This window comes from Haliotis rufescens, unplaced genomic scaffold, assembly GCF_023055435.1.
Source record: "Haliotis rufescens isolate VD_foot unplaced genomic scaffold, xgHalRufe1.0.p SCAF_9, whole genome shotgun sequence".
NCBI lineage: Eukaryota > Metazoa > Mollusca > Gastropoda > Lepetellida > Haliotidae > Haliotis > Haliotis rufescens.
In genome coordinates, this window is record NW_025964383.1 from 46,045,649 (window position 1) to 46,103,636 (window position 57,988).

Below are 57,988 nucleotides of genomic sequence, written 5' to 3' on the forward strand. Positions count from 1 at the left end.
GGAGTTAACAAGACTACCGTCAACAGACTCTATCTCACACCCCTGTTGGCGAGAAACCGATCTGAGATAACTTGTATCAAATATATGTATGAGACCAAATGTTAAGCTCGTAGGGGACGATGGGGTATCCTAGCGGACCTGAGTTCGATTCCCCACATGAGTACTATTTGTAAAGCCCATTTCTGGTGTCCCCCGCTGTAATATTGTTAAAAGTAGCGTAAAACAATACTCACTCACTTACTCCCCAAACGTCAGAGTTTGGATACCCCATGGTGTTGACTTTTTCATATGCACCTTGAATTTTAAGGTGTGTAAGAAACACATCCCTGCAATCGTGCCTGTCAATAAATTCTATTTTATTCAAACTCGTTGTTTCAAAGCGTATCTAACCAACGATCCTCTCCACAACCCGTTTTAGAACGAAGAATACACTCGTGTGGTAATCTCCATATCCATCGCAATCAGAGTAATCTGTGTATTTATGTAATACAAGGGATGAATATGTGTCGGCAAGAACGCAGTAATCTGGTTGGTCAGAGAAATGGGTTAAGAAGAATTACATGGTTTTGCTATCAAGAAAGCCATTGTTTGTCAGGATCTTTCGTTCAGAACATATACCACCATTGTTTGTCAGGATCTGTCGTCCAGAACATATACCACCATTGTTTGTTGGATCTTTCGTCCAGAACATATACCACCATTGTTTGTTGGATCTTTCGTCCAGAACATATACCACCATTGTTTGTCAGGATCTTTCGTCCAGAACATATACCACTATTGTTTGTCGGGATCTTTCATCCAGAACATATACCACCATTGTTTGTCAGGATCTGTCGTTCAGAACATATACCACCATTGTTTGTCGGGATCTTTCGTCCAGAACATACACCACCATTGTTTGTCAGGATCTGTCGTCCAGAACATATACCACCATTGTTTGTCAGGATCTGTCGTCCAGAACATATACCACCATTGGTTGTCAGGATCTTTCGTCCAGAACATATACCACCATTGTTTGTCAGGATCTTTCGTCCAGAACATATACCACCATTGTTTGTCAGGATCTTTCGTCCAGAACATATACCACTATTGTTTGTCGGGATCTTTCATCCAGAACATATACCACCATTGTTTGTCAGGATCTGTCGTTCAGAACATATACCACCATTGTTTGTCGGGATCTTTCGTCCAGAACATACACCACCATTGTTTGTCAGGATCTGTCGTCCAGAACATATACCACCATTGTTTGTCAGGATCTGTCGTCCAGAACATATACCACCATTGGTTGTCAGGATCTTTCGTCCAGAACATATACCACCATTGTTTGTCAGGATCTTTCTTTCAGAACATATACCACCATTGTTTGTCGGGATCGTGCGTCCAGAACATATACTACCATTGTTTGTCAGGATCTTTCTTTCAGAACATATACTGCTGTGATGAGTGATTATCCCATCTCACACAATTTGAGTCAAATGTGAAAGGAACATATGACCTGTCCACAACAGCGTACATCGATGACGTATATACAATGTATCATTAACGTTCAAGTGTTTAACCGGCAAACAGGGATGTATGAAAGGTCCTTGAACGTATTTTGTTTCAATACCAATGTAACGGTACATCATGGCGACTAACGGGATCGGGTGAAACGAAGTGCTTTCACTTTATCAGCTGTCAGCTGGAGAACTGTACTATAGGTTGTTATGTATTTTGTAACACTGGACGTTCGTTGCGCCGTTGAGGAATTTGTGTCACCAAAGGTGTTGCACTGCACTCTTGTAACTCACATACATGTTCGATTGTCTTTAAAACCTTCAAATTTATGTTAAAGGGGCTTTAATCTCTGGCTTCTCCTTGGCTGTCTGACACTGCCCGCTAGGGCTCACTAGCTGCGATTTGCTCGCAACTGTGCGTGACAAGAGACTGGGCTGCGGTCTGTAAGGACAGCATAAATATACTTCGAGACAATATTTTTTTACGCATTTTAAACACTGATTGGATACCCGTGATGTATGAAGATGTCGAAATAGGGTGCATGTTAATCAATTTCTTGAGCCTACACAAACATACAAAAGCTCATCGGATGTCCTTATTTTGGAAATACCCCTGATGGTTATAGTTTAATGATAATAAAACGTATCCCTGATGTGAAAGCATTTCCGAATTTCGGATTGCCTGGGTAATACGATTGCTACGCTCTTGTTGTCAAGCATGTTTCCTGGTATAACCCCACGCCTGTGTATGTGTTGTCATTGACTGGAAGCTTAGTTAATTAATTTATTACAGGTATAATTAGTGGTAGCACCACTCGGATTACCAGACAAATGTTCCCATTTGGCATTTGGTAATTATTTAATCTGTATCCCGGTCTGAAGTGGGGTGAAATATATCTTATGTAATATGCACGTGGCAGCCCAGCAAGAGGAGTGATGAGATGGTTTACTTTTTGGTAAATCAACTGATCATTCCTTCCCATTTAAGGATCAGCAGAAAATACGTTGATTGAATAATCACTGTTATTTTGCACAGTGGATCTGTCAATAGTAAGTGTTTACATGTCTAGGTTTAGGAAAGCAGACGGAATACCCCCATATCTGGGCGTTAAGCGACGATGCAAACACAACATACTTAGTTCAAAGGATTAGCCGATAAAACGTTTATTGATTGTTCATTGTTATCTAACGCTATGTTTTTTTAAGAACCATGGACATTATGAAAATAGTTGTCACGTGGGCTGTCTCAGCTGGCCTTTGAGACTTGACATCTATATGAAACACTGCAAACAAACTAAGTGATCAGTTGGGAAACGAACACCGGTTATAATATCCCGAAAAGCTATATATAATTAAAATATTTGATTGTTACAGAGACACGTGACATCGAATAAAGTTATTTGTACAGTTCCAGACGTATGGTATATTGTTCCTTAATGTGGATATTCACGGATACATTCCTCAAACAAGGTAGCTGCCTAAATTTATGCATTTAACATTGGTAGGTTGTAATTATGATATTTGCATATGTTTTTAATCATTTGCCATTGCATTAAATAGAATCATACTTGCTCCTCAACGTTTTCGTTGGGAAGTTCTTCGATGGGAGACAGACGCTGTTTTCACAAGCCTTTTCGTTTGGAGGCTTGTATTTGTTACAGTCAATGTGAAAATGTGATTCTATAAAATGTCTGAATATTTCAGTAACTTCCAAATTGACTGAAACATCTGTCCATTTATTTAACTGATTGTTTAACAATTATTAAGAGGTTCAAATGGGCTTAAAACATCAATAGACTAATTATGGTAGGACAAGAAGCCAAAACTATAGAAATGTTCTTTGAATTTCGATTGCTTTTAATCCTATCATTTTCAGTCACTGGGTGATGAAAGTAAAGTATAAAAATGTTTGGAATTCGTGATCATAATAACAGAACGGGACAGATTGTTCAGTCAGTTTGTAAAATAACTGAATATTTAGGCGTTTAATAAATTGCCTAAGTGAAATTGTTACACATTTTGACTATAAAATATACACAAATAAGCAATGCACAGGTGAAATATTTTCAAAATAGTGCTAAACGAAAATCGCACAATACCAAGCAAGTGACTTATCAAAATTTTGTCACCATCACCTTTGCAAAGATCAACATGTCGTTATTATTTTCAAGACTAAACCGTATTTCAGTTTGTTGATCAATATGACAATACGCTCTTACCCTATCAATAAAGGCGACAAAAATGCGCTTACGAATGGCGCAGCACAGTTCGAGTACTAGTCTAGATTTCTGCTATATCATCCGGGTACTCACGGGTACTCACGAATAAACGATAACAAAGGCAACAACCAGTCCCGGGGAATTGCTTTAGATCAGTGCCCCTTTAAGTATGCTATAAAAAAGCTCAAAACAAACCGGTGTGTTACAAAGATAAATTAAGTGTAATATCCGACTGCTGTATGTTATTATTCAGCGTTATCTGTATACACTGAATAACCCATTATCATTATCATGCACTCGCAACCTAATGACGTCGTAAATTGGACTGGGCAGCACAGATAAACGCAGTGGCTAAAAGATCACATCAAAGAAGTACCAGCGGTATGACAATCACTATAAGGAGAAAAGGTACAGATAATGGACGTGGGGATTGTAAGAATATGCGGGAAAGACAAAACTTATAATAGTTATGTACATAATGTTAATATCTCATATACAAATAAAGGAATCGTGGTCGTTGTTTACCGTTAAATTAAAAAAACTGCAGTGAGAATAAACCACTTGGAACTTCGCATCTCATGGTTTATTCTCCCTGCAATGTTTTTTTGTACGATGAACAACCCCCATTCTTCGTTTATTTCTTAAATAAAAGCGACATAATCCATTCCATAATAATACCAATATCTGCTATCAGCAGAATCCATTGTAGGATAAAACAGGAACAAATGAGGAGAACATGATTGAAGTAGGATGAACATTAAGGGGTGGGGATTACACAATGAAACAGTCTGTGGGACACATCTTAAACAGCTTGATTCCTGGTGGGGATGTCCCCAACAAACTCATGATTTGTTTATCCAGACGATTTCACCTGAAGGTTTGTCTGGACAAAGAACGTCTCACTGTGTAGAGTCAGACGATGTGATCTAGCTGTTAAATGGGTGACACTCGATATGATGTCTAGTTTAGGCAAGCATGGTACATATGGGAGGATTTCACCTATGATCCAACCATCCCTCTCCGACGAGAAGTTCGTGAAAACGATATCTGAAATCCTCCCCATGATTCTTCAAAGCCTCAGCCACTTTTGATTTCTTAAGGCCACGAACTGTTGAACTCAAGGATTGCAGGAGAAACAGTGATATTGGTAAAGAGAGAACACCAAACATCAGTCCACCGAGTCCAACCATATGATGGTTATTGGTGTAGACTGTCAGAGGATGGTTATTGGTGTAGACTGCCAGAGGGTGGGCAGATGCTTCTAAATTCAAGACTGCAGTGTCTGTAGCCTCTTCATGCCAGCAATGCAGAAACAGGGCGACATTTAGGATCAATGTTACCACAATCAATATAAATTCACTGTTGCTGGATTTCATATACTCCCCAGCATGGATCTTGTGTTGAATTGTACAATGAAGAGAACGCACTTCAGCTCGAAGAGACGCATTTTCATCCATGCGGGTGACATACTTGATTGAATTCACAAATTTGTCTAGTTTCGACTCCACATCATTCCAAATGGAGTTATCTGAAATAATCAAGTACGTTTCTAAGACAAGATTGACGAGTCCACACAAAACTACAGTTGCTGTGAATAATTTCAAGAAGGCAGAAGTTGAAAACCAAACATCCACGAAAACACACATCAGTCGAAGTATTATAACGAACACAATGGCGGAGACCTGCACACAGATACACAACAGCTTGAGCAATGTAGGAAGGTAGTTGGACGTATCATACTTCCTGGCAAGTTCAGTTAGGTCAGCAGGTACTTTGTCTACTATCTGTATCAGGCGTTGTCGGCGAATTTTAGCTGAGGATAGAAATAAATACATAATTATTTACCATTTGATGATCAACAAGAAATTACCTTTTCTAGTGTTTTCAGGCTCAATGTGAACATGACACGGTGTTGGGTAACCTGATTAGACATTACGACTTTACACCGAGTTTAGTCACCACATGCTAACTTGCTGTTTCATCAATAAAATACGACGCTTTGTGTCCTTGATCCGTGTCAAAAAGAAGGTGAAATGAATAATCTAATCAAAAGTGGCTTAAGTGCTGATTCACGATTAACGTCTGTGTGCTTCTGTTTTCAAAAAGCGACATTTTGTTCTGTCCTAACAAGAAAGAAAGCGTCATTTTACATGTAGATAATATTTCAATAACCTAAAACACACAGCACACGTGCATGCAGATATCGTTTTCACTAAAATACTTCAGAGGGGCCCTCTTTTCAAAACTCAAGTGAGTCAAATTCAATAGTTAAGTCTAAACTCCTACAATTTAGAGTAACTAGATGTACTTGAAGTGACCAGCACTGGTCACTTCAAGTACATCTAGTTACTCTAAATTGTAAATTATTTTCAAAATAGTTTATGGTTGTCTGTTAGGAGTTTAGACTTAACTATTGAATTTGACTCAGGGCAGAGGAAGGACAATAACTGTGATATTAACTCCCCTGGTCAATTACCCGTTCATATTCTTTATTCAATACTCAACCCATCTATCTTGTTGGTTATCACTGATTCTATGCAATTGAACGTGCATGTTTGTTTGGACATAAATAAGACATTTCGTTAGCAGCAGGCAGTGAACCTGACGTAGCACCAACCATTTAGTTTCTCTAAATGTGTTGCCATATTTCGGATCAACTCTGCAGTTTGCGACGGCGTCTTCTTATGGATCTTTATGCTGTTGGAGATCAGAGTGTGCAGATCCAGTGGCACAGTCAACACCGACAGCACAACCCCTCCGATCTTCAAGACTTTGGCCCCCGTCGACAGCACGTCTATCATCGTCTTCCCCACTGCCATCGTGGCCCGAGCTGCGACTGCCCCTGCAACAGCTGTTGTCCTGGCAGCAGATCCGCCTGTCTCTGCTGCTGTCTTCAGCCCACTGAGGATCAGTTCCAGGGTCACCCGACTCTCACTTTCTTCCAGGCTGTCGATTTCCTGTAGTTGAAAGCATGTTGCTCTTTTTACCGACTTCTGATCAAGTTACGTGTGATATATATGAATTCCCATTTAGCCAAGAGGTTACATTAAACTCTTTCAAACATCTTCACAGTTTGATTCATGTAGGTTCTACGTTGTCATCTCAATTCTGAAATTATAACCTTGCTGCACTAACATACACGTGATTACGTGGTTGAAGAGAGGTTACAATGAAGTGTCTATAACTAAAAAGAAACATAACAAACTGACAGAAAAACATCAAAATATTTAAAAGGTGATTACTTCGGTAATCATATTGCGAAGTTCATGGTTGTTATTGGAATTCATTCTCTCAATGAGGCTGGCCAAGTGTGTCACAGTTTTCTGATAGTCATCAATCTTGGCTTGAGCTTCTGTCATCGTTTTGCTGTTGATGATTTTGTCAGCAATGGTCGTCGCCAGTCCACCAAGACCGCTGGAGACACCGACAGCAACGCCCGCTATTGTGATCCCTAGGGATGCTCCAAAAGTGAATGGGGCCGCTGCTATTCCTGCTACAGTTAAGCCTGTAGCTGCGATCCCACCGGATGCGAAGGCAGTCTTGGCGATGTTCATGTCTCGTTGCTTGACATCCAGTTCATCTGCTAGGTGCCTCAGAGCGTCCACCACCTCCTGCGTCTTCCGTTGCTCGTCCTGATAGCATCGCAGTATATCAGCAACTAGCTTCTGGACGGAGCCTCTGTCCATGGTGCTGTAAGATTAGATGTTGAAAGTGAGTTGACGCTTGAGGGCGTATCTAACAGAAAACGTTCCACACCATGCGGCATCGAATAGTCTGAGTGTGTTGTCAAAATACACCTGCTTTGAATTTAGATTTTCCAGCGTAGATTCAATAACAATGCCGTTTAGTTTATTGTCATTCTACCATGACAAAATAACAAACTATGCGCGAACCCTTTGCTAATATGGAACCTGATGAGAGAATTGTCCAATTCAGAGATCAATGATGGTTGGTTTTAATCAGTAAATGTTTGCTTTCATACTATCGGACAACCTCTATCATCAACTGCTTACGCGTACACTTACATCACTGCACTAAGAGACAATTACATAATCATGTGCAGATACCATATAAAACAAATCAAACGACCGTAGTTATGTAACCGGGTTTTCTTGGCTTTATCCATTATTTTAAACAGATGACACCAAGACGGCTACGGGGTGTGAGGCTTATGTTTATTATAATCACGATAGTCACCCCTATGTGTGGCACAAGGGTGTAAAACGTGTTACCCTTGAAATGTCACCATTCATGATATGTCCTTTTGTGGTGATCTATGAATACTCCCAGTGCAGTGCATAGTGAAGGTAGCAATATGGAGTTAGTCAGAGCAAGAAGGTAAAGTTTGAATGTGGCCAATCACAGGATCGCTTGGGGTGTGATTGATCAGCAGAGGGCTGGACAAAGAATGTAGTTGAGCTTGGGTTGTGATTGATCACTGAGGCCTGGACTTAGAATGATGGGATAAAAACAAACACACACCTCTGTTGAATAAAGTTCAACAGAAACAAAACTTGAAATAGATTTATTTACAAAAAAAGACTAAAATACAAATATATACACCTGCTACACACTTCCCCCCGGCATGAAAATGATGTCCTTAGCATTTGCCTAAAACAAGGGAGAGAAATGCATTCTGTACATCAGTACTGTCGTTGGCAAGGACTCCAGCGTTGATAAGAGAACTGAGATACTCAGCTCTGTTCCTCCAGTCGGGATGCAGAACTGCAGACATGACATACTCACCGCTAGACATCCACCGTGGCTGTGTCCGAGTCCTCCCTGATCTTCTGGGTTGCTGTGCCGGCACATCTTCAGCTAACTCAGGATCATCTTCCACATTGGCAGGTTCTTCTGGGGCTGCACCAGGATCTGCGTCAGTGGTCTCCACATCTGATGTCTCCTCTGCAGCAGGATCAACCTCAGCTGAAATATCTTCAGGCTGGTCTGGCTGGCTCCCAACTGCATCTCCAACTAAATCATCTTCGTCCAATGCAGAATCTTCAACTTCTGCTCTAGCCTCAGTTGGCCTATCAGCTGTATCCGCAGCTGACACTGACGGCTCAGACGAAGGGAAATATATGTCTGACTCGTCATCCTCTGAGTCCTTGACTGGAATAGCAAGTCTCTTTGATATTCTTGGTTTCGGGATAGGTCTCGGTGGTTCTGGTGCTGGTGGATCCGGTACAGGGAGTGCACCAATGGGAAGTAGAAGATTCCGGTGTAACACTCTCTTCCTACCTTCACCATTCTCCTTTCCGACCACATAGACAGGGATGGAGGGGTTCGGCTGACGAAGAACTGTGTATATGTCACCTTCCCATATGTCTGCTAGTTTGTGTCTTCCTTCAAAGGCGACGGTTTTAACCAGAACTCGGTCACCAGTCTCTATAATTGCTGCTCTTGCCTTCTTATCAAAGTAGGTCTTCTGATCCTGCTGTGCTTCCTTGCTGTTCTGTGAAGCTAGATGGTATGCCTCTTGGAGTCGATCTCTTAATGACTTTGTGTACTGCTGCAGTGACTTGGGCTTGCTTGGCTGGATGTCAAGTCCAAATGCTAGATCCACTGGAAGTCTTGGGCGACGCCCAAACATAAGGAAGAAGGGGGAATGTCCGGTAGACTCATGTCGAATGCAATTGTATGCATGGACTAAGGGTCCAACATGAGCCTTCCAGTCCCTCTTGGCGTCTGGTTCCAGAGTCCCCAACATATCACATAGGGTCCGGTTGAATCGTTCACACATCCCATTACCCATGGGATGGTAGGGTGTTGTGGACGACTTATCGATCCCAAGCAGCAGGCACAGCTCTGTCATCAGCTTACCAACAAAATTGGCTCCTTTGTCGGAATGAATCCTCTTGGGTAGACCGTAATGGATGACAAAGTTGTTGAAAAACAAGTCTGCTGTCGTCTTGGCTGATGTATTCCGACACGGATAGGCTTGAGCGTACCGGGTAAAATGGTCAGTAATGACCAACACATACTGTTGACCACCCTTGGATGGCTCCAGAGTCAAGAAGTCCATGCAGACCAGTTCCATTGGCTGCGACGTCTGGATGCTCACCAAAGGGGCTCTGATGGATGTGTTTCCCTTCCTTTTCAGACACCTCTCGCATATCTTCAGGTAGTCATCTACATCCTTGGTCATACCAGGCCAGTAGAAACGTTCCTTGAGTAGGGATAAGGTCCGATCTCTGCCTGGATGTCCTACACGATCATGCAAGCTTCTGAGTGCTGAAATCCTACATCTGGAAGGTAGTACTAGCTGTTCTTGATCACATCCATCCATGCTGGTGACTCTATATAACACACCTTCCCTCAAAGTCGAATGTGCAAATGTCTTCAATAAAGTAGTCATCTCCGGGTCTCCTTGGAACTGAGTTCTGTCAGGTCTCGTGGCATTCTCCAGATGCTCCATGATAACAGCAAGGGATGTGTCCTTCAGCTGAGCATGACGCCAATCCTTAGCATTGGCAGCACACACATGGTCACTTACATCTGCTTCACTTCCTGGAACCACTTCTGTAGACAAGCACAAACTCTTAACAAGATTAGGTGCACAAATCTTGTTACAGATAGCACTCACCACATCACGAGACAGGTCTTCCATCTGGACTGGGTCTTTGCTGGGCAAACGAGACAACACATCAGCATCAACGTTGCTCTTCCCTGGTCGGTACTTGATGGTAAAGTTGTAACTTGCTAGAGCAGCTAACCACCGATGTCCTGTGGCGTCCAGACGTGCTGTAGTAAGTACATACGTCAGGGGATTATTGTCAGTCATTACTACGAAATCATTGCCATACAAGTAGTCGTGAAATTTCTCTGAAACGGCCCATTTCAGACACAAAAACTCGAGTTTATGTGCTGAATAGTTCCGTTCAGATCGATTCAAACCCCTACTTGCATAGGCAATAACTCGTAGGTGACCATCATGCTCCTGGTATAAGACTGCTCCTAGGCCATGGGTACTAGCATCAGTGTGCAGCTCGAAAGGTCTTGAGAAGTCAGCAAACCCGAGGACTGGAGGTGATGAAAGTCTGTTCTTTAACTCCTGGAAAGCTTCTTCTTGAGCAGGACCCCAGTTCCAAGCAGTTTGGGATGTCTTAGACCTCGACTTCTTGGTGGCACACTTTGGCATAAGTTCTGAGAGAGGTCTGGCGATCTTAGAGAAGTCCTGGATGAATTTCCGATAGTATCCAGCAAATCCCAAGAATTTCCGGATGTCTTCTGGCGTAGATGGTGTTGGCCAGTGCTGAATCTTGTCTATCTTCTCTGGATCAGCTTCAATCCCCTCAGCAGACACAATATACCCAACGTTCCTCACCTTCCTCTTAAAGAACTTGCATTTCTGTGGGGCGAGCTTCAGTCCACATTCTTGTAATCTTCTAAAGACGAGCTCCAGCCTCTCCACATGCTTTTCGTATGTCCGGGAAAATATGATGAGATCATCAATGTATATAAGGCAAATCTTCAAGTTCAGTCCCTCTAGACACTTCTCCATAAGGCGCTGATAGGTCGCTGGGGCGTTTGACAAGCCGAACGGCATCCTGTTGTACTCGAAAAATCCAAGTGGACCTACAGTAAAAGCCATTCTCTCCTTATGGTCATCATCTATCTCGACTTGGTAATAGCCACTCTTCATGTCCAACACTGAGTAGAACTTGTTCCCTCCGAGACAATCTAGAAGTTCTTCAATTCTTGGGAGAGCATAACTGTCCTTAATTGTCCGGTTGTTCAGCTGGCGAAAATCTATGCATAGACGTAATCGGCCATCTTTGCGCTTGGCTAACACAACGTTGGATGCCCAAGGACTATGAGAGTGTCTAATCACACCAGAGGACAACAGTTCTTGAAGATGACTCGGAACCTGGTCATACATCGCTGGTGGTATACGCCGATGTCTCTGCTTGAAGGGCACGTCATCATTAGGTTCTATCCGATGCTTGACCATGTTGGAATGTCCAAGATCTTTATCGTGTTTAGAGAAGATGTCACCATACCTCGTTATAACCTCAAGTCCCTGTGCAACTTCATCACGTGTAAGTCCATCTTCCTCCAACTCAATGTCGTCAATCCACTTCTCAGAGTCTGAACATCTCATGTCTGGTAGGTCTTCTATTGTCACTGGTTGAAGTTCACACAGCAGAGCCTTAGTGGGAACAATCATGGTCTGGGTAGTAACATTAGACACATGAACTTGTATCTCATCTGGTCTGTCATGGCAGTATCTCACAACGGCTGGTATGATGTCTAAGTCCTTGGAAATAGTAGAGTCTACAGTTGGCTGTATAAGGGCACACACTTGTGGATATGGAATCCCCTTGCACAGTTGTCCACGAATAATGGCAGAACCATTAGCAGGTATGATTACAGGCTTATATTCAATGGACCTAACAAAGCCCAACTTCCCACCATTCCTCTCTAACTCCTTCTCTCGAAGCATCATACTTCTAAAGGCCAGGTACCAAGGTGTGTAGAGGTTGGCCGTCTGAAGGAATCGGATTCCATTAACCTTTCTGCAGGCATCCAAAAGCACTCCAAGAACATTAGTCCCAAGAAGAGCAGGAACTTTGGCATTATAGCTAGTGTCAGGCACAACAAGTAACAAACAAGTCATGTCATCTTGGTTATCACAACCATCACCAATGCCCTTGACCTTAACCTCAATGTAACCAGAGTAAGGTAATGAGTTACCACCTGCACATTCAATATTAAGAAGGCTTTCTACTGAATGTACGGGAATATGAGTGAGATACCTATCATAAAAAGAGCTAGACACAATAGACACTGTGGCACCTGTGTCCACTAATGCCCTAACAGGAATATTCTCAATAAGTATATCTACCTCATTTGAATTCCCAACTAAGTCAGTGTGTGCGAATACATGAGGGCTAGATGTAACACCTACGGGCGCCCCCGGGCCATAGGCGTGGCCGAGTTTAAAGGCCTCTTAAGATGGTCAAGACGTATACGACAACCATAATACAAATGTCCGGGATAGCCACACCTGAAAGACACAGGCTCGTGATCCGATGCTTGTCCAGGTGTGAGAGATCTGTTGTCATTAGCTCCAGCCCCAGGTTGATAGAAGTGGGAAGGGGCAGCGGCAGCGGCACTCCTTCCCTCGGGAGATGGAGCAGGATACTGGCTGGATCGAGGATCATACATAGCTGGCTGATATCCTCGTCCTCCCTGTCCGCGACCTCTTGATCTCAGTGGTCTTCTCCCATACTGCTGTCCGTGGGTGGTAGAACCAAAGGAAGGTTGTTGCTGGTACACTTGGGCTGACGGCTGCTGATGTTGGTCACGTAGGTCGAACACACTCGTGGTCAGATCCTTGATCATCCCTTTCAGCTCAGCGATGTCATCAGGCTTGGAGGTGGGCTGGTTACTGGCCATGTTGACGGATGCGGGCTTTGACTTGGACTTCTGGATATCTGATTTGGCTCGGTTCTGTTCAAATTCTATCTCACGGAGGCACAGTCTTAGCTCATCAAAGTCGGAGATACTCTCATATTTATGAGCAGCAAGACTCTTCAGTGAAGTCTTCAATCCATCCCAAAGTCTGGACCTCAACATCTCATCCTGCTCTGCTGAAGAAATCTGCTTCTAATCCGACAACTGGTATAACAGTCTCTCAAGTCGACTGCTCCAGGCAGTCACGTCTTCATCATTTTGCTGGTAGGAGCTGTAGAACTCCGAAAATAATGAAGAACTTCGGCGGAGAGTACCGAAAGCACTCTTCAACTTCAACAGAATATCCACAATAGAAGCATGATGACCAAGCTTCATCACAATAAGAGCTGCCTCACCCTTAAGTGACTGACGAATAGCCTGAAGGATAACAGAGTTGTCATGGGTCTTGGACTCCATGAGACAGTTCACCTCATACCGCCAAACATCATAGTCAGCATCCTTGCCGGCCGTTCCACTAAACACAGGGAGTTTAGGGAAGTGACGATAAGCAACCTTAGAACTAAGTGGCACCTGTTCTGGCTGAGAACCATCTAAAGTGGAAGCTTCTTCCTTCTTCACAACTGGGCCACCCTGCGTGGCATACTGCTTCAACCAAGACTTAAAGTCATCGGGGTTATCAGCCTTAGGGTGCAAACCCATCTTAGCAAAACTATCAACAAGACTAGCATATTCTTCTTCAGAGAAATTCATCTTCAAAGGCACAAGACTCCAAGTAAAGAATAAACAAAATCAAACATGGATCCAAGGCTGGCAGTAATTATTTCACAGGCACAACACAATGACTTGAAGTGCAGTAGATGGTGGTTTGTGAATGTGTCAATAACTACAAAGACGATGTTTTTTAGTCCCATACAAAAAGAAACATATACAGTGAGAGAACAACAATTGTATTTTCAGCGGCAAATAAACAAATTAAAGGACATCAGTTGGGTTTATATGGCAAATGCAAGTATTACACACATGGGTGATTAACAAGATTTGACCCTAGGATTAGATTATAACATGGTTTGCAGAGGCAGAATAATGAAATGTGTGGACTACAATAACTATGAAGACCACAGTGTGTCGGAACGCGTGACAATATGTACAAAACGGGTCGCGGCTCAAGGCAACGCCATCATGATGTAGACATTTCACGACAAACGCAAACGGAGCAAAAAACATCGCAAACGCAAAATAATCACGAACGGCAAACGGGAATACCAATTCCCCCCAAAAAAGAAAACAACAAGACACGAAAGCAAAGGGTGATAATTACAAATGGACCCTACATAATGAATGAATAAAGACCACAAGCAAAGGGGAAGACAAAGAAAGTGTATGAGCTGGTTAGATATTTAAACTAAGTGTAGTGCAGTGCAGTGCAGCGCAGCGCAGGTTGAATAATATAACCCTTGATTAGAGCTAATAATGATTAACTTAACTATGACATGTATAATCTAAGATTAAACTGAAGTTTAAATGCTAAGTTTATTTAAAACTTAAGTTTATTTGGCTAAGTTTATTGGTTTAAGTATATTCACACAATCATACTCACACGTCACACCTAAAACAAATTGTAAATGATTAAAGATACTACAGTATGGAAATAAACGAGAACACCGGTGAAGCTTGTACAAGCACAACTAAATGCTAACTAATTAAGCTGCAGCTAAGTATAAACAAACGCAAATTGATATGGATATGTTTACACCGAATGAAAATAAATGCAGTTGACACTACATCTTATTGAGGGTAAATAACCTGCAGGTATATATGTAAACAATAGCAATGCTACAAACCGTAAAGGCATTTGAAGAAACGACAAGGCGTTATGCCAGGCAAATATTTACAAGTTCATAATGAACAGAAAATTCAAATATGAATGTTTACAGACATGTCAAATGTAAACAAAGACAAAGCAATATTGCAAAAAATGTAGAAACAGTACTTACAGTTCAAGAAGAACAATATAAATATATCCAATTAGATACGAGAAACAAAATAGTCCGGAAAATGAGTCACAAGTCACAATCACAATCACTGAACCAAGTCCAGCAAATTGTTAACTTGACCTGCCTTGGAGCCTCTGGGTCAAGGTCGCTGTCAAAGATCAGTAAGTCCTAGGGTCACAAGACCCAACCACATGGACCTGACAATCACTCGCGAGATAGCCAAATAGACCATAATTACAGTTCGTTCATACACTTGCATTCCATGCGGGGATCCAAGCATCACATCACATAAGAATCCTCACTGGGGGCTCCAAACATGTAACCGGGTTTTCTTGGCTTTATCCATTATTTTAAACAGATGACACCAAGACGGCTACGGGGTGTGAGGCTTATGTTTATTATAATCACGATAGTCACCCCTATGTGTGGCACAAGGGTGTAAAACGTGTTACCCTTGAAATGTCACCATTCATGATATGTCCTTTTGTGGTGATCTATGAATACTCCCAGTGCAGTGCATAGTGAAGGTAGCAATATGGAGTTAGTCAGAGCAAGAAGGTAAAGTTTGAATGTGGCCAATCACAGGATCGCTTGGGGTGTGATTGATCAGCAGAGGGCTGGACAAATAATGTAGTTGAGCTTGGGTTGTGATTGATCACTGAGGCCTGGACTTAGAATGATGGGATAAAAACAAACACACACCTCTGTTGAATAAAGTTCAACAGAAACAAAACTTGAAATAGATTTATTTACAAAAAAAGACTAAAATACAAATATATACACCTGCTACAGTTATAGGTATCATCACTGTTTGATAGTGATTCATAAACACACGATCATGATATAATCGAAATCGTAAAATAGATTTTATGCATGATAGTAAAAATCATTTCACATCTGCTCATATATTCTACCTAAATTCAAACAAAGTTCTGTAGAATTTGTATTTGTATTTCATTTTATTCATAAGACTGATGGATTCCCTTTCTTCATCCAGCAGACAGCAGGCAGGATGGTTGATTGCGTTTCATCGAACCCGGACGGCGTGTGACGTTGCTCGTAACATCACTGGATTATCAAGGCTCGATTATTGACACACTGATAGATATAGCCGGAATATTGCTTAGTGCGGTGTTAAATGACCACCAATTTAAACGACGAAGTAAATATATGATAAATGATTAGTATCTACATCTGTCTGGACCTAGACCTTAACTATTATATGTATGTATCTTAGCAAATGCAACACGTATACAATTTTGTTCTCATGACAAATCTGATTTCTTGAATATATTGATGAACAGCCGACAGAAATGGGGTAGATCCGTCCATCTTATTCAAGATTTCGCACCCAGTTCGAATCACAGCTCATTATCGCACGATATGATTGAATAAAGACAAACATGGCGGGTGTTACTCCTTGTCTATATGTAAATAGACGGGCGAGAATTTTTCTATAAGCTATAATGCTATACACGCTATCATCGAGTTCCTGTGGGGCGTATCCAGGTCAGTGATAGTAGCACCGTAGCAGCTACGTTGGGGAGTCAGGGGTACAGTGCAAACCCTGTTCACTCTATAAACTGAGGTCTGTTCTCACACATACTTCAATAAATCCGAATCATACTGATATCCGACAAAATAAAACCAGAGTGTGGTGCTTGTGTCGGTGTGTCCCTCTCCAGAACTGAGGCTATATGTGTAGCAGGCGACACATATTTAACAACGTGTATGTTATGTAACCTACCTCATCTCTGTCGGCTGTTCATCTATAAATTGAGTGATCGTAAAGCAAGGCCGATTTTACCCCAGGCACGGGTGCCCAGCGCGCTGATTGGTCAGTTGATGTGGCGCGGATGACGTCGCGCTAACAATAGTTCACCAGCGTCGTACATTACAGACTGTGGTGCATTCTGGGAAAGACCACGCTTAGGATAGACCAACAGTTATACATTTAAAGCTGATGGGCATGACAAACTTTTTTTATAAAACATGAACTTACGTTTTTATGAGCATTTCCAGAACCCTAAATAATTGAACTTTTTATTTATAGCTAAACTAGCTCACCTAGTGAGTTGAGCACAGGCAATCAAACTGTGTAATCAAACCTTCTACCGACCAATCTTCAAAATGTATAAATAGTGTGGTCAGGACAGGCTTGGAGTTTATTAACTGAGGTTGATTATAAACCTGAAATGAATCTGATTGTACTTTCCTTTCTTTCTCAAAATGAGATCCTGCAACATAAAATACATTTGTTAATTCATCTGCAGCTTCATTGATGTCCTCATGTATTAAGTTAGAAAATTCTGAATAATTGATTGTACTTTATCCAAAGAAGAAATTGCATTAAATATGCTGTTTTCCACCCAAATATGACTTGGGATACTCGTTGTATGTACGATATATTTTGGATATTGACTTATTTGATTGGGACGATAACTAAATGACACGATATTGGTAAGTGATCACTCTCTGAATGACTATACACAAATATGTTGGTAATATGAACACATATAGTAGTTGATGCAAAAAAATAGTTTATCAAGCTCAGTTCATTCAAGCTGATAAACGTAAAACATCCCCCACTGTCTCCAGGCTTTCTTTCATGAACTATATGGATAACCCAAAGTTTATAGGTGTGAACAAGTGATAAACCAAACTTATTTACTTTTTCATCCTGAGGAGTTCTAGGCATAAAACATAAATCAGAGCTATATATTTCACCTAGGTTAAGCAGATCTACATGTTCTTCATTTTAAATGATAAAATCGTCCTGCATTGCAACAGTGTTCGAATTTCCAAATATGAGTAGATCTATGTCACTATCATGTTCGGACTTAATGGCATCCATCTATTTTATCATCAAAATTTTCAATACCTTTACCTTTAAGATTTTCATACAATGTGGAATCTTCTGTCAGAATATATACACAAAGAAATAAGTTAATCACACCCCTATTTCTGAACCATGACAAATGGCAAAAAACATGGCATGGCATGACCAACCACAGGAGCTGGGCCATTCCAATTTCATCGGATAGAACAAACATTTGACAACAAATAAAGAAGATATTGGTGAGTTGTGACTGACATTTACTGACAAAAATATCATGGTAACACAGATACTGTTTCTGACCTCAGACAATATCTAAAAATTGTATGGAGCTGCAGGAGTAAGTAAAAGAGTAACGTTTGATGTTTCATGTGAAAATGTTTCTCAAAGTCTATACTTGACATGACACGTGAAACATATTAGTAGCGGGTATGACCTCCACGTGCCCGGATGACGCATTCCACACCCAACGCATCATGCCTCCAGTCAGACGTTGGATCTGTTGACACCAACCACTCCTGTTGCAATGTTGCTTCCAATTGGCGTCAATCTTGTTCAGGAGGATGTCGTGCCTTTATGCGCCTCCCTAGAATACCTCAAACGTGTTCAACAGGGTTCGAATCAGGGCTCATTGCTGGCCAGGGTAGAGTCGTTATTGCATTGGCCCTTATGTAATCCCCGACTAAATGCGAACGATGAGGCCTGCTATTGTCATCAATGTACTGAGGTCGAGTAGCAAGAAGGTGGTTGTCAAAAATGAGGAACGACGACTGGCCTCAAAACGTCTAGGATGTACTGAGCCCCAGTTAAGTTGCCCCGCAAGGTGACCAAATCCAATCTGCAATCATGAGAGATACACCTCAAACCATTATCGAGTCCCTGCCGTATGCAACAGTCAGTTTTATGTTCCTGGGGGTGTAGGCTGTGCTCCGGTGCCTCCAAACTCATTCTTCCATCAGTGATGTGGAGCAGAAAGCGACTTTCGTCTGACCAATGGTCTCCAAGTTCTCAGATTCAAGTTCTGTCGCACAATACACCATGCAAAACGAGCAGCTTTGTGTTGATCTCTCAAGAAGGGACGCTTTATGACTCGTCTAGCCTTCAGTCCTGCTGCTTTCAGTCGGTTCCTGACGGTTCAGGTGCTGAAACGGCGATTGGGCACCCACAGCTGTTTCAGACGAGTGCCGAGGGTTCTCGGTGTATGAGACAAAGAAGGACCCTGTCTTTGCAATGTGTCTTCCTATCTCAACTAAACGGCTGACGACAGTATGATGATACCCCAAATTCCGACCAATGGCATTACAAGACATTCTTGCATTATGCATGCCGATTATGTGCCATCTTGTGGCGTTTGATAATCGCCTTCGTGCCATGGTCACACAATGTCATGGAATAACTGTTTAAAACCGAGCTTAAGACAGCAATTTTAACATTTGGATATATTGCTTTTAGCGATACCTGAGTGTAGCATGCTGCACGGTCATACAATGCATGGCACGTGAGCTTCCTTCACGCATGACTGATTACATCATCTCGGGAAAACATAATTCTTCCCGTAATTATATCTTTCATGACTGTTGCTAATATTGGGACCAAACAATAATGAAATATATTCATCTGTGCTTAACCTTTTTCTTTGTGTATATATTCCTCCTAAAATAAAGGGTTCTCTACAGCCTAATGAGCTTACAAACACAGAGTTTTGCCATTCTGGGTGAATTCTCTTGAAATCGTGATCATATGCCTTTCCTATGTACAGTGCTACGCCAACAGAAAATCTACCAAACGTACTGATACGTTTTGCCGGGACAGGGAAACAGATATAATCATTAAACAGATAACAGATTTCTTAATGGGTAGGTTTCTCAGCAAGATAAAGCCAACGGATTAAAACTATATCCGTTGGGGTCATATGCAGATAGAGATGCAAATATCAAAGGTCAAGTAGGGACTACTTTCAGTGTTTATAAACAAACCTGGCGTCCGCATTCGGCGATTGAGTCGAATCATTATCCAAAGAAGGGTCTAATCTACTGAAAACCAGTGTCTAACTGTGACGCAGCTAAGGCATTTTATAAGTATTGGCAACTTTGGAGATATAAATTTTGCAAGGGCACTAGGCCTAGCCAAGTGGGATCAGTAGCCATATCTGTGCTTGTAGACCTCTGCGGCTTGAAATTTTCGACAAATTAAAATAATTGGATTTGGCCAAAATATTTTTTAATTGTTTCGTTTTGTCGCTGTGTGTACTTCTGACCGCACTTCTTAACGTTATGACAGGAGAGGCCGAGTGTCAACAACGTCTGAACGTCGCTGAGACGTCTCATTGGCTATAGTTAGAGTAGCTTCCCTTTGACAAAGGGCAGTTGCCCTAGCGGACAGAACGATGGATTACCACGAAAGGCAAGTAAAAACAATTGTTGTTTTGCGTATATGTTGCTTCGTCACTGTATATAAAACAGATTTCAGTTGGAACTATATTGGCAACTGTCACTGTCCGACTGACACATCACTTACACTGTGACATAATTAATATTATTGCGCGCATTTCAGCAAAACTAGCAATGTTTCGGTAATGTTTGTGAGAAAGGGAAAGCGATTTTCAAGCACAGAATTAAAGAATGACAATATATGATAAAGAGGTTATCACGCTTGTGTGTTTGGGGATGGTAAATATCCTGTATTAGGAATAAACACTATGAAGATCTTAGTTAGGTCAGACAACAAACCTAGCGACCTCAAGTCACAGACCTTTTGATATGCGACCAGACCCTTAAGTACATCAAATCCTATTATTAAAATCGCCATCCTAATGATTGCCGCATCTATCTGTGACTCCAGGCCAATCGTTGTAAGGACAATAGTGCTGAACGTCCTCCAGCAACTCATGGCCAAGTTCCTCTTCGTACAACAAAGCGGGAATGCGCTGTATATAGACAACAGATGTGTATGTCTTCCTTGGTAGCGTGTCTGGGGACATGCTGTATGAAGACAACAGGTGTGTATGTCTTCCTTGGTAGCGTGTCTGGGGACATGCTGTGTGAAGACAACAGGTGTGTATGTATTCCTTGGAGGGGTTGGCGGGGACCTGCTGTATAAAGACAACAGGTGTGTATGTCTTCCTTGGTAGCGTGGCTGGGGACATGCTGTATAAAGACAACAGGTGTGTATGTATTCCTTGGTAGCGTGGCTGGGGACCTGCTGTATGAAGACAACAGGTGTGTATGTATTCCTTGGAGGGGTTGGCGGGGACCTGCTGTATAAAGACAACAGGTGTGCATGTCTTCCTTGGTAGCGTGTCTGGGGACCTGCTGTATGAAGACAACAGGTGTGTATGTATTCCTTGGTAGCGTGTCTGGGGACATGCTGTATGAAGACAACAGGTGTGTATGTCTTCCTTGGTAGCGTGTCTGGGGACATGCTGTATGAAGACAACAGGTGTGTATGTCTTCCTTGGTAGCGTGTCTGGGGACATGCTGTATGAAGACAACAGGTGTGTATGTATTCCTTGGAGGGGTTGGCGGGGACCTGCTGTATAAAGACAACAGGTGTGCATGTCTTCCTTGGTAGCGTGTCTGGGGACATGCTGTATGAAGACAACAGGTGTGTATGTATTCCTTGGAGGGGTTGGCGGGGACCTGCTGTATAAAGACAACAGGTGTGCATGTCTTCCTTGGTAGCGTGTCTGGGGACATGCTGTATGAAGACAACAGGTGTGTATGTATTCCTTGGAGGGGTTGGCGGGGACATGCTGTATAAAGACAACAGGTGTGTATGTCTTTCTTAGAAGGATGTGCGGGAACACGTTGTATATAGAAAACAGGTGCATATGTCTTCCTTGGGTTGGGGGAGGGCAGGGACACGCTGTATTTATGCTGTCTTCCTTGGAGGGGTTGGCATGACACGTTGTATATAGTCAACAAGTTCACGGATCAATGACATCATGAGCGTCCGTTCCCAAATCATGACAGCATATTGATTTGTGCATCAAACCAATATCTTATCTCTTGAAAATGAGTAATTCTTCATATATCAAGCAACATGTATGGTAATCGCGGCGAGTATATTATTGTTGTACACTTGTATATCACTTCAATGTACTTGTGACAATCAATGGGAGTCCCACAGTCAGCTGGAAGTACCAATTCTTACAATCAAAAGTACCAACCTTCTCTCACGAGTTGCCTCCCTTGTTTCAGGCGGTTCTTCTTCATCTTCACGTTCTCCATGTTCTTCCTCAACATCTTCCTCGGCCTCGTGTCCTGCCTCATGAGGATCATCAAGGCCATCGTCCTGGGGGCCTTGTTCATGCCACGCCTCGACCACAGCACCTTGTCCCACAGATTCCAGTTCTTCGATCCTGGTACTAAGCTTGTCTGTTATTCATTGGGACTGTATTTGTATTTGTAGTGACATCCCGATGAGTTACTCTACCTTTGCAACTATATACTGTTGGTCCTTTTGAGATGTATTTTATGCAGTTAAACCTCCCTAGACATCTCATATTCTGGGCAGAGTCTGTCTAAGTCCTATTGTACCCATGACTCGTGTGTGCAGGAAAGCGCTAGTGTGACGATGTCCCTGTGTGGATTAACAGCGTTCCACTGTATTTTGGACGAAACAAGAACATACTCATTACAAATTGGTCTGCATTAGGGATCAGTAGTAGTTCATATACATGATGCCATTTTCAACGTTGTTGTTACTTTCTTTACTTTAATTTGTGAAAAGTGAAATCAAACTGAGAAAACAATATGTGAAATTGCATCCCCATGGTCATCGATGATCAGATATTGTTCAATAACAATCAAATAACCTATTCCCTTCCACTGATTAACCCACCTGAACTGAAATGAAGGAAACCTGTGAGACCACCTCATCTATTTCATACTTAGATTTACGCATAAAGACTCAGAGTGAAAAAACAAGAGGGTTGACCTCAGCTTTCCAATAATAAACTTTCCCTCCATGTCAAGCAATATGTCAAGTTACATTTCATAACTTACTCCCGTGGTAGACGTGTGGAATACATTTTCAAATTTGACGCATCAGTCACAAAAATGATGTTCGATGCAATTGCCTATTTTGACTTGTAGCATATGTTCCCATGTTTTTCAGATGATATTTCAGGTTATTTTTCAGGATATGCTCACCTTTTCGTATACTGCTGATATCCTTATTATTTGACAGTGATTCATGAACACACACTTATTATGTAGTCGGAATTGTACCATCGACTCTGCTTTATGCAGAGATTTCTATTGGATTTGGAAAGTGTTTTGTCGCCTTATTTAGGGTGAGATATTGAGATGGGTTTAACGCTGCTTTTATCAGTTTTTAAGTCATATCATGGGTGTCAGCTTAATTTCCGAATGGATGCAGGCCTCGGAAGCTTACCACTATGGTGAAAAACTATGAGACCAGGTTTGGTGCTGACAAACCTAGAAACATCATTGGGACGAACCGGGAATCTAACACACAATCATATGTTTCTGGCGGGCACAAAAGAAGCAACTCTACATTGCAGCGCCTTAGATGACTGTTTCCTACTTTCTTTAGATCTGAAATATAGGCGTTTTTGGTATTTTATCAAAACAACCCAGGATTGGGGAGTTGAAGGCAGTGCTGAAAAAATAATCGGCGATGGAATGCAATCGACCAAGTATAATGTGTGTAATTTCATTAATTACAGCTTTGTCTTGTCTATACTCAAATTTCACATGTAGCCTATTTATAGCTGGAATATTCTTGACTGCGGAGTCAAACATTATATCTTCACACACACTTATATGACAACCGACACATAGCATCTGAGTTTAGAATAATGTGTTTTTGTTCAGGTATTGTGGTGTATGTTGGCTAGATGCACGTGGAGAACCAACACACCCACCCGGTGATGATTGTATTCATCCGCCTCATGTTGATGAACCTGCACTTCCGGAAGCTTGGCGAGAGTAAATCCGTCGACCTGAATGGCGCCGTGAGAGTGGATGGGAAGACAGACAGCAGCCAGTGCGTCAGTAGAAGTAAGTAATTAAGGACACTTTGGCACTAAGAGGATCTCGTGAAATACCATATTTGTCTGAGGGGGCCGACCATTGGATTTTAGTGTGACTGGCAGCATTGTGTGAGAGAGGAAACTGTTATTTTTTTAAGAAAATAAGATTTTCGAATATGCTGTTAAATGTAATTTACAGACATGAATTAAACGTTCGTGGGAGAGAAAATGTCGTGAGTAACTCTGCCTGTATGTGTCTGTCCGTGTGAGGCTTTGACTGCAGCAATGGCCGCGAAAATGTTTGCATGTGTCAGTGACTGTGCGACTGTGTCTGAGTCTGTGGTCGTGTCTGATGCTGTGGCTGTGTCTGAGGCTGTGGTTGTGTCGGTGCCTGTTGCTGTGTCTGAGGCTGTGGCAGCGTCTGAGGCTGTTGCTGTGACACCAACGACAACCGCAACGGCATGGACAGTACAGAAGTCAAGCACGATTTCATAAGAGAAAGGATAAATCTCAATGCTAAAGTTTGTCCCGTGTGAAAAAAATACAAATATTTGCTTTGCAAAGATTACTTTGTTATAGTACCGTTTCACACATAACACATGTCTCTGATTGTTCTGCAGAACATAATTTATGGTTGTAAAACCTCCTTCAGGAGTTCAGTGAAACAGCGGTTAACCGCAGTCGTTGTTTCATCACATTCACTTGTATGCCTTATAGTCGAGACTGTCGAGGTGCTTTCCTTACTAGAATGATGTTTCTTAGAGAGCCTTTTCCATGTCCCGATCTTCCCAGGAGCAAGATTGACAGGCGGTGACCTTAGTGTCCATTCATCTAAAGAGATGAAGCGTGCTCTATGAAGGAATGACTGACTGTTGAAACGTTGTGGTGAAAGAAGAATATTAAATCTTGAAAGGTGTATGTTGATGATGACGTGAGAACAGAACATCTTCACACCGGACGGAAATATAGAAATACAGGATAGTTAGTTAATATGACTAACACCAGAGAGTGAGAGTGATGTGACGCCACTCGTATTAGTTCCCAGCCAATTCACAGCGAGGACACAAAGATGAATGGCTTTTACAAATTATACCCATATGTGGAATCGAAGAAGAATCGTCAGGGCCACGAGCGAATACAGTAATCACTAATACATCGTTGATTGGTTTGCAATGACATGCATCAAGTAAGTCAGCAAGCCTGACCACCCGAGCCCGTTCGTCGCCTCTTATGACAAGCATATTCACCTTTGACGGCAAGCATGTTTGCTGAAGACCTATTCTACCCCGGATCTTCACGGGTAGGATGCACAACGCTGGCTGTCTATGTGTTACACTTGATGTCTATGTTCAAGCAACCAGTGATAGTGAAATCTTGAAAGGATTTAAATAATTACAGCATGAAATGACATCTTTCGAACATATCATTTTTGTTGATCATAAATGTAACAGGTCTCACTTCTTCACACGTGCTACTCTGCGGTGATTTTAATGCCCGCACAGGCAGCGAAAATAATCGCCTTTCTGAGGATAGTGATGACTTTGGAGATGATGATTTATACATTGATGAAGACTATGCCCCTGTTGAACAGCGTGTATCTCACGATGGTACTATCAATAGATTCGGGCGCATTTTACTGAATCTATGCTTTGTTCTTCGTATGTTTATACCAAATGGGAGGGTTCATGGTGATAGAGCAGGCGAGTTTACGTTTGTAGGAGATACTGGTTCTAGTGTTGTTGATTATTTTATTGCATCTGTTGATTTTGTTTAAGAATGTAGATATTTTAAATGTTGGTGATTGATTCAGATTCATACTATTCCCCCCTTGAGTTATCCTGCAGGTTTCCTTGTAGCCATTTTGGTGACATACATAGTTAAGGCCGTGAGGATTATGTCTCTATGAACAGTACAGTTTTATGGAACGAATCGAAGGAAAGTATGTTTATCCCAACACTGAGAGGGTCCTTGCATATTCATGAAAATTCTTTGATGGATAAAACTGAAGCTAATGTAGAGGAGGTAAACTTGCTGGGGTTGATTGTTTTATAGCTGAAGTGCTTAAGCACTCATTACCTGATATTGTGCCTTTTCTGGTTAAATATTTCACTCAGATTTTGAATACAGGTGTTTTTCCTTCTGTCAGGTCAAAATCATTATCCCGTTATTAAAGAATGGTAATGTAAACAATCTTGACAACTACCGGGGTATATCTCTCACGAGCATTCTTGGTAAAGCATTTACCTCTATCATCAACAATAGATCAACACTGTTGTCAAATATGAGAGATTTGATCCCTGAAACACAAGCAGGATTTAAAAAGGACTGTTCGACTTTTGACCACATATTTACTTTGTATGCAGTCATTGAGAAATATGTGGACCTTGTTGATTTTAAACAGGCATTTGATTCTGTAAATAGAGCTAAATTATAGAGCTGTTTGAAAAATATGGGTTTAGGAGGCAAAATGCTCGCGAATGGTTAATTCAATGTATGCAAATGTAAAATCATGTGAACGCTGTGGTGATACTAAAAGTAACTTTTTTGATTGTCCGATAGGCTTACGCCAAGGATGTGTTTCATGGTAGACATGGCGTTCAGCTCTTCCCTGACATATTAGAACTTTTCATGCTACTTTTTGCAGATGATGTGATTTTGATGTCTGGTACTATTATTGGTCTGCAGAAGCAGCTTGACCTATTTTCGCAATATTCAGATAAATGGAACCTCAGTGTTTAACAAATATTGTTATATTTCGTAGAGTGGCCGCTTGGAGTTATTTCACCGAAAATTTATTTAAAATTATTTGATTCTCAAATACAACCTATTTTACTGTATGGGTCTGAGATATGGGGTTGTTAATAGTTCTGTACAATTGAAAAGGTTCATCTCCTCGCTTGTAAAAGGTTTTTGTCAATACCAAGTAATACGGTTTATCGAGAATGCAGGAGATTCCCATTTTACATTGGATCTTACACTCGTTGCTTGAAGTATTGGTGTAAAATAATAATTATGCCTGAACACCGTTTACCTGAGAAAGCCTACAACATGCTTGTACACCTCGATAGTGTTGGAAAGAACACATGGCCTTCATGTATACGTACTTAGGTTTTGGTTTCATTTAGCTGTCCCAGACAATTGGTAATCCAAATGTTTTCATTAAGTACTTTCGCATGCGTGCCATTGATATGTTGCATCAGAAATGGCATTCAGATATTTACGAAAGTTCAAGATATGATACTTACCGCCGATTCAAGTCATTGCTTGAACCAGAATCTTATTCATCAAACGTATGTACAGGAATTTTCGTAACATCATTATTCATTTTAGACTTGGCCTGAATGATCTACAAATTAACACAGGGAGATTTTCATCTATTGAGAAATCCCGAAGGTTATGCCCATTCTGTGACAGTGTTGTCGAAGATGAATTCCATTTTATGTTTATTTGCCCTATATACGAAAATCTAAGAAACCAGTACTTACCGCAGTGGTGTTTATCTCATTTTAATGCTATAACATTGTCTTCATTACTGTCCTGCAAGGATCCTCTAACAAAAAAATCAGCTGGCTTTGTACATACATCATGCATCTTTGTTACGAAGTGAATTGTTACCTTGACTTTGTATCTTTTGTATCTATTTTATAAAATATGTTATGTAACTCCGTTGTATATGGGCATTAGGCCTTTCATACAATAAAGAATTGAATTGAATTGAAAATGTAACAGGTACAATCGATTACGCATTTTTGTTGTCCGAGTTACTCTCTATGTGTTCTTTGTTCTTCAGATGGCATTCTCGATAAACTCTTTGTACTTTCACCGTTATATTCACTAGATGGCGGGTTGGCCACTGTAGATGTATACAAAGCATTCACGTGGATTACATTCACATGCAGCAATGAAAGGAGTACTTTCACGTTCTCAGCTCTGTGCGTGCCACACAGCCGGAGAGCTGTACTGTAGGTTGTTGTGTATTTTGTAACACTACACGTTTATTGCGCCGTAGTTGAATTTGTGTCACCAAATGTGTTGCACTGCACTCTTGTAACTCACATATACGTTTTGTATGTACATGTGCGATTGTCTTTAAAACCTTTAAACGTATGTTACATAAGCTACAAGTGTGTCGGTGGGTGAGTATGGTTACCCAACCGCCCCAGATGGGACCGTAATTCTTTTGAACAATGATTTAAAAAAAAGGTAAATTATATGTGATATCCGACTGTTTCAGTGTTCATCTGTATACACTGCATAACCCATTATCATTTCACCACGAACATCTGTTCTAGTTTCTATAACCCTGTGTATGTCGACATAAGCTAAATGCCCATTTCCTGTGTTTGTCAGTTGTGTTTGGTATGTTAGTCATGCTAAGCACAGTGTAAGTCAGGAAACTTGGGCCACAATGTCCTGTAGCTCACCTGACTATTTCTAAAATGCAGTTTAGAGATATAAAAAATGTAACACATAACGTCTAGCAGAATTTAAATGCAAAGTTAACTGAAGCAGTTACTGTGGAGTTGGCCCGATTGATTTGGCGTCTCACTGCGTTTCGTCCGTTAGCTGTGCCAGGATATGGTGGTCGTTAGGTCGAATCTTAGAATATGATCTATTGGGTGTCATCACGGCATGAGTGAGCATCGAGTCGTCACAGCACTTTGGCCTGTGCGACTCTCAGCCACAAGCCGACACACTGGGAACTGCTATAATGTTGAAGTACGGCGATAACACCGATGGACAATACATACTCTTGACCCCATCTTCCTTAGTATCGACACAGTCTCCGTGATTTGGTATGTTGGTGAGGTGGGGTGGAATTGGGGTTTAACGTTACGTTCATGATTAGTGCACTCATATAGCGACTTGCATGCAGGTGTGTGTGTGTGTGTGTGTGTGTGTGTGTGTGTGTGTGTGTGTGTGTGTGTGTGTGTGTGTGTGTGTGTGTGTGTGTGGCTGCTTGTACTAGTTGGAACGTATAAGAGTTCTTTAGTTCTGCCCTACGAAACACCATACCCAAGTTTAACATGAACAGCCCATTAACTCCGAGCCGAGCAGTAGTTCTTTTAGCCCCTCAATGCTAAACGCCAAGCAGGGTAACAATGCAACAAGTACCAACTTTTAACGTCTTTGAGTAACCAACCCCGAACCTTCCGCCCTCTGGCCGCACGCTCCATTACTAGACTACAGAGGCGGTCGATATAGTATGTATATGGATACTGAAAGTAATAAGACATGAGGTCATTACAGTTTAATATTTCTAAATAAATGCGATTTAACCCATTTAATAATAATAAGAAATATCTACAAATAGCAGAGTCAATTGCCAATTGTAGGATAAACATGAACAAATAAGGAGAACATGATTGAAGTAGGATGAACATTAAGGGGTGGGGATTACACTACACAGTGAAACAGTCTGGACACATCGTAATCAGCCTGATTCCTGGTGGGCACGTCCAAATACAGTTACAATTACTTATGATTTGTTTATCCGGTCATTTGTTAATCCTGTCGTTTTCACTGTATAGAGTCTGACAATGTGATCTAGCCATGAAATTAGTGACACTCGATTTGATATCTCTTTAGGCAAGCATGTTGCATATGGGACGATTTCGGCCATTTTGATCCTCCCTCTCCGACTAGCTAATTGGTTTAAAACATATGCTGTTTTATTGCATTGACAATGCATTTCACGCTGGTGTGTATTTCCGTTTTTAATATAGCCTCGGTATCTATGTTTCAACTGGAGTAGAATTATAATCAGCTTGAACGAGAAGTTTGTGAAAGCGATGTCTGAAATCCTCCCCAAGATCCTCCATAGCCTCAGCTACTTTTGATTTCTTAAGGCCACGAACTGTTGAACTCAAGGATTGCAGGAGAAACAGTGATATTGGTAAAGAGAGAACGCAAAACATCAGTCCACCGAGTCCAACCATATGATGGTTATTGGTGTAGACTGCCAGAGATTTGGCAGCGTCTTCGGATGTCTTGAAATTCAAGACCGCGGTTTCCGTAGCCTCTCCTTGTCCGCAATGCAGAAAAAGGCAGACATCGAGGATCAATGTTACTGCAATCGATATAAACTCACCATTGATACATTTCATATACTTCCCAGCATGGATCTTGCGTTGAATTGAACAATGTAATGAAAGCACTTCGACTCGGAAATCATCATCGTCATCCATGTGGGTGACAAACTTGATTGCATTTACAAATATGTCAAGTTTCGACTCCACATCATCCCAAATGGAATTATTTGAAATAATCAAGTACATTTCTAACACAAGATTGACTAGTCCACACACAACTACAGTTGTTGCACATGACTTCAAGAAGGCAGAAGTTGAAACATCCACGAAAACACACATCAGTCCAAGTAGTATAACGAACACAATGGCGGAGACCTGCACACAGATACAGAACAGCTTGAGCAATGTAGGAAGGTAGTTGGATGTATCATACTTCTTGGCAAGTTCAGTTACATCAGTGGGTACTTTGTCTACTATCTGTATCAGGCGTTGTCGTCGAATTTCAGCTGAGGGAAGAAATAAACAAATAATTATTTTACATTTTATGATCAACAAGAAATTACCTTGAAAAGTTACCAATATACGTTTTAGGCTCAATATCAACATGACATGGTGTCGGTTAACCTGCCGAGACATCACGACTCGACGTTACGCCCAGTAAAGTCACCACATGTTAACTTGTTGTCAGATGAATTGAGGGAAATGTGTTTTGTCTTGTGAGTGTTCGTTTCGGATTGGCTCCCATACGATGTACGGTGCCTTGTGGCCTTGATCCGTTTAAAAGAAAATGGTGAAATTAATAATCTTAACAATAGTGCTGATTTACATCACACAAATCAAATCAATATTACGATTAACGTCTGTGTTCTTCTGTTTTCAAGAAGCAGCATTTTGTTTTGGCCAAACAAGACAGTTTGTGTCCTAGAATATCTAGATAATTTCCCAATAACCTGAACTAGTAACGCACGTGCATACAGAGATCGATTTCATTAAACCACTTCAAGAGGGCCCCTTTTCAATGAGTCAAATTCAATACTCGAGTCAAAAGACCTAACAGACAATCATGAACCATTTTGAAAGTATTTCAACACCTACAGTTACTACATGAAGTGACTAATGCTATACAGCTGGATAGGGGAAGGACAATAACTGTGACATTAACTCCACTAGTCAATTACTAGGCTCTATTCTAAGTTCAATTTATCTTGCAGGTTATCAGTGATTCTATGCAAATGAACTTGCATGTTTGTTTTGACGTAAAGCAGACATTGTACGTAAAGCAGTGAACATGACAAAGCACAAACCATTCATTTTCTCCAAATGTATTGCCATATTTCGGATCTCCACTGCAGTTTCAGATGGCGTGTTCTTGTGGATCTTTATGCTGTTAGACATCATAGTGTGCAGATCCAGTGGCACAGTCAACACCGACAGCACAACTCCCCCGACCTTCATGGCTTTGGCCCCCGTCTCCATCACGTCCATCATCGTCTTCCCCACTGCCAACGTGGCCCGAGCTGCGACTGCCCCTGCAACAGCTGTTGTCCTGGCAGCAGATCCGCCCGCCTCTGCTGCTGTCTTCAGCCCACTGAGGATCAGTTCCAGGGTCACCTGACTCTCACTTTCTCCCAGGATGTCGATTTCCTGTAGTTGAAAATATGTTGCTCTATTTACCGACTTTTGATCAATTTATGTATGATATATATAAATTCCCATTAGCCAAGAGGTTACATTAAACTCCTTCACAAATCTTCACAGTTTGATCCCTGTATGTTCTACGTTGTCATCTCAATTCTGAAATTATAACCTTGCTGCACTAACAGACACGTGATTAAGTGGCTGAAGAGAGGTTAAAATACAGAGTCGATAACAAAAACGAAAGATTACAAACTGACAGAAAAACAACCAAATATTTAAAAGATTACTTCAGTGATCCTATTGCGAAGTTCATGGCTGTTATTGGAATTCACACTCTCAAGGAGGCTGGCCAAGTCTGTAACAGTTTTCTGATAGTCATCAATCTTGGCTTGAGCTTCTGTCATCGTTTTGCTGTTGATGACCTTGTCAGCAATGGTTGTCGCCAGTCCACCAAGACCACTGGATACACCAAGAGCAACGCCAGCTGCGCTCTTCCCTAGGGATGCTCCAAAGGTGAAGGGGGCTGCTGCTATTCCTGCTACAGTTAAGCCTGTAGCTGCGATCCCACCTGATGCGAAGGCAGTCTTGGCGATGTTCATGTCTCGTTGCTTGACATCCAGTTCTTCTGCTAGGTGCTTTAGAGCGTCCACCACCTCCTGCTTCTTCCGTTCCTCGTCCTGTATGCATCGCAGTATATCGGCCACGAGTTTCTGGACGGAGCCTCTGTCCATGTTGCTGTAAGATTAGATGTTGAACGTCACTTGATGCTTGAGGGCGTACCTAGCAGAAAATTAACGATTGCAGCAGTGAACAGTCTGAGTGTGAAGATCAACTGAAATATGTTGTCAAAATAAACCTATGAAGACACAATGCCATTTAGAAAGTGGTCAAATGTAACAAATGTTATATTTAGGATAACACTTTCTGAATAAAGTACAGATTCTTGTACGGGAGTGTGGCATCTAATCGCCAGCACACAAAGTCAGTGATCTAACACAACAAGCCACTGTGGCTTTCACTGGCGATTTGGTGCCTCACTCTGACAATGTGGGTTCGAATCCCGGACAGTGAAGGTTCCTCCCTTACTATCTGCTTTTCTTCCATCTTGCCTCAGCACATGATTGTCCATGGCTTTCAGTAAAATACAATCATTGCAGGTAGATAACCTCTGTATGCTAGATATCCGTGATGCTACTATGCCTGTTTAGTTCATATGTGGAAGATATAGAGCATCTCACCCGAGTGTCCTTTGATATCAAATAAATCAGCACGAGTTGATATCATTTGATATCAAAAGACACGAGGGTGAGATTTTATTTATCATCCAACATCATTCTTCTAACTTCTTCAGTTTGTAGACAGTAATAGGCAGTGTCTTAAGTGTAACAAGTACTGCTAACAGCTTCAGAAGCAGATCCATTAGTTATGTCATTTGATTTTGACACCACAATAGTCTGCAAAGCATTGTGATGCAATTTCTTTGCAGTGATATCAACACTGCAGATATCGCTTGATCTCACCCAAGCGATATCTCCTGTGGGAGCCAGTTTTGGATGATAAATCCATGATGCTACTATGATTTTGTTGATGGTGTATGCTGGACATTCATGATGCTTCTATGCGTGTTTAGTTCATGTATGCTAGATATTCATGATGCTACTACGATGTTGCAGATGGCGTGGTCGCAACGTTCCAACGCACCACACTATGAAAGTGAGGGTGTTATAGGTTCTGCATCTATCACAGTATGCGCGTCGGTGTCTTGTGAATAAAGACGTTTGAAACAAAAAAACACTTTGTCTTTATTTATGATGACTGACGTGACGATTCAATGGACGCATCCACCTGAACATCGCCCTGAACTGCGAACGCCCGGCGTTTTGTCGAAAACCCCCAACAATCACCATCTCACTGTGTCGGCAACAAGGACTCTCGAGATTTGGAATATGTCCTTTAGGTTTAGAACCTCATCGCTTTACTGTGTTTGCTTGTTGTTTAACACCGCACTCAGCAATATGCATGTGTTCGGTACATAATCAAGTCTTGACCATTCATTGATATGATCAACGTCCCGCGTCGCCGGGGTAAGATGACACGCAACACCCATGTGACGGCGCCTGACTACCCTATCCATGTTGTCCCCTCCTTCCTCAAGAATGGGTTGCTGGGGACCAATGCTAACCCTTGCGGCTCGGTTTGTCATAGCAAGGTGAGGTTGCATCCCATCCTAAAGTTGAATCATCCCCTGGAGCCGACACCAAACATGAATTCAGTGTCAGATTACATCTACATCTGAACATTCATCGGAGACGCTAAATAATGAAGGCAGTTTTTTTATCACAGCAAATTGAAACAGGAAACAAAAACGATGTGAAGGAACCAAACGTGTGGTAATATCAGGATGATGCCATCTTTAGAAATGCAATCTGCTACTACCGTTATTTCCCTTGAGTTAGCCCTGCTTGAGGCAATCATTACCTGTTAATGAAACGAAACTGAAATATATTTTATCCAGGTTACCTCATAGAGACGTCAGAGCTTGACAGTAATGTAAGGCTGTTATCTCCATGACGTCCGTCGTGAGACCGTCAGCCCAGAGAGCGGAAGGTCGATGGTTCGCTCCCCGGTCGCCTCACGCAAAAAGATGTTATGAGATGTGTGTTTCCCTGCCCGGCGCTCTGCATTAGGGGAGAAAACAAGGACTGGTCGGCCCGTAGTCAGTACACCGTGTCTGAGTTAGGTGTTCGTGTTAAAACTGAGACGTGTTGTCAAAGCAGGCGGACTAGTTTGTTTTTCTTGTTGTTTTTTTGTCAAATACCGCACTCAGCATTATTCCAGCTTAATGACGGCGGTATGTAAATAATCGAGTCTGGACCACACATCCACTGTCAACCTGTCAACCCGACCCAGTTAGTTGCCCAGGACTCCATGATCTCCGAACTAGTACAACCATAAACACGCGGACAAACACACACACACACACACACACACACACACACACACACACACACACACACACACACACACACACACACACACACACACACACGCTATATAGTGCAATAATCATGAACGCGACGTTAAACCCTAATTTCACCTCACCTCGCGGTTCAACCTTCAATGTTGTAGATGAATTGCGTTAAACACTGCGCCAAAACACAACCTTCTCTTCGACCATTGTTTTAGGATATGGAAATCCCCACGAAACAAATCAGTTCTGCTGACTCTCTGATATACCGATGAACAGCCAAAGGGGATGGGGTAGGTTATATAACATACACGTAGTGTACCATGTGTCTCCCGCTACTCACACAGCCTCAGTCCTGGAGTGTGACACACTGACACCCGCGCCACAGTCGGGTTGCATTTCGCCGGATATCACCATGATTCGGATTCTGTGAAGAATGTGTACCATGTGAGAACAGACCTCGGTTTATCCGGTGAACAGGGTTGCGCTGTACGCCTGACTCCGCAACTGAGCTGCTAGGGTGCTACTATCACTGACAGCTGGATACGCCCCTAGCTGAACGATTCCTGGACGCACCCAGTCAATCTGCAGCCGTTACGTGTCAATATTACCGGGATCAGCAGATGTCCGGGGACATCCTGCCATCTCCAAACTGGATGTTCGAGGTGGATTACCAACGTGGTACCACATAGACAGGTAACATTACAAACTTTTATGAAACACATGTGTCCTAACACTTGCATTCAAATTGTTTACAAAAGTAATCGGTTTAGTCATTTGAACAAAATTGTGTACTTTATGCTTTGTTTGTTTGTTGTTTACCGCCGCACTCAGCATTATTCCAGCTATACGGCGGCGGTCTGTAAATAATCGAGTCTGGACCAGACAGTCCAGTGATTGACATCATGAGCATCGATCCACGTAATTGGGATACGATGACATGCATCAACCAAGTCAGCTAACCTGACCACCCCATCCCATTAGTCGCCTTTTACGACAAGCATAATCACCTTTTACGGCAAGCATGGGTTGCTGAAGACCTATTCTACCCCGGAACTTAACGGGTCGTAAGTTATGTATTTGCATAGATACATACATGTACCATCAATTGCATACGCGTTTCATATAATATAATATTTAAGGTCTAGATCCTGACATGTAAATGCTAATCATTTATCATATGTCAACTGCGTCGTTTAAATGTGGTTGTTTAACGCAACACTAAGTAATATGCCAGCTATATCCATCGGTGTGTTAATAGTCGAGCTTTTATACTCCAGTGATGTTACGAGCCACGTCACACGCCGATGGGGTACGATGAAGCTCAAGCAACCATATTGCCTGCTGTCTGATCTACTGGACAACATGGGTGTAGAAAGGGAGTCAATCAGTCTTATGAATCAAATGAAACACATATACCAACTCAGTCGGCGAATACTGACCTACTGTGTGTAGATATAGGTAGAATAGATGAGCAGTTGTGACACGATTTATCTATGCATTAAGTCGACTGTACGATTCCGATTATGTCATGATCATGTGTTTATGAATCACTATCAAAAAGTGATGACACCAGCTGTATAACTCAACTTTAGCTAAAACTAAGCTATAGCTAAACGCTGTAACGGTCGTTTCATTTGTTTTACAGGTATCTCCAAAGGATCGTGTTATTGTCTCACAGTTCAGTGATGTAAGTTTTCTGATGATAAATGTTGTCTGATAGTATGAAAGCAAACTGATTAAAACCAACCGTCATTGATCTCTGATTTGGACCATTCTATCATCATTTCCGATATTAGCAAAGAGTTTACGTATATTTTGTTATTTTGTCATGGTAGAATGACAATGAACCAACCGACATTGTTATCGAATCTATGCTGGAAACATCTAAATTCAAAGCAGGTTTATTTTGTAACAAATGTTATATTTGGGATAACACTTTCTGAGTAACATACAGATTCTCGCACTTCTTTGGGTGGAGTCCCGTCCGGGATTCGAACCCACACTGCCAGAGTGAAGCACCTAATCGGCAGTGGAAGCCTCGGTGGCTGGGTGGGTTAGATCACTGACTTTGTGTGTTGGCGATTAGATGCCTCAATCCCCGAGGGGACTAAACCCCCAAAAGTACGAGAATCTGTACTTTACTCAGAAAGTGTTATCCCAAATATAACATTTGTTACATTTGACCACTTTCTAAATGGCATTGTGTCTTCATAGGTTTATTTTGACAATATATTTCAGTTGATCTTCACACTCAGACTGTTCACTGCCGCAATCGTCTATTTTCTCCTAGATACGCCCTCAAGCATCAAGTGACGTTAAACATTTAATCTTACAGCACCATGGACAGAGGCTCCGTCCAGAAGCTAGTTGCTGATATACTGCGATGCATTCAGGACGAGGAACGGAAGAAGCAGGAGGTGATGGACGCTCTGAAGCACCTAGCAGATGAACTGGATGTCAAGCAGCGAGACATGAACATCGCCAAGACTGCCTTCGCATCAGGTGGGATCGCAGCTACAGGCTTAACTGTCGCAGGAATAGCAGCAGCCCCCTTCACCTTTGGAGCATCCCTAGGGATGACCGCAGCGGGCGTTGCTCTTGGTGTGTCCAGTGGTCTTGGTGGACTGGCGACAACCATTGCTGACAAGATCATCAACAGCAAAACGATGACAGAAGCTCAAGCCAAGATTGATGACTATCAGAAAACTGTTACAGACTTGGCCAGCCTCCTTGAGAGTGTGAATTCCAATAACAGCCATGAACTTCGCAATAGGATCACTGAAGTAATCTTTTAAATATTTGGTTGTTTTTCTGTTAGTTTGTAATCTTTCGTTTTAGTTATCGACTTAGTATTTTAACCTCCCTTCAGCGACTTAATCGCGTGTCTGTTAGAGCAGCAAAGTTATAATTTCAGAATTGAGATGACAACGTAGAACATACAGGGATCAAACTGTGAAGATTTATGAAGGAGTTTAATGTAACCTCTTGGATAAATGGGAATGTATATATATCATACATAACTTGATCAGAAGTCGGTAAAAAGAGCAACATACTTTCAACTACAGGAAATCGACAGCCTGGGGGAAAGTGAGAGTCAGGTGACCCTGGAACTGATCCTCAGTGGGCTGAAGACAGCAGCAGAGGCGGGCGGATCTGCTGCCAGGACAACAGCTGTTGCAGGGGCAGTCGCAGCTCGGGCCACGTTGGCAGTGGGGAAGACGATGATGGACGTGATGGAGACGGGGGCCAAAGCCATGAAGGTCGGGGGAGTTGTGCTGTCGGTGTTGACTGTGCCACTGGATCTGCACACTATGATCTCCAACAGCATAAAGATCCACAAGAACACGCCATCTGAAACTGCAGTGGAGATCCGAAATATGGCAATACATTTGGGGAAAATGAATGGTTTGTGCTTTCTCATTGTCACTGCCTGCTGTTATTTTAAATGTCTGCTTTACGTCAAAACAAAGATGCAAGTTCACTTGCATAGAATCAGTGATAACCTGCAAGATAAATTGAATTTAGAATAGAGCCTAGTAATTGACTAGTGGAGTTAATGTCACAGTTATTGTCCTTCCCCTATCCAGCTGTATAGCATTGGTCACTTCAAGTACATGTAGTAACTGTAAGTGTGTTGAAATACTTTCAAATTGGTTTATTGTTGTCTGTTAGGACTTATGACTTGACTATTGAATTTGACTTACTTGACTTTTGAAAAGGGGCCCTCTTGAAGTGGTTTAGTGAAAACGATTTCTGTATGCACGTGAGTTGCGAGTTTATTGGGAAATTATCTAGATATACTAGGACACAAACTATCTTGTTTTGACAAAACAAAATGCATCTTCTTACAAACAGAAGGACACAGACGTTAATCGTAATATTGATTTGAGTTGTGTGATGTGAATCAGCACTATTGTTTAGATTATTAATTCCACCATCTTCTTTTATACGGATCGTACATCGTATGTTAGCCAATCCGAAACGAACACTCATAGGACAAAACACATTGCCCTCGATTCATCTAACAGCAAGTTAGCATGTGGTGACTTTACTGGCCGTAAAGTCGTGATGTATGGGCAGGTTAACCGACACCATGTCATGTTGATATTGAGCCTAAACCGTATATTGGTAACTTTTCAAGGTAATTTCTTGTTGGTAATGGTATTTTCAAATGGTAAATAATTAGTTGTTTATTTCTTTCCTCAGCTGAAATTCGACGAGAACGCCTGATACAGATAGTAGACAAAGTACCCACTGATGTAACTGAACTCGCCAAGAAGTATGATACATGCAACTACCTTCCTACATTGCTCAAGCTGTTCTGTATCTGTGTGCAAGTCTCCGCCATTGTGTTCGTTATACTTGTTCGACTGATGTGTGTTTTTATGGATGTTTGGTTTTCAACTTCTGCCTTCTTGAAGTCATGTGCAACAACTGTAGTTGTGTGTGGACTAGTTAATCTTGTGTTAGAAATGTACTTGATTATTTCAAATAATTCCATTTGGGATGATGTGGAGTCGAAACTTGACAAATTTGTAAATGCAATCACGTTTGTCACCCGCATGGATGACGATGATGATTTCCGAGTTGAAGTGCGTTCATTACATTGTACAATTCAACGCAAGATCCATGCTGGGGAGTATATGAAATGTATCAACGGTGAGTTTATATTGATTGCAGTAACATTGATCCTCGATGTCTGCCTTTTTCTGCATTGCAGACAAGGAGAGGCTACGGAAACCCCAGTCTTGAATTTCAAGACATCCGAAGACGCTGCCAAATCTCTGGCAGTCTACACCAATAACCATCATATGGTTGGACTCGGTGGACTGATGTTTGCCGTTCTCTCTTTACCAATATCACTGTTTCTCCTGCAATCCTTGAGTTCAACAGTTCGTGGCCTTAAGAAATCAAAAGTAGCTGAGGCTATGGAGGATCTTGGGGAGGATTTCAGACATCGCTTTCACAAACTTCTCGTTCAAGCTGATTATAATTCGACTCCAGCTGAAACATAGATACCGAGGCTATATTAAAAACGGAAATACTGACCAGCGTGAAATGCATTGTCAATGCATTAAAACAGCATATGTTTTATACCAATTAGCTAGTCGGAGAGGGGGGATCGGAATGGCCGAAATCGTCCCATATGCACCATGCTTGCCTAAAGACATCAAATCGAGTGTCACTAATTATATGGCTAGATCACATTGTCAGACTCTACACAGTGAGACGCTGTTTGTCCAGACAAACTTTCAGGTGAAAACGACTGAATTAACAAATGACCGGATAAACAAATCATGAGTACATTGTAACTGTATTAGGACGTCCCCACCAGGAATCAGGCTGATTACGATGTGTCCAGACTGTTTCACTGTGTAGTGTAATCCACAGCCCTGAATGTTCATCCTACTTCAATCATGTTCTCCTTATTTGTTCATGTTTATCCTACAATTGGCAATTGACTCTGCTATTTGTAGATATTTCTTATTATTATTAAATGGGTTAAATCGCATTTATTTAGAAATATTAAACTGTAATAACCTCATGTCTTATTACTTTCAGTATCCATATACATACTATATCGACCGCCTCTGTAGTCTGGTAATGGAGCGTGCGGCCAGAGGGCGGAAGGTTCGGGGTTCGATTACTCAAAGACGTTAAAAGTTGGTACTTGTTGCATTGTTACCCTGCTTGGCGCTTGGCATTGAGGGGCTAAAAGAAGTACTGGTTGGCTCGGAGTTAATGGGCTGTTCATGTTAAACTGCGGTATGGTGTCTCGTTGGGCAAGAACTAAAGAATTTGTATACGTTCGTTTCAACTAGTACAAGCAGACACACACACACACACACACACACACACACACACACACACACACACACACACACACACACACACACACACACACACACACACACACACACACACACACACACACACACCTGCATGCAAGTCGCTATATGAGTGCACTAATCATGAACGTAACGTTAAACCCAATTTCCACCCCCCTCACCAACATACTATGTCACGGAGACTGTGTCGATACTAAGGAAGATGGGGTCAAGAGTATGTATTGTCCATCGGTGTTATCGCCGTGCTTCAACATTATAGCAGTTCCCAGTGTGTCGGCTTGTGGCTGAGAGTCGCACAGGCCAAACTGCTGTGACGACTCGATGCTCACTCATACGGTGTTGACACACCAAAGATCATATTCTGAGATTCGACCTAACGACCACCATATCCTGGCACAGCTAACGGACGAAACGCAGTGAGACGCCATATCAATCGGGCCACCTCCGCGGTAACTGCTTCTGTTAACTTTGCATTTAAATTCTGCCAGAGGTTAAATGTTACATTTTCGATATCTCTAAACTGCATTTCAGAAATAGTCAGGTGAGCTACAGGACATTGTGGCCCACGTTTCCTGACTTACACTGTGCTTAGCATGACTAACACATCAAACACAACTGACAAACACAGGAAATGGGCATTTAGATCATGTTGACATACACAGGGTAATAGAAACTAGAACAGATGTTCGTGGTGAAATAATAATGGGTTATGATGAACACTGAAAAATAGCATACAGCAGTCGGATATCTCATAAAATTTACCTTTTTATAAAATCTTTGTCCAAAAATATTACAGCCTCTTATCTTTGGAGCATACTGAAGCGGTGGGGCAGCCTAGTGCTTAAAGCGTTCGCTTGTCATGCCGAAGACCTGGGTTCGATTCTCTACATGGGTACAATTTATTGTATCCCCTCAATGATATTCCGGGAATATTGCTAAAAGCAGCCAAAATCCATACTCACTCACTGACTCACTTGTAGCTTACGTTACATACGTGTAGGTTTTAAAGACAATCGCACATGTATATACAAAACGTATATGCGTTGTGTAAAATTATTTTCCCCCTGACAGGGGCACATGAGTCCATCTATATTGAAGTAATTAATATCAACTAGTGTTTTAATTCCTTGACTGTGTTTTGATTATTAATATTGGTTAATATTTCGTACAAACACTCGTGACCAAAGTGATGGCATAAATCCTGGTGGGAATCATGCAGGAAGCAAAAGCACTGTACGTCCCCATGATCCCCAGTTTGGTTGTCTAGCTTTGGTTATTAGTTGTCTATAGCCATGTTTTAATTGATAAGACTTAATCTATGTATACCTATATGGTTTTTAAAAATTATGATCTGGTTTGTTTTATTTAAAACTATCTTACTATTTTACTGTCCTTTGTTGACAGATATTTTACAACTAATACCTTGTTCCCATCGCTATTTGGCTGAAATATTGCCGATGCGATGTACAATTTAACTCACTCATTCACTCACTATATGTGAGTTACAAGAGTGTAGTGCATCACATTTGGTGACACAAATTCCACAACGACGCTATGAAAGTGTAGTGTTACATAACACACAACAACCAATGCTGAGAACGTGAAAGTACTTCTTTCATTGCTGCATGTGAATGCAATCCACGTGAATGCTTTGTATAAATCCACTGTGGCCAACCCGCCATCTAGTGAAATATAACGGAGAAATTACAAAGCGTGTATCGAGAACGGGATCTAAAGAACAAAGGACACACAGGGAGCAACTGGGGCAACAAAAAGGCGCAATCGATTGTACCTGCTACATTCAATTCTTCATTGTATGAAAGGCCATAGGCCCATATACAACGGAGTTACATAACATATTTTATAAGATACAAAGTCAAGGTATCAATTCACTTCGTAACAAAAACGCATGATGTATGTACAAAGCCAGCTGATTTTGTGTTAGAAGATCCTTGCAGGACAGTAATGAAGACAATGTTATAGCATTAAAATGAGTTAATGACCACTGCGGTAAGTACTTGTTTCTTAGATTTTCTTAAAAAGGGCAAATAAACATAAAATGGAATTCATCTTCGACAACACTGTCACAGAATGGGCATAACCTTAGGGATTTCTCAATAGACGAAAATCTCCCTGTGTTAATTTTTTGATCATTCAGGCCAAGTCTAAAACGAATAATGATGCTACGAAAATGCCTGTACCATAAGTGTGATAAGTAAGATTCTGGTTTAAGCAATGACTTGAACTGGCGATAAGTACCACATCTTGAAATTTGGTTGGTCGGTAGAAGGTTTGTTTACACAGTTTGATTGCCTGTGCTCAACTCATTAGGCGAGCTAGTTTAGCGATAAATAAAAAGTTCAATTATGTAGGGTTCTGGAAATGCTCATAAAAACGAAAGTTCATGTTTTATATAAAAGTCTGTGATGCCCATCGGCTTTAAATGTATAACTGATGGGTCTATCTTTGGCGTGGGCTTTCCCAGATTGCACCACAGCCTGTAATGTACGACGCTGGTGAGCTATTGTTAGCGTGACGTCAGCGTTGCACATCCGTGCCTGGGGTAGAATCGGACTTTCTTTATCATCACTCAAGATATCGATGCACAGCTGACAGAGATAAGGTGGGTTACTCAACATACACTTTGTTAAATATGTGTCGCCTGATACACATCAAGCCTCAGTTATGGAGAGGACTCACCGACACAAGCACCACACTCTGGTTTTATTTGGTCAGATATCAGCATGATTCGGATTCACACACACACACACATGTGGCCAAGTCATGTTTTAAGTATTTGTACATATAAGTTAAATATTTTAGATGTTTCATTTTAGCTTTAAACTTTACATACAGTACCCTAAAAACAAACCTTTAGAGTTATACAAGCCCTCAATACAATAAGCCTATCCCTGCACCCTGCATTTAACAATAGCCACCTCACTGGGTCAGGCCAGGTTCTGACCCATGCGTATGCACACTGCACAAGTTTCTTTTGTCTGTCTGCTTTAGTGTCTCTGGTCAGCTTACTATCTATTGTGTATGTAGTTTTAAAGGTTTCTGTCTGGCATATCCTGTTGGCAGTTGTACACATTTTTTCAAGGAGGTCACTTGGATTGATATTTGATCGTTTTCCTTAATATCAGCCCCTTGCTGATTGTGGATGTGGAATATTGGGCATTTATGGAACCCGATATTTGTGTATTGAGGATTTCATTATCCAGGTTAGTTTATGTGTAGTATTTCATATACTGTATATATGGTCTTGTACATATTGTATTTCTTAAGAGGTGTTAGATTAATGCATCAGTGTATAATTAAACTTAGCTGGTAGCTAAAGTAAAGTAGGTATTTCAACTATCATTACAGTTGGTTGTATGTAGAATTTATTTTATTGCAATCTAAAATGTATCATATTGCATCTTTACAGTATGTTATCTTCTTAAATACTGAATTACTAGTATACACTTTACTAAACTAAATTATTATTTAAACATGTTCTAAAACCTATAACTGTCTGAACGTGGTATGAAATAAGAACGTATGTATGGGAGGTCGGTTGTTTTTATATCTTATTTTATATGGCCATTATTAGTATTGTCAAGGTTGTATTTCAACTTGTTATAGAATGATGTGACGGTAAACAACTTTGAACGTTGCTGCGAACCACTGAGTTAAGCTCATTGCCACACAGTGGTAAGTTGGGAACATAATTATATATATGGTTCAAACTAATAACTAGTATATTGTTATCCTTCTAAATTAATGTTTTGTGTGAATGTAATGTATTCACAAAGTATTTACAAATGGCAATTTTATATAGTTATTCAGAAATAGTTTAGATCCTGCTATTTATATTTAAGAATTTATTCATGCTAGTGCTAATGTGCTAGCTGATAAGATGAAGGCATGTAATTGTATTTAATCTCCATGAAGGCAATATTATTATGTTCTTCTACAAAAATACTTATGATGTTTGCTTTATATTTTATATTTTCAGGGTTTACTATGATTATTATTATCTGCACTCTGAATAAAGATGGTTGTCATGTGAACTGACGAGTAGCGTTGTGTTGTGTGTGTCCCACCAACATCCACCCCATAACCGCTACAACACAAACACACACACACACACACACACACACACAACCACACACACACACACACACACACACACACACACACACACACACACACACACACACACACACACACACACACACACACACACACACACACACACACACACAAACACACACACACAACCACACACACACACATTACTCATACACACGCTCTAAAGTACAATAATCATGAACGCGACGTTAAACCCCAATTTCTCCTCAGGTTCATAATCAACCTAAGTTAATAAACTCCAAGCCTGTCTTGACCACACTATTTATACATTTTGAAGATTGGTCGGTAGAAGGTTTGTTTACACAGATTGATTGCCTGTGCTCAACTCATTAGGCGAGCTAGTTTAGCTATAAATAAAAAGTTCAATTATTTAGGGTTCTGGAAATGGCCATAAAAACGAAAGTTCATGTTTTATATAAAAGTCTGTGATGCCCATCGGCTTTAAATGTATAACTGATTGGTCTATCTTTAGCGTGGGCTTTCCCAGATTGCACCACAGCCTGTAATGTACGACGCTGGTGAGCTATTGTTAGCGTGACGTCAGCGTTGCACATCCGTGCCTGGGGTAGAATCGGACTTTCTTTATCATCACTCAAGATATCGATGCACAGCTGACAGAGATAAGGTGGGTTACTCAACACTCACTATCAAATAGTGATTATACCTATAACTACGTTATAGCTAAACGTTGAAACGGTCGTTTCATTTGGTATCTGCAAATGCTTATGCAATTGTCTCGCAGTGCAGTGTTGTAAGTGTAAGTGTAAGCAGGTCATGATAGAAGTTGTCCGATAGTATGAAAGCAAACTTTTACCGATTATAACCAACCATGATTGATCTCTGATTTGGACAATTCCCCCATCATGTTCGATATTAGCCAAGGGGTCGCGTATATTTTGTTATTTTGTCATGGTAGAATGACAATAAACTAAACGGCATTGTTATAGAATCTACGCTGGAAACATCTAATTCAAAGCAGGTGTATCTTGACAACATATTTCACACTCAGAATATTCACTGCCGCATGGTACGAAACGTTTTCTGCTAGATATGCCCTAAAGCGTCAACTCACTTTCAACATCTAATCTTACAGCACCATGGACAGAGGCTCCGTCCAGAACCTAGCTGCTGAAATACTGCGATGCATTCAGGATGAGGAACGGAAGAAGCAGGAGGTGATGGACGCTCTGAAGCACCTAGCAGATGAACTGGATGTCAAGCAACGAGACATGAACATCGCCAAGACTGCCTTCGCATCCGGTGGGATCGCAGCTACAGGCTTAACTGTAGCAGGAATAGCAGCGGCCCCCTTCACCTTTGGAGCATCCCTAGGGATGACCATCGCGGGCGTTGCTCTTGGTGTGTCTAGTGGTCTTGGTGGACTGGCGACAACCATTGCTGACAAGATCATCAACAGCAAGACGATGACAGAAGCTCAAGCCAAGATTGACTATCAGAAAACTGTGACAGACTTGGCCAGCCTCCTTAAGAGTGTGAATTCCAATAACAGCCATGAACTTCGCAATAGGATCACTGAAGTAATCACCTTTTAAATATCTTGATGTTTTTCTGTCAGTTTATGTTTCTTTTTAGTTATAGACTCTTCATTGTAACCTCTCTTCAACCACTTAATCATGTGTCTGTTAGTGCAGCAAGATTATAGTTTCAGAAATGAGATGACAACGTAGAACATACATGGATCAAACTGTGAAGAATTTTGAAGGAGTTTAATGTAACCTCTTGACTAAATGGGAACTAATATATATCATACAAGATCAGAAGTCGCTAAGTAGAGCAACATGCTTTCAACTACAGGAAATCAACAGCCTGGGAGAAAGTGAGAGTCGGGTGACCCTGGAACTGATCCTCAGTGGGCTGAAGACAGCAGCAGAGGCGGGCGGATCTGCTGCCAGGACAACAGCTGTTGCAGGGGCAGTCGCAGCTCGGACCACGTTGGCAGTGGGGAAGACAATGATGGACGTGATGGAGACGGGAGCCAAGGCTATGAAGATCGGAGGGGTTGTGCTGTCGGTGTTGACTGTGCCACTGGATCTGCACACTATGATCTCCAACAGCATAAAGATCCATAAGAAGACGCCGTCGGAAACTGCAGAGGAGATCCGAAATATGGCAACACATTTAGAGAAACTAAATGGTTGGTGCTACGTCAGGTTCACTGCCTGCTGCTAAAGAAATGTCTTATTTATGTCCAAACAAACATGCACGTTCAATTGCATAGAATCAGTGATAACCAACAAGATAGATGGGTTGAGTATTGAATAAAGAATATGAACGGGTAATTTACCAGGGGAGTTAATATCACAGTTATTGTCCTTCCTCTGCCCTGAGTCAAATTCAATAGTTAAGTCTAAAATCCTAACAGACAACCATAAACTATTTTGAAAATAATTTACAATTTAGAGTAACTAGATGTACTTGAAGTGACCAGTGCTGGTCACTTCAAGTACATCTAGTTACTCTAAATTGTAGGAGTTTAGACTTAACTATTGAATTTGACTCACTTGAGTTTTGAAAAGAGGGCCCCTCTGAAGTATTTTAGTGAAAACGATATCTGCATGCACGTGTGCTGTGTGTTTTAGGTTATTGAAATATTATCTACATGTACAATGACGCTTTCTTTCTTGTTAGGACAGAACAAAATGTCGCTTTTTTTAAAACAGAAGCACACAGACGTTAATCGTGAATCAGCACTTAAGCCACTTTTAATTAGATTATTTATTTCACCTTCTTTTTGACACAGATCAAGGACACAAAGCGTCGTATTTTATTGATGAAACAGCAAGTTAGCATGTGGTGACTAAACTCGGTGTAAAGTCGTAATGTCTAATCAGGTTACCCAACACCATGTCATGTTCACATTGAGCCTGAAAACACTAGAAAAGGTAATTTCTTGTTGATCATCAAATGGTAAATAATTATCTTTTTATTTCTATCCTCAGCTAAAATTCGCCGACAACGCGTGATACAGATAGTAGAAAAAGTACCTGCTGACGTAACTGAACTTGCCAGGAAGTATGATACGTCCAACTGCCTTCCTACATTGCTCAAGCTGTTGTGTATCTGTGTGCAGGTCTCCGCCATTGTGTTCGTTATAATACTTCGACTGATGTGTGTTTTCGTGGATGTTTGGTTTTCAACCTCTGCCCTCTTGAAATTATTCACAGCAACTGTAGTTTTGTGTGGACTAGTTATTCTTGTGTTAGAAATGTACTTGATTATTTCAGATAACTCCATTTGGGATGATGTGGGGTCGAAACTTGACAAATTTGTGAATTCAATCAAGTATGTCACCCGCATGGATGAAAATGAGTCTCTTCGAGCTGAAGTGCGTTCTCTTCATTGTACAATTCAACACAAGATCCATGCTGGGGAGTATATGAAATCTAGCAACAGTGAATTTATATTGATTGCGGTAACATTGATTCTAAATGTCGCCCTGTTTCTGCATTGCTGGCATGAAGAGGCTACAGAAACTGCAGTCTTGAATGTAGAAGCATCTGCCCATTCTCTGGCAGTCTACACCAATAACCATTCTCTGGCAGTCTACACCAATAACCATCATATGGTTGGACTCGGTGGACTGATGTTTGGTGTTCTCTCTTTACCAATATCACTGTTTCTCCTGCAATCCTTGAGTTCAACAGTTCGTGGCCTTAAGAAATCAAAAGTGGCTGAGGCTTTGAAGAATCTTGGGGAGGATTCAGATATCGTTTTCACGAACTTCTCGTCGGAGAGGGATGGTTGGATCATAGGTGAAATCCTCCCATATGTACCATGCTTGCCTAAACTAGACATCATATCGAGTGTCACCCATTTAACAGCTAGATCACATCGTCAGACTCTACACAGTGAGACGTTCTTTGTCCAGACAGACCTTCAGGTGAAATCGTCTGGATAAACAAATCATGAGTTTGTTGGGGACATCCCCACCAGGAATCAAGCTGTTTAAGATGTGTCCCACAGACTGTTTCATTGTGTAATCCCCACCCCTTAATGTTCATCCTACTTCAATCATGTTCTCCTCATTTGTTCCTGTTTTATCCTACAATGGATTCTGCTGATAGCAGATATTGGTATTATTATGGAATGGATTATGTCGCTTTTATTTAAGAAATAAACGAAGAATGGGGGTTGTTCATCGTACAATAAAACATTGCAGGGAGAATAAACCATGAGATGCGAAGTTCCGAGTGGTTTATTCTCACTGCAGTTTTTTTTTATTTAACGGTAAACAACGACCACGAGTCCTTTATTTTTATATGAGATATTAACATTATGTACATAACTATCATAAGTTTTGTCTTTCCCGCATATTCTTACAATCCCCACGTCCATTATCTGTACCTTTTCTCCTTATAGTGATTGTCATACTGCTGGTACTTCTTTGATGTGATCTTTTAGCCACTGCGTTTATCTGTGCTGCCCAGTCCAATTTACGACGTCATTAGGTTGCGAGTGCATGATAATGATGATGGGTTATTCAGTGTATACAGATAACGCTGAATAATAATATACAGCAGTCGGATATTACACTTAATTTATCTTTGTAACACACAAGTTTGTTTTGAGCTTTTTTATAGCATACTTAAAGGGGCACTGATCTAAAGCAATTCCCCGGGACTGGTTGTTGCCTTTGTTATTGTTTATTCGTGAGTACCCGTGAGTACCCGGATGATATAGCAGAAATCTAGACAAGTACTCGAACTGTGCTGCGCCATTCGTAAGCGCATTTTTGTCGCCTTTATTGATAGGGTAAGAGCGTATTGTCATATTGATCAACAAACTGAAATACGGTTTAGTCTTGGAAATAATAACGACATGTTGATTTTTGCAAAGGTGATGGTGACAAAATTTTGATAAGTCACTTTCTTGGTATTGTGCGATTTTCGTTTACACTATTTTGAAAATATTTCACCTGTGCATTGCTTTTTTGTGTATATTTTATAGTCAAAATGTGTAACAATTTCACTTAGGCAATTTATTAAACGCCTAAATATTCAGTTATTTTACAAACTGACTGAACAATCTGTCCCGTTCTGTTATTATGATCACGAATTCCAAACATTTTTATACTTTACTTTCATCACCCAGTGACTGAAAATGATAGGATTAAAAGCAATCGAAATTCAAAGAACATTTCTATAGTTTTGGTCTTGTCCTACCATAATTAGTCTATTGATGTTTTAAGCCCATTTCAACCTCTTAATAATTGTTAAACAATCAGTTAAATAAATGGACAGATGTTTCAGTCAATTTGGAAGTTACTGAAATATTCAGACATTTTATAGAATCACATTTTCACATTGACTGTAACAAATACAAGCCTCCAACGAAAAGGCTTGTGAAAACAGCGTCTGTCTCCCATCGAAGAACTTCCCAACGAAAACGTTGAGGAGCAAATATGATTCTATTCAATGCAATGGCAAATGATTAAAAACATATGCAAATATCATAATTACAACCTACCAATGTTAAATGCATAAATTTAGGCAGCTACCTTGTTTGAGGAATGTATCCGTGAATATCCACATTAAGGAACAATATCCCATACGTCTGGAACTGTACAAATAACTTTATTCGATGTCACGTGTCTGTGTTACAATCAAATATTTTAAATATATATAGCTTTTCGGGATATTATAACCGGTGTTCGTTTCCCAACTGATCACTTAGTTTGTTTGCAGTGTTTCATATAGATGTCAAGTCTCAAAGGCCAGCTGAGACAGCCCACGTGACAACTATTTTCATAATGTCCATGGTTCTTAAAAAAACATAGCGTTAGATAACAATGAACAATCAATAAACGTTTTATCGGCTAATCCTTTGAATTAAGTATGTTGTTTTTGCATCGTCGCTTCACGCCCAGATATGGGGGTATTCCGTCTGCTTTCGTAAACCTAGACATGTAAACACTTACTATTAACAGATCCACTGTGCAAAATAACTGTGATTATTCAATCAACGTATTTTCTGCTGATCCTTAAATGGGAAGGAATGATCAGTTGATTTACCAAAAAAGTAAACCATCTCATAACTCCTCTTGCTGGGCTGCCACGTGCATATTACATAAGCTATATTTCACCCCACTTCAGACCGGGATACAGATTAAATAATTACCAAATGCCAAATGGGAACATTTGTCTGGTAATCCGAGTGGTGCTACCACTAATTATACCTGTAATAAATTAATTAACTAAGCTTCCAGTCAATGACAACACATATACAGGCGTAAGGTTATACCAGGAAACATGCGTGACAACAAGAGCGTAGCAATCGTATTACCCAGGCAATCCGGAAATGCTTCCACATCAGGGATACGTTTTATTATCATTAAACTATAACCATCAGGGGTATTTCCAAAATAAGGACATCCGATGAGCTTTTGTATGTTTGTGTAGGCTCAAGAAATTGATTAACATGCACCCTATTTCGACATCTTCATACATCACGGGTATCCAATCAGTGTTCAAAATGCGTAAAAAAATATTGTCTCGAAGTATATTTACGCTGTCCTTACAGACCGCAGCCCAGTCTCTTGTCATGCAAAGTTGCGAGCAAATCGCAGCTAGTGAGCCCTAGCGGGCAGTGTCAGACAGCCAAGGAGAAGCCAGAGATTAAAGCCCCTTTAACATAAATTTGAAGGTTTTAAAGACAATCGAACATGTATATGAGTTACAAGAGTGCAGTGCAACACCTTTGGTGACACAAATTCCACAACGGCGCAACGAACGTCCAGTGTTACAAAATACATAACAACCTATAGTACAGTTCTCCAGCTGACAGCTGATAAAGTGAAAGCACTTCGTTTCACCCGATCCCGTTAGTCGCCATGATGTACCGTTACATTGGTATTGAAACAAAATACGTTCAAGGACCTTTCATACATCCCTGTTTGCCGGTTAAACACTTGAACGTTAATGATACATTGTATATACGTCATCGATTTACGCTGTTGTGGACAGGTCATATGTTCCTTTCACATTTGACTCAAATTGTGTGAGATGGGATAATCACTCACCATAGCAGTATATGTTCTGAAAGAAAGATCCTGACAAACAATGGTAGTATATGTTCTGGACGAACGATCCCGACAAACAATAGTGGTATATGTTCTGAAAGAAAGATCCTGACAAACAATGGTGGTATATGTTCTGGACGAAAGATCCTGACAACCAATGGTGGTATATGTTCTGGACGACAGATCCCGACAAACAATGGTGGTATATGTTCTGGACGACAGATCCTGACAAACAATGGTGGTGTATGTTCTGGACGAAAGATCCCGACAAACAATGGTGGTATATGTTCTGAACGACAGATCCTGACAAACAATGGTGGTATATGTTCTGGATGAAAGATCCCGACAAACAATAGTGGTATATGTTCTGGACGAAAGATCCCGACAAACAATGGTGGTATATGTTCTGGACGAAAGATCCAACAAACAATGGTGGTATATGTTCTGGACGACAGATCCTGACAAACAATGGTGGTATATGTTCGAATTCTGAACGAAAGATCCCGACAAACAATGGCTTTCTTGTAAGCAAAACCATGTAATTCTTCTTAACCCATTTCTCTGACCAACCAGATGACTGCGTTCTTGCCGACACATATTCATCCCTTGTATTACATAAATACACAGATTACTCTGATTGCGATGGATATGGAGAATACCACACGAGTGTATTCTTCGTTCTAAAACGGGTTGTGGAGAGGATCGTTGGTTAGATACGCTTTGAAATAACGAGTTTGAATAAAATAGAATTTATTGACAGGCACGATTGCAGGGATGTGTTTCTTACACACCTTAAAATTCAAGGTGCATATGAAATAGTCAACACCATGGGGTATCCAAACTCTGACGTTGGGGGAGTAAGTGAGTGAGTATTGTTTTACGCTACTTTTAACAATTTTACAGCGGGGGACACCAGAAATGGGCTTCACAAATAGTACTCATGTGGGGAATCGAACTCAGGTCCGCTAGGATACCCCATCGTCCCCTACGAGCTTAACATTTGGTCTCATACATATATTTGATACAAGTTATCTCAGATCGGTTTCTCGCCAACAGGGGTGTCTGTTGACGGTAGTCTTGTTAACTCCAGCATTTGCAGCATACACCTTTCCATCCCGTGATATTATTAAGGTGGTGTGGTTCTAGGGTCGCGGGCCTGAGAGAAGCCGCCTCAAATGCAGATCTTGTGGGTTGTAGCAAATATTCAAACGGTCTGTAACAGTGTCGAAAAAACTGATTTGTTCAATGAAATTCTGCTCGAAACAAAATTAAGGTGGTGTCAGGTAATTTAATAAAACCCAAAACGGTATTGTCCACTTTTCATGTTGGATGCCCTGAAACGCCCTGTTTTAAATGGTCGCTCTTAAGTTGAAACGACGCGTTAGTGATTAATGTGTTCCCTCGTGGCCCTGTCGACTCTTGTTCGATTCGACACCACAGTTACATGACACGCACACACACAAATACGTGCATGCACGTCACCATGTAAGTTCAATATTATTGAACGCGACGTTAAACCCCATGTCCCCTCACCTACAAAAGGATGTTTTCCTCTTTTACAGGCATTTCAGTGAAGACATAATGATATACACGACTCTTTAAATCTGTTGTCAGAATTAGCGAGTCCGCCTTCAAAGTGCGTGAATACATACGGCAGCCTGTAAACAATCGCGTCTTGATCAGACAACCCAGTGATACTAGACCAGACACTCCAGTGACACAATAGCGTGTTTACTGATTGTGTACTAAAACTAAAAGTGATAAGTCAATTTTTTTAAACACATCTGCTGAAAGTCAGGTGAAAGGGACGCTAATAGGAGCTTGTCATATGGAAATTTGTGTACAATACAGTAGTCATGTACTAAGGGAAACATCTGTATCTTAAAACATGGGTGACTTTGTGTAAAATAGAGTAGCCATGTACACAGATGCACATGTATACTTTACAACATGAGAAACTTTATGTGAAATACAATAGTCATGTACCTAAATGTACATACTCAGCTAACAATTTCACGTTGTGACAACGTTGTGGGAACGTTAAGACATAACGTCCATACAACGTTATTCTGTGGACGCCCATTCATGTTGTCACAAGGTTGTATGCTAACGTTTTGATACGTCATATTCACGTCGTCACAATGTTGAGATAACGTCATAGGTTGTATTTTTACGTTGTGGGAACGTTGTAGTTTACGTTGTGGCAATGTTATAATATTACGTCCCTACAACGTTATTCTGTGGCCTACCATGGACGTTGTCACACCGACATGAAATAATTTGTGTTTGAAGGAGATTTGTCGAAAGTTCTTTTGACAAAAATAATTATGCTTCAGACTGGTGCAGGCATAGAACAAAATGCTTTTATACATTCTTAGGATTCATTTAAAGCCACAAAACCACCATCATGTAAATGGACCATGGAATTTAACAACTGAACTTACGTTAACATAATTCACAGCCCCGGGTTTATTTTGTGTATTCCTCAATGATCCAGCAATCCTGTTTTCCTGCTCGTGTCTCATTTTCACCCTTGCTGCAGCAAAAACGACAATGTTTCCCATTATAGCAAAGTCAAAACTAGAACTCAACTCTTTAATAAAACAACTATACATGTATAATTTTGATGACACCGGGCCCGATCGTTTATGTATGGTAGAAATTTATATGTTATTTCTCAAGTAATCATTAAGTTTCATTAAGTATAAGAGTAAACATGCAGATTGCCCGAAACGTAATATTGTGGCGTCGCGACGGAGCAATTCGCCCAATCGCAGCTGCAATGCCATATACGTGCAGCATGCAATTTTCTGAACTGCTGTGACTATTCCTGTCTCGGCAAGGTTTAAAAGGCTAGGACAATTACTGCTGACACACATATCAGAAAATTAGAAAACGGGCCGTTATGTGCCAAGTCTATCAGAAGCTAAACGCAACAACGCCATTGGCCGACTGCAAGTGGGTGAAACACATCAGCATGTGGCGCAGGCGATGGGTGTGATCAGATTGACCATCTCTAACTTGTGGAGACGTTACAACATCACCGGCAAGGTTCGTGACAGGCCATGGTCAGGACGACCTCGCGTTACAACGCCTAGCCAAGATCGTTTACATCCGGAAAGGCACCTGCGGAACCGTTTCATCACTGTCGAGAGCAGTCGGTATTCTAGCCGAGAGACCCGTGCAGCGTAACATCCTGACGCCGCATCACCTGCGTGAACGTCTGCAGTGGTGTTGTCAGAGAGTCACACGCCCTCAAGCAAGATGGAAACGGGTTCTGTTCACGTCTGCTAAGACGTGCTGATGGACGTGCCCGTGTGTACCAACGTAGTAACGAACGTTTCGCTGCGAATTGCGTTTAGCAAGTGGATCGACTGGAAGTGGAAGCGTCATGGTTGTGTGAGAGTGGATGGTGCTCTGAAAATGGTCTACGCTATTGAGATCCTGCAGCGCCACGTTGTCTCCTTCATCAACGTTTAATGGCGGCATCTTTAAGCAGGACAACGCCAGACCCCACGTCGCACGTGTGTGCACAGACTTTTTTGCGTCAGAACAACGTGCCCACGCTACCCTGGCCTGTCAGTTCGCCAGACTTGTCCCCTATTGAACATCTGTGGGACGTGGTGGATCGTCGTGTCCGTCAACGTCAACCACCGCCACAGACACTTCAGGAACTGTTTGTGGCGCTAGGGCAGGAGTTGCAGAACATCCCCCGGGCTGTTATTCAGACTTTGATCGCGCCTCTGGGCAGTCGCTGCCATGAGATGATAGCAGCTCGAGGAGGATATAACTTTTCTCATACCCCGGACGTCTTTGCACCTGTTTTTTTTAAGTGTATATTGTACAGCAATAGTTTACCTATACATTCCACTATTTATAATATTTATTAAATTTTAACACGAAAAATAAAAAACAACCGAGTTGCAATCCTGATGTATTGTCTTTTGTTTGACCAGTACTGAAACTGTGGACAGTTCCCCGCTCTCTCATCACACCAGGCATCAAACGCCAGTGCGTCTTGTTCCTCGGCAGTGGCTCGTTCAGTGTACGTGTCATGCGCGTCATGTTGCAGGTTATGCATAGTGGCAGCTGTCACCTGATGCGCGAAACATGTGCTGCTCGCAGAAAGGAGTCAGCCGTACCAGAGGTTGCTATCTAAGCCTGCACAAGGGCCTGTGTCCACCCACTGCCCTGCAGCCAGTCTCCTGCAGTCTTCATGGCCGCCATTTCAATGGGAAGACCACCTTAGATTATCACAAAGTGGTCTTCCCCGTGTGTGTCTGGCCAGTTCCATTGTATTTGTATGACAATGGCTGGTCGAAAGACACATCCAGGTGTGGATTCAGGCGGATGACTGCTTCCTAGACAACATTCATGGAATGGCGGTTCATTGCCACAGAGTGAGCTTTGTCATGAAAGAGTGGGAGCAAAGCAGTTGGGGTGACTGCATCATGATCTACTGGTACACTATGACTTTTTGACATTATGATGAAGCAGTTCTATTCGTATACGACTATCAAGAAGCAAACTGTAAAAGGTTTCACCGTAGGTTCTGAAACGTAGTTACAAAACGTTGTGTGATGTCTGATGTACAACTTTTTCTTTTCGTTGTACCTTACAACATGTGGGATTTTTTGTTAAATAGATGTACCTAGATGCACATGTTTACCTTATACCTCGATATTACTAATGCACCGAGAAATAACCATGGCTTTAATCAATGAAAAAAAACCAATTACTCCTTTCTACCTGGTAATAGCCATCGGTGACATTTGCGGGCATGTCAAACTAATTATATATATGTAATTTCAGGGGAAAAACAAGCAATAAAGGCGAAGGACAACATATCAACACTGTGGCAGATATTTGTCGCCGTTGTTACTACTGTTATTGTGGAGATTATCATCATTATTCTAATAGGTGTAATGTACACAAGGTAAGCACACACCGACCAACATATCACACAATGTGTGTTTAGTGAGCAAATGTAAATCGTACCTGAAACTGTTCCAGTGCTTACTTATCCAATAAACATAAAATACATGCCCCAAAACCATCACTAGAAAAGACATAGCATCGTAATTGAGTACACGTCCATTTAACCAATGTCAGTGAATTCTGCAGAAGAAGCTATGCAGTGGTAGAAATACGTAGAAGTACAACAGCAACGAGCAGGACAGCTAATTGTCTCTATCTTAATTCATACTTTAGACGGGGCGGTCGGGTAGCCTAGTGGTTAAAGCTTTCGCTCGTCACGCCAAAGACCCAGGTTCGATGCCCGACATGGGTACAATGTGTGAAGCCCATTTCTGGTGTCCCCCGCCGTGATATTGCTGGAATATTGCTAAAAGCGGCGTTAAACCATACTCACTCATTCACTCATACTTTAGACAATCAGCTGAAAGTCAGATGACATTTACGGAAGTTAAAAACGTTGTGATAAGATTTCTCAAATATTCATGGGACATTACAGTTGACGTATGCATATGAGTCTGGATACAATAGATGGACTCGCAGTGACATGTAATGATTTCTTATACATGTATTTAATAAGTTTTATGAATTGTTTTTATTTTCAGTCGACGCAAAAACAGTAAGTTTAACAAACTTTGAATACATTTTCTAAAGTGTAATGTGAGTGAAAATATATTATTTACTCAAATTGGAATGATGGGGTGATATAACTTTTAATTAATTTCAATTGTTACTTTCCAGCAATGTGATAAGCTCAAAAATAAATTATGTAATTTGATTCACAAATCTACAACCAACTACATAATCACTTTGAAAAGAGTTAAACCTTATAACATAATAAATAAGAATAGATCTTCTAACATATAAAGTTCCTGCTCGTTATGTATATTAGACTTATGAATAATGATGGGAAATTATACGCCGTACTGTACACAGTTCTGTTTTTTGTCTTCGATCACATAATTCAATGGACTATTTTAACCTTTGGCGTCATAACAAACGTAAGCAGTAATTATGTTGTATGTAATCCATTCTCTAATTATTAACCTAAGCATGCATACGGAATGTTTGGTGACCGGGCAAGTTCGACGAGACATAAGTTTTGTAGTCCTTGTGCCTCGTTGTAGTTGGGCTATAGTGAGAGGGGGGCGAGCTTTACTCGTGCTTTTAATCACTGGTTTGCCTGGTCCAGACTATTACTCGGCAGGTCTGATTTGTGTAATGTTACGTGATCCTGTTGAAAGAACTATTGACTACAAGTCTGTAGCATGAGCACCACGTTACACATGTTCTCCTTGTTCTCAGGAGCGGAAAATTAATCCTAATTAACGGTAAGGGTATAACTCACTGACCAGTAGCTGTGGTTACCCACCATCCCATCT

The 57,988-nt window shown here is 41.2% G+C and overlaps 4 protein-coding genes across 7 annotated transcripts; 2 read left to right on the forward strand and 2 right to left on the reverse strand.

Moving 5' to 3' along the window:
- Positions 1 to 2,642: 2,642 nt before the first annotated feature.
- Positions 2,643 to 7,721, reverse strand: LOC125377436. The gene is made up of 3 exons (XM_048390796.1): positions 6,961 to 7,721; positions 6,336 to 6,675; positions 2,643 to 5,531 (listed from the first exon to the last, which is right to left on the reverse strand). The coding sequence occupies exons 1-3, from the start codon at positions 7,402 to 7,404 to the stop codon at positions 4,714 to 4,716; spliced, it is 1,602 nt and encodes a 533-aa protein (XP_048246753.1). The 5' UTR covers positions 7,405 to 7,721; the 3' UTR covers positions 2,643 to 4,713.
- A 21,487-nt stretch (positions 7,722 to 29,208) lies between these two features.
- On the reverse strand, positions 29,209 to 35,200 carry LOC125377568. 3 transcript variants are annotated; one of them, XM_048391485.1, is made up of 4 exons: positions 35,064 to 35,200; positions 31,924 to 32,371; positions 31,303 to 31,642; positions 29,209 to 30,504 (listed from the first exon to the last, which is right to left on the reverse strand). In XM_048391485.1, exons 2-4 carry the CDS (start codon positions 32,365 to 32,367, stop codon positions 29,702 to 29,704), a joined length of 1,587 nt encoding a protein of 528 aa, XP_048247442.1. In that variant the 5' UTR covers positions 32,368 to 32,371; positions 35,064 to 35,200; the 3' UTR covers positions 29,209 to 29,701. The 3 variants fall into 3 exon arrangements, with proteins under 3 accessions (XP_048247442.1, XP_048247443.1, XP_048247441.1); XM_048391486.1 differs by having other exon boundaries at positions 31,924 to 32,416; positions 35,064 to 35,174; XM_048391484.1 differs by lacking the exon at positions 35,064 to 35,200 and adding an exon at positions 34,739 to 34,857.
- On the forward strand, positions 35,168 to 40,103 carry LOC124149961. Its single transcript, XM_048391482.1, has 4 exons — positions 35,168 to 35,300; positions 36,943 to 37,390; positions 37,673 to 38,012; positions 38,814 to 40,103. Exons 2-4 carry the CDS (start codon positions 36,947 to 36,949, stop codon positions 39,620 to 39,622), a joined length of 1,593 nt encoding a protein of 530 aa, XP_048247439.1. The 5' UTR covers positions 35,168 to 35,300; positions 36,943 to 36,946; the 3' UTR covers positions 39,623 to 40,103.
- Positions 40,104 to 42,931: 2,828 nt separating this feature from the next.
- On the forward strand, positions 42,932 to 50,312 carry LOC124149960. Of its 2 annotated transcripts, none has more exons than XM_048391480.1 (6): positions 42,932 to 43,680; positions 44,084 to 44,152; positions 45,066 to 45,218; positions 45,687 to 46,131; positions 46,409 to 46,748; positions 47,554 to 50,312. In XM_048391480.1, the coding sequence occupies exons 4-6, from the start codon at positions 45,691 to 45,693 to the stop codon at positions 48,510 to 48,512; spliced, it is 1,740 nt and encodes a 579-aa protein (XP_048247437.1). In that variant the 5' UTR covers positions 42,932 to 43,680; positions 44,084 to 44,152; positions 45,066 to 45,218; positions 45,687 to 45,690; the 3' UTR covers positions 48,513 to 50,312. The 2 variants fall into 2 exon arrangements, with proteins under 2 accessions (XP_048247437.1, XP_048247438.1); XM_048391481.1 differs by having other exon boundaries at positions 42,932 to 43,079.
- Positions 50,313 to 57,988: the final 7,676 nt, after the last annotated feature.

Excerpts from the sequence above, each read along its gene's own strand:
- LOC125377436 (XM_048390796.1), bottom strand. The coding sequence starts at position 7,404 with ATGGACAGAGGCTCCGTCCAGAAGCTAGTTGCTGATATACTGCGATGC. Across the intron at positions 6,676-6,960 it reads TTCGCAATATGATTACCGAA|GAAATCGACAGCCTGGAAGA; the intron begins GTAATCACCTTT and ends TTTCAACTACAG. Across the intron at positions 5,532-6,335 it reads ACATTTAGAGAAACTAAATG|CTAAAATTCGCCGACAACGC; the intron begins GTTGGTGCTACG and ends TTCTATCCTCAG.
- LOC125377568 (XM_048391485.1), bottom strand. The coding sequence starts at position 32,367 with ATGGACAGAGGCTCCGTCCAGAAACTCGTGGCCGATATACTGCGATGC. Across the intron at positions 31,643-31,923 it reads TTCGCAATAGGATCACTGAA|GAAATCGACATCCTGGGAGA; the intron begins GTAATCTTTTAA and ends TTTCAACTACAG. Across the intron at positions 30,505-31,302 it reads ACATTTGGAGAAAATGAATG|CTGAAATTCGACGACAACGC; the intron begins GTTTGTGCTTTG and ends TTCTTCCCTCAG.
- LOC124149961 (XM_048391482.1), top strand. The coding sequence starts at position 36,947 with ATGGACAGAGGCTCCGTCCAGAAGCTAGTTGCTGATATACTGCGATGC. Across the intron at positions 37,391-37,672 it reads TTCGCAATAGGATCACTGAA|GAAATCGACAGCCTGGGGGA; the intron begins GTAATCTTTTAA and ends TTTCAACTACAG. Across the intron at positions 38,013-38,813 it reads ACATTTGGGGAAAATGAATG|CTGAAATTCGACGAGAACGC; the intron begins GTTTGTGCTTTC and ends TTCTTTCCTCAG.
- LOC124149960 (XM_048391480.1), top strand. The coding sequence starts at position 45,691 with ATGGACAGAGGCTCCGTCCAGAACCTAGCTGCTGAAATACTGCGATGC. Across the intron at positions 46,132-46,408 it reads TTCGCAATAGGATCACTGAA|GAAATCAACAGCCTGGGAGA; the intron begins GTAATCACCTTT and ends TTTCAACTACAG. Across the intron at positions 46,749-47,553 it reads ACATTTAGAGAAACTAAATG|CTAAAATTCGCCGACAACGC; the intron begins GTTGGTGCTACG and ends TTCTATCCTCAG.